General features: G+C 34.6%; 1 protein-coding gene across 1 annotated transcript; it reads right to left on the bottom strand.

Annotated features, from left to right (window-relative positions):
- Nucleotides 1-34,202: 34,202 nt before the first annotated feature.
- Nucleotides 34,203-64,178, bottom strand: TOC64-V (translocon at the outer membrane of chloroplasts 64-V). Its single transcript, XM_006853105.4, has 13 exons — nt 63,772-64,178; nt 62,939-63,091; nt 61,229-61,353; nt 51,573-51,698; nt 41,140-41,322; nt 40,824-40,965; nt 40,124-40,292; nt 38,639-38,773; nt 38,330-38,530; nt 37,827-37,954; nt 37,361-37,412; nt 35,968-36,037; nt 34,203-34,517 (listed from the first exon to the last, which is right to left on the bottom strand). Exons 2-13 carry the CDS (start codon nt 62,956-62,958, stop codon nt 34,432-34,434), a joined length of 1,437 nt encoding a protein of 478 aa, XP_006853167.3. The 5' UTR covers nt 62,959-63,091; nt 63,772-64,178; the 3' UTR covers nt 34,203-34,431.
- Between the last annotated feature and the right edge of the window lie 7,911 nt (nt 64,179-72,089).

Below are 72,089 nucleotides of genomic sequence, written 5' to 3'. Positions count from 1 at the left end.
AGAATCCCAGATTGTTCCCCAAAAGTTTTGCTGTCTCAAGCAAAATTTGTAGAATACAATAATAAAGACCAAAATATTGACTACCATTTATACTTTATGGCCATGTATCAAATTCCATGGATCATGAAATGGAATTTCGGAATCTCAAAAAATCTCATCAATAATTTTGAATATATTCCCAAACTGGGAAAGAAAATTTACGTTAAATGGTGGGATGTTTTTGAGAATCAAGCCCTTGAGCCAGACAATATTAAATTAAGAAAAATACCAGGGCATATTTCATATGAAAACCCAAATAATTTATCAGAATATATCCAAAAAATGAGGAAGCAAAATCCCTTGGCAACTAAAGAAGAACTCCAGAAGCAGTTACTCCAAATTTTCGAAGAAGAAGCAGAAAACCATCTTCCAATAATGAAGAAGAAACATACAATAAAGATGATGACGAGTTTTCTCAAAGGCCAGAGTGATTCAAGGTCAAAGCCCAGACAATGACCCGATATAATCAATACAATAGAAAGATTACCGACCATTATTTCTTTGTCTTCCACTCAAAGATTCCTTGTTTCCCACTAAAAAAAAAATGACAAAAAATAAAAGCCAACCGTACCTTGCCACCTGTCTCTACAGTGCCTTGCCGACACTACAGCACCCTTCCACCTGTCTCTACAGTGCCTTGCCGACACTACAGTACCTTGCCACCTGACCCTACAGTATCCTGCCGACACATACCGACAAGATAGTACCCATCATATACATCATTGCTTTTCTTTAACGCATGAGGAAGCACCATCTGTCCGGACCCGAAGCCGAAACAATAAACCATTTATAATCTTTTCATGTCCAGCGGCCATGGAATTTCTCATACTGTATCCTATTATGGAAGAACTATAGTTAATTGGAATATAGATGGCATGTCAGACCATCAAATATTGGATACAATGAGGCACATGACCATGTATGCTACAACATGTAAAGTCTCTAGTAGCCATGATCAAGATGTAGCAAAAGCCATCATATGTGGCTTTATTGGCTGGCTAAGAGGCTGGTGGGACTTTCATATGAATGAAATCACAAAAAATCAGCTATTAAATGTAACTCGCCAATGGGTTGTAAAAAATGAGCATAATCAAGATATCCCACATAGTAAAAGTGATGCGGTTAATACCCTTATATATACAATAACTCTTCATTTCGTGGGAAGCACTGCTCTTCTAGAAGCTAGATCTGAAGATCTACTGTCTAATTTAAGGTGCCTAACTCTTTCCCACTACAAATGGTACAAAGATGTATTTTTCTCAAGACTCCTTTTAAGAGAAGATTCCAATGCTGATCATTGGAAGGAAAAATTCATAGCCGCTCTTCCTTATTTATTTCGCGAAAAGGTGAAAAATAGACTAAAAAATAAAAATAATGGAATAATTCCCTACCATTAACAAGCAAGACCGATTTATCCAATTTGATTTATCCTATGTCCAATATTACTAAAAGAACTTTCTGCTGAAATATGTGTCGAAGGATTAGCCTTATGCATTGACCTAAAATTAAAAAGACAGCTCGAAAAACAAAGAATGACAGGAAAGAAAGAATTAGAAGATTTATGTGAGCAATTTGGGTATAATATTAGTCAAACATCTCATAAGACTCATAAGAAAAAGAGTATGCATAAAAAATATAAACCTTCACATAAAATAGAAAAAAGAAATAAATTTGCAAAGAAATTTGTTCCCAAAAATAAAACGGAAAAAGGGAAGCTTCCTGTCTGCTACAAATGTGGCAAAGTTGGCCATTATAAAAATACCTGTAGAGTCAAAAAGAAAATTGATGCTTTAAATCTAGACGAAGATATAAAAAATCAATTATACAATAATATTCAAATAGAAGATCAAATAAATGATGCTTCTTCAACATCTGATGATAATATTTTAATAGGAAGAATAGAAGATTAACATTTTCAGACTCTAAATCAGAATCAGATATTGATGAGCAAATGCCATATTGCTTTTGTCATACTCCTACAAAAAAAGAGAATCTAATTCTTGATTTAATAGATAAAATAATTGATCCCAAAGAAAAAAAGGAAGCTCTAACTCAATATTTACATTTGGCTAAAGGAAAAACTAAGCCACCTCAATTAGTAAAACCTCAAGAATATAGTCCATCTGAAATCCTTAAAATAATAAATAAAAGAGAAATTATATAAAGAGAACCAACTATAGCAGAATTAAAACAAGAGATAAATGAGGTTAAAATCAAAGTTCTACAATTAAAAAATAGATTTAGATCACTAGATATGGCCACAGATTTTACAGAACCTTCTAATCCTTAAATAAACGATGAATTAGAATTTGAAGATCTGTTAACTAAAATAACCAAAGATGAACCTGAATCCTCAAGAATTATTAAAGAAGATTTACAAGAAAATCATTTGAATATCATAGACAAAGTTATAACTCAAAAATGGTATACCTTGATACGAATAGTAATTCGAAATGAATATAGTTTTCAATCACTCGCATTAATAGATTCTGGAGCTGATTTAAACTGTATAAATGAAGGTTTGGACCCTACTAAATATTTTGATAAAACCACCAAAATACTAAATACTGCTGATGGTAGTAAGCTTATTATAAATTATAAATTATCTGATGCAGCGGTTTGCAATAATGGAAATTGTTTTGATATGCCTTTTATCATGGTTAAAGGATTAAGTCAAGCAGTAATACTAGGAACTCCATTTTCAAATTTGCTTTATCCTTTAAAAATTGATCATACAGGAATATAAGCAAATCTTGATGGACATGAAGTTAAATTCGAATTTATAGAAAAACCAAAACTAAAAGAAATTCATAATATTAAATAAACTATAAAAAATAAAGAAAATTTCTTATGTTTTTTAAAAACAAAAGTAAATATAAACAAATAGTAAAGAATTTGTTATTACCTGAAATAAAAGAAAAAATTGAAAACATTAAAAAACAAATAGAGCAAGAAGTTTGACATGAATTACCCAATGCCTTTTGGAACAGAAAATGACATATGGTAAACTTACCATATGAAGAAGGATTCACAGAAAACAAAATACTTACAAAAGCAAGGTCAATACAAATGAATTCAAGACTCCTAGAAATTTGCAAAAAAGAAATAGAAGAATCATTAAAGAAAGGTTTAATTAGAAAAAGTACTTCACCATGGATTTGTGCCGCCTTTTATGTTGAAATAATGCCAGAAAAGAAAGAGGAGTACCGAGATTAGTTATAAATTATTAACCATTAAATAAAGTATTAAAATGGATTGGATACCAAATACCTAATAAGAAAGATCTATTAGATAGATTGCTGAATGCATGTATATTTTCCAAATTTGATATGAAATCAGGATATTGGCAATCCAAATAAATGAAAAAGATAGATACAAAATAGCCTTCAATGTTTCATTTGGCCAGTATGAATGGAATGTAATACCATTTAGACTAAAAAATGCCCTTTTTGAATTTTAAAAAATAATGAATATTATTTTTAATCCTTATACAAAATTCATGATTGTATATATAGATGATGTCTTGATCTTTTCAGAAGATGTCCAGCAACATTTCAAACATATCAATGCCTTCTTGAATGCAGTAAAGAACGCAGGTTTGGTTGTTTCTGCTAAGAAAATCAGTTTATTCCAAACTAAAATAAGATTTTTAGGACATAACCTATTTCTAGGCACTATCATTCCAATAGATAGAGAAATTGAATTTGCAATTAAATTTCCTGATAATATTCTTAATAAAACAGAATTACAAAGGTTTTTAGGATGTCTGAATTATCTTGCTAATTTCATACAAGATTTAGCTATTATAGCTAAACCTTTATATGGTAGATGAAAAAAGAATCCTCCAAAATGGACGGATAGGCATACCCTTGCAATAAAAACCCTTAAAAAGAAACCAAAAGAATTACCATGCCTAGTACTAGTTGATCTCAATTCTTATAAAATTATTGAATGTGATGCCTCCGAACTTGGGTTAGGAGGAATACTTAAACAACGACTTGATAATAGAGAACAACTGGTTTGCTTTGCATCTAAAGCTTGGAATAATACACAGCATAATTATTCTACCATCAAAAAAGAAATATTAGCAATTGTACATTGTCTCACTAAATTCCAGAGTGATATCCTCCATCAAACATTTTTAATCTGAATTGATTGTAAAGTAGCCCGAGATATTTTAATTAAAGATGTTCAGAATCTTGTCTCTTAGCAAATTTTTGCTCGATGGCAAGCAATTCTTTCATCTTTTGATTTTACTATTGAACACCTTCCTGGTTCTTCTAATCATCTTCCTGATTTTCTAACCCCGTGAATTTTTGCAGGGGGAGCAAGAGGAGGCTAGCCAGCATCATCAGCAAAATTCATTAATATATAATATGAATACTGGTAAAGGAAAAGCTATTGTTCCATCATCTCCTATAGGTTCCCCAATAAAACGTTATCCACCATCTTCACCTAATCGAACTATATCAAATTATCCAGAACACTCCAGCCAAGTAGGCCTTTACGAAACCCCAGTATTCTTAAAATCTCCAATCCCAAATAAAATATCTCCCTCTGGTAAATCCCACCACCTTCTTAATAGATTCTATTATTGAAGACGAGCATATGATGCTAGAACCAAAAAAAATTGCTAGTCTTTATTTACTAAATAATTTAAACCCCTCCAATGGGAATAAAACCCGAGAGTGGTATGAGGCCATTCTCCTTGAAACAGGCTCTATTACTCTGGTCCACTTTTACCAAAAAAATACCAATATAGTTGCATATTTAAAAATGCAAATAAGAAAAATACTGACATACAAAGATTGGGGCTAAGATCCCTTAAGAGGAAAGAAATTTCAGGCTCCTGAATTCCATGTTAAATACTATAAATATTCCGAATACATTGATGCATGGCACAAAATATTTGCCCTCCAAAATAACAACAATTCTCATAGTTGGTTTATCCAGATAAAAGCATTAATTACTAAGCCATTCCCAAATTGGTTCAGAAATTGGTTTATGATATGGGGATCAAGATCCCAGATTCTTCCCCAAAAGTTTCAGCTGTCTCAAGCAAAATTTGTAGAATACAACAATAAAGACCCAAATATTGACTACCATTTATACTTTATGACCATGTATCAAATTTCATGGATTATGAAATGGAATTTCGGAATCTCAAAAAATATCATTAATAATTTTGAATATATTCCCAGACTGGGAAAGAAAATTTACGTTAAATGGTGGGATGTTTTTGAGAATCAAGCCCTTGAGCCAGACAATATTAAATTAAGAAAAATACCAGGGCATATTTCATAAGAAAACCCAAATAATTTATAAGAATATATCCAAAGAATGCGGAAGCAAAATCCCTTGGCAACTAAAGAAGAACTCCAGATGCAGTTACTCTAGATTTTCGAAGAATAAGCAGAAAAAATGACTAAATCTTCCAATAATGAAGAAGAAACTTACAATGACGATGATGACGAGTTTTCTCAAAGGCCCGAGTGATTCATGGTCAAAGCCCAAACAACGACCCGATATAATCAATACAATAGAAAGATTCCCGACCATTATTTCTTTGTCTTCCACTCAAAGATTCCTTGTCTCCCATTAAAACAAAAACGACAAAAAATAAAAGCAAAAAGTACCTTGCCACCTGTCTCTACAGTGCCTTGCCGACACTATAGTACCCTGCCACCTGTCCCTACAGTATCCTGCCGACACATACCGACAAGATAGTACCCATCATATACATCATTGCTTTTCATTAATGCATGAGGAAGCGCCATCTATCCGGACCTGAAGCCAAAACAATAAACCATCTATAATCTTGTCATGTCCAGTGGCTATAAAAGGGGTTCAACTCTTCTGAAGAATCAGAGTTTGAGAGGAAGAGCTCAGAACGCAGAATATTATCTCTCTACTTTCTACTCTCTTAGCAACTAAAGAAGATCTCCAGAAGCAGTTACTGTAGATTTTCGAGGAAGAAGCAAAAAAAATGACTAAATCTTCCAATAATGAAGAAGAAACTTACAATAAAGATGATGACGAGTTTTCTCAAAGGCCCGAGTGATTCAAGGTCAAAGCCCTGACAACGACCCGATATAATCAATACAATAGAAAGATTCTCGACCATTATTTCTTTGTCTTCCACTCAAAGATTCCTTGTCTCCCATTAAAACAAAAACGACAAAAAATAAAAGCAAAAAGTAACTTGCCACCTGTCTCTATAGTGCCTTGCCGACACTACAGTACCCTGCCACCTGTCTCTACAGTGCCTTGTCGACGCTACAGTACCCTGCCACCTGTCTCTACAGTGCCTTGCCGACGCTACAGTACCCTGCCACCTGTCCCTACAGTATCCTGCCGACACATACCGACAAGATAGTACCCATCATATACATCATTGCTTTTCATTAACGCATGAGGAAGCACCATCTATCCGGACCTGAAGCCGAAACAATAAACCATCTATAATCTTTTCATGTCCAGCGGCTATAAAAGGGGTTCAACTCTTCGGAAGAATAAGAGTTTAAAAGTCAGAACGCAGAATATTATCTCTCTACTCTCTACTCTCTTATCTCTCTCATCTCTCCTCTGATCTCTCAGTTTCTTCACTCAGCTCAGCAGCTAGCCTGTATAGTTTTACCAGTCTTCTAGGATATTCGCGTAAACTCTGCCTTTATGTAACTCTTTCACTATTGTATAATTATGTGTGATTGTAACATCAACGATCTTTCAAGTTATTATCCTGCTGAATGGAAGCTGTTTGCTAGCTTCTATATATGTATGCAGCAGTAAGTCTTGCATCTTTTAGTTTTGTATGTTCAGCTTGCACTATTTCTATGCCTTGTACTTTGTCTGTTTATAAGTAAACTCTGTTTCAGCTCTATGCAGTTAAAATTCATATTTAGTAGTAAAATCTATGGTACTGTTTATACAAGTTGGATATTGTTAGACATTTCCCCATTCGCAATTTTTATTATATTATCAGGTTTGATATACGTATGATTTTTAAGAATGTTTTAATGATCTTTTAATAATATTGGAAATAGGATAAATCAAATTGGATAAATCGGCCTTGGTTGTTAATGGTATCAGAGCCATAGTTTTAGAAGATTGTTATTGTACCCTAGAAGGGCTATATCTTAAAAGTTAGGAACCTGAGAAAATCCACCATTTAGAAGTTAGTCCGATAGATAAGCTACTTGACGCCCAGGCAAGAGACCGTTAAGATCAGAGACAGCCGCCGAGGTCGTAAGAGCCATAAGAGGTTGTCTATAGCATTATCCGTAACTTTAAATGGAATATTTTATCAGGAACCTAGCCAATAAGACATTACCCTCAACTAGCAGTACATTGAGAATAAAAAATAAAGAAGAATTAGTGATTAACAATATAGAAAAGCAGATACAGAATTGGAATATACCAAAAATACCTATAACAGATATTTATAAAAAGGGAACGTTTGAATTTAAAGCAGGCTATATTATAAAAACAGTAGAGTAATGTCTCTCTGTTACAGATGAACAAGAGAGTTTCCAATTACTTTCAAATAGAATGATAAAAATCTCACAAAGAAAAAGATTATAAATATCATCATGTAAGACTAATACAAGTTGCCATAAAACCGCTTACAAGATTAGGGTTAAATAATTCAATACTATTATGTTTACGTGATAGTAGACATAATAAATTTTCATATTCAATGTTAGGAATAGTAGAATCGAGTTTATGCAGTGGTCCAGTTTACTTTAATTATTTTCCCAACTTTGCAGTCTCACTAAGCGACCCAAATTTATTAAAAGTATTAACCTTAAACATAAAAACTCAGGGATTTGATATGAATCCAGGATCTCATAATATAGCTTTAGTATATCTAATATGTTATAAAGTTATGAATACCCTTAGTCCAAACGTATTGCATATTGATACAAAAGGGCAAACGATATTCTTCCAAACCAACATAGAAAAATCTAATACTGTAATTCCTAACTCAGTTGATTGGTCCCAAGTAAATCTACCTAAAACTGGGTCCATCTACAATGAAAATCAAAATTATAAAACTCGTCTAAATAAAACCCCAAAACAAATAATTGAACATCCAATTGGAGAAATCGAGTTACATTTCAATAATAGTCGAAAAACAAAATTAAATATTATGGATGACAATAATATAAGATCATCAAAAGAGGGGTCTGTCCCTACAAGACATTCTACCTCAAGTATAAAAACAGAACCTGTTATATTGGGATTACATAGAACAAGTAATAACATTCATAAACCGGTGTATCAGTCAATAAAAACTAAACCTAGCTCTTCAAAATCAGAACTTACTTATTCTGATTTAGATTTTCAAATATTAACTCTACAAGAAAAATAGAAAGTAGAATTAGAATACCTTAAGAAAGATTACTTGTCCGAACAAAATAAAAATATGAGGAATTGGTATCTAAAAGAATTCTCGAAAGAATTAATAGATGCTTGCATAAAAGATATAATAAGCTTTTAAAAAAATATAAGAAAACTATTGGATTCTTTGAATGGTTAAAAGCAACTCTTAATGAAAAAGGATATCAAATACCTAATTTTGAAAATAAGCTTGAAATCAATGCATTAGAAAACCAATGTCAAACCTTTTCTACTACCGAAGGAGAAGAAATTCAAAGCATACACCCTCCAGAAAGATCTCTTCAAATAAAAAGGACCACAAAAAAGATAAAATAGAAACTACAGCTTCACCCTATAAAATGATTCCAACAGAACATACACATAAGGTAGAAATAATCCCACATATAGTAGAACAAAATAATTATACCAATATGTACCTTCAATATTTAGGAAAACAAGCTACTAGAATAGAAAATATTATTAGCCAACCTCTACAAAAGATAGAAGAGAAAAAGAAGGCAATAATGTTTAAGCCTCCACCAATAATAAATAAATAAAGATTTAGTCTGAAGGAAGATAATAAGGATTTGATGGATGAATTAAGAAAAAGACTATCCCAATTGAACCTTAAAGAATCAAAGGGGAAAGGAAAAGTGATAGAATCCGAGGCAATGGTTCTTCAAGAAGAACCAATAAAAAATGAAATATAAAAATTAGAACAAGCCTTTAATGAAGAACATCAAGAAATCATTATGATAGATTATGGGAAAAAATGGAGGCCTACTTCTCAAGAAAGAATGTATCATACGAGGCCTACACTTGTCGATATACAATTTGAGGAAGATTTGATTTCTCATACTGTATCCTATTCTGGAATAACTATAGTTAATTGGAATATAAATGGTATGTCAGACCATCAAATATTGAATACAATGAGGCACATGACCATGTATGCTACAGCATGTAAAGTCTCTAGTAGCCATGATCAAGATGTAGCGAAAGCCATCATATGTGGCTTTACTGGCTGGCTAAGAGGCTAGTGGTACTTTCATACGAATGAAATCACAAAAAATCACATATTAAACACAACTCGCCAATGGGTTGTAAAAAATGAGCATAATCAAGATATCTCACATAATGAAAGTGATGCGGTTAATACCCTTATATATATAATAACTCTCATTTCGTGGGAAGCACTACTCTTCTAGAAGCTAGATCTGAAGATCTACTGTATAATTTAAGATGCCCAACTCTTTCCCACTACAAATGGTACAAAGATATATTTTTTTCAAGACTCTTTTTAAGAGAAGATTCCAGTGCTAATCATTGGAAGGAAAAATTCATAGCATGTCTTCCTTATTTATTTGCAGAAAAGGTGAAAAATAGATTAAAAAATAAAAATAATGGAATAATTCCCTATTCCCAATATACATTTGGAGAACTTTCTACTGAAATGTGTCGAAGGATTAGCCTTATGTATCGATTTAAAATTAAAAAGACAACTCAATAAACAAAGAATGATAAGAAAGAAAGAATTAGGAGATTTTTGTGAGCAATTTGGGTATAATATTACTCAAACATCTCATAAGACCCATAAGAAGAAAAGTATGCATAAAAAATATAAATCTTCACACAAAATAGAAAAAAGAAAAAAATTTGCAAAGAAATTTGTTCCAAAAAATAAAACGGAAAAAAAGAAGCTTCCTGTCTGCTACAAATGTGGCAAAGTTGGCTATTATAAAAATACCTGTAGAGTCAAAAAGAAAATTGATGCTTTAACTCTACACGAAGATTTAAAAAATCAATTCTACAATATTATTCAAATGGAAGATCAAATAAATGATGATTCTACAACATCTGATGCTAATATTTTAATAGGAAGAATAGAAGATGAACATTTATTTTGGAGTAGTTCTAACTCCAGTTCAGACTCTAAATCAGAATCAGATATAAATGAGCAAATGCAAAATTCCTTTTGTCATACTCTTACAAAAGAAAAGAATCTAATTCTTGATTTAATAGATAAAATAATTGATCCCGAAGAAAAAAGGGAAGCTTTAACTCAATATTTACATTTGGCTAAATGGAAAACTAAGCCACCTCAATTAGTAAAACCTCAAGAATATAGTCTATCTGAAATCCTTAAAAGGATAAATAAAAGAGAAATTATACAAAGAGAACCTACTATAGCAGAATTAAAACAAGAAATAAATGAGGTTAAAACCAAAGTTTTACAATTAAATAATAGAATTAGAATACTAGAAATGGCCGCTGATTTTACAGAACCTTCTAATCCTGAAATAAACGATGAATTAGAATTTGAAGATCTGTTAACTTAAATAACCAAAGATGAACCTGAATCCTTAGGAATTATTAGAGAAGAATTACAAGAAAATCATCCGAATATCATAGACAAAGTTATAACTCAAAAATGATATACCTTGATACGAATAGTATTTCGAAATGAATATAGTTTTCAATTACTCGCATTAATAGATTCTGGAGTTGATTTAAACTGTAAAAATGAAGGTTTGGTCCCTACTAAATACTACTAATGGTAGTAAGTTTATTATAAATTATAAATTATCTGATGCAGTTGTTTGTAATAATGGAAATTGTTTTGATAAGCCTTTTATCATAGTTAAAGGATTGAGTCAAGCAGTAATACTAGGAACTCCAGTTTTAAACTTACTTTATCCTTTAAAAATTGATCATACAGGAATAGAAGCAAATCTTAATGGACATACAGTTCAAACTAAAAGAAAATCATAATATTCAACATACTATAAAAAATAAAGAAAATTTCTTATGCTTTTTAAAAACAGAAGTAAAATATAAACAAATGGAAAATAATTTGTTATTACCTGAAATAAAAGAAAAAATTGTAAACATTAAAAAACAAATAGAGCAAGAAGTTTGTCATAAATTACCCAATGCCTTTTGGAACAGAAAAAAACATATAGTAAACTTACCATGTGAAGAAGGATTCACAGAAAACAAAATACCTACAAAAGCAAGGCCAATACAAATGAATTCAAGACTCCTAGAAATTTGCAAAAAAAAAAAAGAAGAACTATTAAAGAAAGGTTTAATTAGAAAAAGTTCTTCACCATAGAGTTGTGCCGCCTTTTATGTTGAAAATAATGTCAAAAAGGAAAGAGGAGTACCGAGAATAGTTGTAAGGATTTTATGGATGAATTAGTAAAAAGACTATCCCAATTGAACCTTAAAGAATCAAAAGGGAAAGGAAAAGTGATAGAATCCGAGGCAATGGTTCTTCAAGAAGAACCAATAAAAAATGAAATATCAAAAATAGAACAAGCCTTCAAAGAAGAAAATCAAGAAATCAATAGGATAGATTATGGGAAAAAATGGAAGCCTACTTCTCAAGCAAGAATGTATCATACAAGGCCTACATCTGTCGATATACAATTTGAGGAAGATTTGATTTCTCATACTGTATCCTATTCAGGAAGAACTATAGTTAATATACTAAAGCTATATTCTGAGATCCTGGATTCATATCAAATCCCTGAGTTTTTATGTTTAAGATTAATACTTTTAATAAATTTGGGTCGCTTAGTGAGACTGAAAAGTTGGGAAAACAATTAAAGTAAACTGGACCACTGCATAAACTCGATTCTACTATTCCTAACATTGAATCTGAAAATATATTATGTCTACTATCAAGTAAATATAATGGTATTGAAGTATTTAATCCTAATCTTGCAAACGGTTTTATGGCAACTTGTATTAGTCCTATATGAAGATATTTATAATCTTTTTCTCTATGAGATTTTATCGTTCTCATTGAAAGTAATTGGAAACTCCCTTGTTCATCTGAAACAGAGAGACTTTGCTCTATTGTTTTTATAGCATAGCCTGCTTTAAATTCAAATGTTCCCTTTTTATAAATATCTGTTATAGGTATTTTTGGTATATTCCAATTCTGTATCTACTTTTCTATATTTTCAATCACTATTTCTTCTTTATTTTTTATTCTCAATGTACTGCTAGTTGAGGGTAATGTCTTATTGGCTAGGCTCCAGATAAAATATCCCATTTGAAGTTACGAATAATGCTATAGACAACCTCTTATGGCTCTTACGACCTCAGCAGCTCTCTCTGACCTTAACGGTCTCTTGCCTGGGCGTCAAGTAGCTTAACTCTCGGACTAACTTCTAAATGGTGGATTTTCTCAGGTTCCTAACTTTTAAGATATAGCCCTTCTAGGGTACAATAACAATATTCTAAAACTATGGCTCTGATACCATTAACAACCAAGACCAATGTATCCAATTTGATTTATCCTATTTCCAATATTATTAAAAGATCATTAAAACATTCTCAAAAATCTTACGTATATCAAAGCTGATAATATAATAAAAACAGAGAATGGGGAAATGTCTAACAACATCCAACTTGTATAAACAGTACCATAGATTTTAATACTAAATATGAATTTTAATTGCATAAAGCTGAAACAGAGTTTATTTATAAGAAGACAAAGTACAAGGCATAGAAATAGTGCAAGCTGAACATACAAAACTAAAAGATGCAAGACTTACTGTTGCGTACATATACAGAAGCTAGCAAATAGCTTCCATTCAGCATGATAATAACTTGGAAGATCGTCGATGTTACAATCACACATAATTATATAATAGTGAAAGAGTTACATAAAGGCAGAGTTTACCCGAATATCCTAGAAGACTGGTAAAACTATACAGGCTAGCTGCTAAGTTGAGCGAAGAAACAGAGAGATCAGAAGAGAGATGAGAGAGATAAGAGAGTAGAGAGTAGAAAGATAATATTCTGCGTTCTGAGCTCTTTCTTTCAAACTCTGATTCTTCAAAAGACTTGAACCCCTTTTATAGCCACTAGACATGAAAAGATTATAGATGGTTTATTGTTTCGGCTTCAGGTCCGGACAGATGGCGCTTCCTCATGCGTTAATGAAAAGCAATGATGTATATGATGGGTACTATCTTGTCGGTATGTGTCGACAGGATACTGTAGGGACAGGTGGTAGGGTACTATAGTGTCGACAAGGCACCGTAGAGACAGGTGGTAGGGTACTGTAGTGTCGGCAAGGCATTGTAGAGACAGGTGACAATGTACGGTTGGCTTTATTTTTTGTCGTTTTTGTTTTAGTAGGAGACAAGGATTCTTTGAGTGGAAGACAAAGAAATAATGGTCGGGAATCTTTCTATTGTATTGATTATATCGGGTCGTTGTCTGGGCTTTGACCTTGAATCACTCGGGCCTTTGAGAAAACTCGTCATTATCTTCATTGTAAGTTTCTTCTTCATTGTTGGAGGATGTAGACATTTTTTTTGCTTCTTCTTCGAAAATCTGGAGTAACTGCTTCTGGAGTTCTTCTTTAGTTGCCAAGGAATTTTGCTTCTACATTCTTTGGATATATTCTGATAAATTATTTGGGTTTTCATATGAAATATGCCCTGGTATTTTTTTTTAATTTAATATTGTCTAGCTCAAGGGCTTGATTCTCAAAAACATCCCACCATTTAACGTAAATTTTCTTTCCCAGTCTGGGAATATATTCAAAATCATTAATAAGATTTTCTGAGATTCCGAAATTCCATTTCATATTCCATAGAATTTGATACATGGCCATAAAGTATAAATGGTAGTCAATATTTGGGTCTTTATTATTGTATTCTACAAATTTTGCTTGAGACAGCTGAAACTTTTGGGGAAGAATCTGGGATCTTGATTCCCGTATCATAAACCAGTTTTTGAACCAATTTGGAACTGGTTCAGTAATGCATGCTTTTATCTGGATAAACCAAGTATGAGAATTGTTGTTATTTTGGAGGGCAAATATTTTGTGCCATGCATCAATATATTTGGAATATTTATAGTATTTAAAATGAAATTCATGAGCCTGTATTTTCTTTCCTCTTAAGGAATTTGAGCCCTCTTTGTATGTCAGTATTTTTCTTATTTGTATTTTTGAATATGCAACTATATTGGTATTTTTCTGGTAATAGGGGACTAGAGTAATAGAGCCTGTTTCAAGGAGAATGGCCTCATACCACTCTCGGGTTTTATTCCCATTGGAGGGGTTTAAATTATTTAGTAAATAAAAACTAGCAATTTTTTCTGGTTCTAACATCATATGCTCGTCTTCAATAATAGAATCTATTAAAAAGGTGGTCTCTTCAAATTGGGATTTACCAGAGGGAGATAATTTATTTGGGATTGGAGATTTTAAGAATACTGGGGTTTGGTAAAGGCCTACTTGGCTGGAATGTTCTGAATAGTTTGATATAGTTCGAATAGGTGATGATGGTGGATAACTTATTATTGGAGAACCTACAGGAGATGATAGAACAATAGCTTTTCCTTTATCAGTATTCATATTATATATTATTGAATTTTGCTAATGATGCTGGCTAGCCGCCTCTTGCCCCCCCGCAAAAATTCACGGGTGAGAAAATCAGGAAGATGATTAGAAGAACCACGAAGGTATCAATAGTAAAATCAAAAGATGAAAGAATAGCTTGCTATCGAGCAAAGATTTAAGAGACAAAATTCTGAACATCTTTAATTAAAATATCTCGGGGTGCTTTACAATCAGGTCGGATTAAAAATGTTTGATTGAGGATATCATTATGAAATTTAGTGACACAATGTACAATTGCTAATATTTCTTTTTTGATGGTAGAATAATTATGATGTGTATTATTCCAAGCTTTAGATGTAAAGCGAACCAGTTGTTCTCTATTATCTATTCGTTGTTTAAGTATTCATCTTAACCCAAGTTCGGAGGCATCACATTTAATAATTTTATAAGCATTGAGATCAACTACTACTAGGCATGGTAGTTCTTTTGCTTTCTTTTTAAGGGTTTTTACTGCAAGGGTATGCCTATCCGTCCATTTTGGAGGATTCTTTTTTAATCTATCATATAAAGGTTTAACTATAATAGCTAAATCTTGTATGAAATCAGCAATATAATTCAGACATCCTAAAAACCTTTGTAATTCTTTTTTATTAAGAATAATATCAAGAAATTTAGTTGCAAAGTAAATTGCTCTATTTATTGGAATGATAGTGCCTTGAAATATGTTATGTCCTAAAAATCTTATTTTAGTTTGAAATAAACTCATTTTCTTAACAGAAACAACCAAACCTGCGTTTTTTACTGCGTTCAAGAAGGCATTGACATGTTTGAAATGCTGTTGGACATCTTCTGAAAAGATCAAGACATCATCCATATATACAATCATGAATTTTGTATAAGGATTAAAAATATCATTCATTATTTTTTGAAATTCAGAAGGGGCATTTTTTAGTCCAAATGACATTACATTCCATTCGTACTAGCCAAATCGAGCATTGAAGGCTGTTTTGTATCTATCTTTTTCATTTATTTGGATTTGCCAATATCTTGATTTCATATCAAATTTGGAAAATATACATGCATTCAGCAATCTATCTAATAGACCTTTCTTATTAGGTATTGGGTATCTAATCCATTTTAATATTTTATTTAATGATGTATAACTTATAACTAATCTCGGTACTCTTCTTTCCTTTTCGGCATTATTTTCAACATAAAAGGTGGCTCAACTCCATGGTGAAGAACTTTTTTCTAATTAAACCTTTCTTCTATTTCTTTTTTGCAATGGACATACCGTTAAATTCAACTTTATAGAAAAACCAAAACTAAAAGAAATTCATAGTATTAAACAAACTATAAAAAACTAAAGAAAATTTTTTAAGCTTTTTAAAAACAGAAGTAAAATATAAACAAATAGAAAATAATTTGTTATTACCTGAAATAAAAGAAAAAAATTGAAAACTATAAAAAACAAATAGACCAAGAAGTTTGTCATGAATTACCCAATGCCTTTTGGAAAAGAAAAAAACATATGATAAACTTACCATATGAAGATATCGAATATGTTATAAAGTTATGAATACCCTTAGTCCAAATGTATTACATATTGATACAAAAGGGCAAACGATATTCTTCCAAACCAACATTGAAAAATCTAATATAGTAATTCCTAAATCAGTTGATTGGTCCCAAGTAAATCTACCTAAAACTTGGTCCATTTACAATGAAAATCACAATTATAAAACTCGTCTAAATAAAACCCCAAAACAAATAATTGAACATCCAGATGGAGAAATCGAGTTACATTTCAATAATAGCCGAAAAACAAAATTAAATATTATGGATGACAATAATATAAGATCATCAAAAGAGGGGTCTGTCCCTGCAAGACATTCTACCTCAAGTATAAAAACTAAACCTGTTATACTGGGATTACATAGACTAAGTACTAATATTTATAAACCTGTGTATCAGCCAATAAATACTGAACCCAGCTCTTCAAAATCAGAACTTACTTATTCTGATTTAGATTTTCAAATATTAACTCTACAAGAAAAACAGAACGCATCTTCTTGCCCGCCCTGGGTGAGAACATCATGAACATGATTAGAACAACCAGGAAGGTGTTCAATAGTAAAATCAAAAGATGAAAGAATAGCTTGCCATCGAGCAAAAATTTTCTTAGAGACAAGATTCTGAACATATTTAATTAAAATATCTCAGGCTGCTTTACAATCAATTCGGATTAAAAATGTTTGATTGAGGATATCACTTTGGAATTTAGTGACACATTGTACAATTACTAATATTTCTTTTTTGATGGTAGAATAATTATGTTGTGTATTATTCCAAGCTTTAGATGTAAAGCGAACCAGTTGTTCTCTATTATCAATTCGTTGTTTAAGTATTCCTCCTAACCCAAGTTCGGAGGCATCACATTCAATAATTTTATGAGCATTGGGATCAGCTAGTACTAGGCATGGTAATTCTATTATCTTTCTTTTTAAGGGTTTTTACAGCAAGGGTATGCCTATCCGTCCATTTTGGAGGATTTTTTTTTTATCTATCATATAAAGGTTTAGCTATAATAGCTAAATCTTGTATGAACTCAGCAATATAATTCAGATATTCTAAAAACTTTTGTAATTTTGTTTTATTAAGAATAATATCAGGAAATTTAGGTACAAATTCAATTGCTCTATCTATTGGAATGATGGTGCCTTGAAATAATTTATGTCCTAAAAATCTTATTTTAGTTTGAAATAAACTCATTTTCTTAGCAGAAACAACCAAACTTGCATTCAAGAAGGCATTGATATGTTTGAAATGCGGCTGGACATCTTCCGAAAAGATCAAGACATCATCTATATATACAATCATGAATTTTGTTTAAGGATTAAAAATATCATTCATTATTTTTTGAAATTCAGAAGGGGCATTTTTGAGTCCAAATGGCATTATATTCCATTCGTACTGGCCAAATGGAACATTGAAGGCTGTTTTGTATCTATCTTTTTCAATTATTTGGATTTGCCAATATCCTGATTTCATATCAAATTTGAAAAATATACATGCATTCAGCAATCTATCTAATAGATCTTTCTTATTAGGTATTGGGTATCTAATCCATTTTAATATTTTATTTAATGGCTTATAATTTATAACTAATCTCGGTACTCCTCTTTCCTTTTCGGCATTATTTTCAACATAAAAGGCGGCACAACTCCATGGTGAAAAATTTTTTCTAATTAAACCTTTCTTTAATAGTTCTTCTATTTCTTTTTTGCAAATTTCTAAGAGTCTTGAATTCATTTGTATTGAGCTTGCTTTTGTAGGTATTTTGTTTTCTGTGAATCCTTCTTCATATGGTAAGTTTACCATGTCTTTTTCTGTTCCAAAAGGCATTGGGTATTTCATGACAAACTTCTTGATCTATTTCTTTTTTAATGTTTTCAATTTTTTCTTTTATTTCAGGTAATAACAAATTATTTTCTATTTGTTTATATTTTACTTCTTTTTTTAAAAAGCATAAGAAATTTTCTTTATTTTTTATAGTTTGTATAATATTATGAATTTCTTTTAGTTTTGGTTTTTCTATAAAGTCGAATTTAACTGCATGTCCATCAAGATTTGTTTATATTCCTGTATGATCAATTTTTAAAGGATAAAGCAAGTTTAAAAATGGAGTTCCTAGTAATACTGCTTGACTTAATCATTTAACCATGATAAAAGGCATATCAAAACAATTTCCATTATTGCAAATCACTGTATCATATAATTTATAATTTATAATAAGCTTACTACCATCAGCAGTATTTAGTATTTTGGTAGTTTTATCAAAATATTTAGTAGGGACCAAACATTCATTTATACAGTTTAAATCAGCTCCAGAATCTATTAATGCGAGTGATTGAAAACTATATTCATTTCGAATTACTATTCGTATCAAGGTATACCATTTTTGAGTTATAACTTTGTCTACGATATTCAGATGATTTTCTTGTAATTCTTCTTTAATAATTCCTGAGGATTCAGGTTCATCTTTGGTTATTTTAGTTAGCAGATCTTCAAATTCTAATTCATCGTTTATTTTAGGATTAGAAGGTTCTGTAAAACTGTGGCCATTTCTAGTATTCTAATTTATTTCTTGTTTTAATTATGCTATAGTAGGTTCTCTTTATATAATTTCTCTATTATTTATTCTTTTAAGGATTTCAAATAGACTATATTCTTGAGGTTTTACTAATTGAGGTGGCTTAGTTTTTCCTTTAGCCAAATGTAAATCTTGAGTTAAAGCATCCCTTTTTTTTTCGGGATCAATTATTTTATCTATTAAATCAAGAATTACATTCTCTTCTTTTGTAAGAATATGACAAAAGCAATTTTGCATTTGTTCTTCAATATCTGATTCTGATTTAGAGTCTGAACTGGAGTCAAAACTACTCCAAAATAAATGTTTATCTTCTATTCTTCCTATTAAAATATTATCATCAGATGTTGAAGAATCATCATTTATTTGATCTTCTATTTGAATAATTTTGTATATTCGATTTTTTATATCTTCGTCTAGATTTAAAGCATCAATTTTCCTTTTGACTCTACAGGTATTTTTATAATGGCCAACTTTGCCACATTTGTAGCAGACAGGAAGCTTCATTTTTTCTGTATTATTTTTTAGAACAAATTTCTTTGCAAATTTATTTTTTTTTTCTATTTTATGTGAAGGTTTATATTTTCTATGCATACTCTTTTTCTTATGGGTCTTATGAGATGTTTGAGCAATATTATACCCAAATTGCTCACAGAAATCTCCTAATTCTTTCTTTCATGTCATTCTTTGTTTATCGAGCCGTCTTTTAATTTTAGATCAGTGCATAAGGCTAATCCTTCAGCACATATTTCAGCAGAAAGTTCTCCTAATGTATATTGGAAATAGGGAATTATTCCATTGTTTTTTTTTTTAATCTATTTTTCACCTTTTCTGCAAATAGATAAGGAAGACCGGCTATGAATTTTTCCTTCCAATGATCAGCACTGGAATCTTTTCTTAAAAGGAGTCTTGAGAAAAATACATCTTTGTACCATTTGTAGTGGGAAAGAGTTGGGCATCTTAAATTAGACAGTAGATCTTCAGATCTAGCTTCTAGAAGAGCCGTGCTTCCCACGAAATGAAGAGTTATTATATATATAAGGGTATTAACTGCATCATTTTCACTATGTGGGATATCTTGATTATGCTCAATTTTTACAACCCATTGGCGAGTTGTGTTTAGTATCTGATTTTTTGTGATTTCATTCATGTGAAAGTTCCACCAGCCTCTTAGCCAGCTAGTAAAGCCATCGCTTTTGCTACATCTTGATCATGGCTACCAGAGACTTTACATGCTGTAGCATACATGGTCATATGCCTCATTGTATCCAATATTTGATGGTCTGAGATGCCATCTATATTCCAATTAACTATAGTTCTTCCAGAATAGGATACAGTATGAGAAATCAAATCTTCCTCAATTTGTATATCGACAGGTGTCGGCCTCGTATGATACATTCTAGCTTGAGAAGTAGGCCTCCATTTTTTCCCATAATCTATCCTATTGATTTCTTGATTTTCTTCTTTAAAGGCTTGTTCTATTTTTTATATTTCATTTTTTATTGGTTCTTCTTGAAGAACCATTGCCTCGGATTCTATCACTTTTCCTTTCCCCTTTCAAAATAAATGTTCATCTTCTACTCTTCCTATTAAAATATTATCATCGGATGTTGAAGAATCATCATTTATTTGATCTTCTATTTGAATAATATTGTATAATTGATTTTTTATATCTTCGTCTAGATTTAAAGCATCAATTTTCTTTTTGACTCGACAAGTATTTTTGTAATGGCCAACTTTGCCACATTTGCAGCAGACAGGAAGTTTCCTTTTTTCCGTTTTATCTGTCCGGACCTGAAGCCGAAACAATAAACCATCTTTAATCTTTTCATGTCCAGCGGCTATAAACGGGGTTCAACTCTTCTGAAGAATAAGAGTTTGGAAGGAAGAGCTCATAACGCAGAATTTTATCTCTCTATTCTCTACTCTCTTATCTCTCGCATCTTTCCTTTGATCTCTCTGTTTCTTCGCTTAGCAGCTAGCCTGTATAGTTTTACCAGTCTTCAAGGATATTCGAGTAAACTCTGCCTTTATGTAACTCTTTCACTATTGTATAATTATGTGTAATTGTAACATCGACGATCTTCCAAGTAATTATCCTGCTGAATGGAAGCTGTTTGCTAGCTTCTGTATATCTACGCAACAGTAAGTCTTGCATCTTTTAGTTTTGTATGTTCAGCTTGCACTATTTCTATGCCTTGTACTTTGTCTGTTTATAAATAAACTCTGTCTCATCTTTATGCAGTTAAAATTCATATTTAGTATTAAAATCTATGGTACTGTTATACAAGTTAGCTATTGTTAGACATTTCCCCATTCTCTGTTTTTATTATATTATCAGCTTTGATATACGTATGATTTTTAAGAATGTTTTAATGATCTTTTAATAATATTGGAAATAGGATAAAAAAAAATGGATAAATCGGTCTTGGTTGTTAATGGTATCAGAGCCATAGTTTTAGAAGATTGTTATTGTACACTAGAAGGGCTAAATCTTAAAAGTTAGGAACTTGAGAAAATTTATCATTTGGAAGTTAGTCCGAGAGTTAAACTACTTGACGCCCAGGCAAGAGACCGGTAAGGCCAGAGAGAGCCGCTGAAGTCATAAGATCCATAAGAGGTTGTCTATAGCATTATCCATAACTTCAAATGGAAAATTTTATCAGGAACCTAGCCAAGAAGACATTACCCTCAACTAGCAGTACATTGAGAATAAAAAATAAAGAAGAAATAGTGATTGAAAATATAGAAATGCAAATACAGAATTGGAATATACCAAAAATACCTATAACAGATATTTATAAAAAGTGAACGTTTGAATTTAAAGCAGTCTATGCTATAAAAACAGTAGAGCAAAGTCTGTCTGATACAGATGAACAAGAGAGTTTCCAATTACTTTCAAATAGAATGGTAAAATCTCATAAAGAAAAAGATTATAAATATTTTCATATAGGATTAATACAAGTTGCCACAAAACCGCTTACAAGATTAGGGTTAAATAATTCAATACTATTATGTTTACGTGATAGTAGACATAATAAATTTTCAGATTCAATGTTAAGAATAGTAGAATCAAGTTTATGCAGTTGTCCAATTTACTTTAATTGTTTTCCCAACATTTCAATCACACTAAGCGACCCAAATTTATTAAAAGTATTTACGTTAACTATAAAAACTCAGGGATTTGATATGAATCCAGGATCTCAAAATATAGCCTTAGTATATCGAATATGTTATAAAGTTATGAATACCCTTAATCCAAATGTATTACATATTGATACAAAAGGGCAAACGATATTCTTCCAAACCAACATAGAAAAATCTAATACTGTAATTCCTAAATCAGTTGATTGGTCCCAAGTAAATCTACTTAAAACTTGGTCCATCTACAATGAACATCAAAATTATAAAACTCCTCTAAATAAAACCCCAAAACAAATAATTGAACAACCAGAGGGAGAAATCGAGTTACATTTCAATAATAGACGAAAAACAAAATTAAATATTATGGATGACAATAATATAAGATCATCAAAAGAGCGGTCTGTCCCTGCAAGACATACTACCTCAAGTATAAAAACTGAACCTATTATACTAGGATTACATAGAACAAGTAATAATATTCATAAACTTGTGTATCAGCCAATAAATACTGAACCCAGCTCTTCAAAATCAGAACTTACTTATTCTGATTTAGATTTTCAAATATTAACTCTACAGGAAAAACAGAAAGTAGATTTAGAATACCTTAAGAAAGATTACTTGTCTGAACAAAACAAAAATATGTGGAATTGGTATCTAAAAGAATTCTTGAAAGAATTAATAAATGCTTGTCTTAAAAAATATAATAAGTTTTTAAAAAAATATATGAAAACTATTGGATTCTTTGAATGGTTAAACGCAACTATTCAAGAAAATGGATATCAAATACCTAATTTTGAAAATAAGCTTGAAATCAATGCATTAGAAAACCAATATCAAACTTTTTCTACTACTGAAGGAGAAGAAATTCAAAGCATACACCCTCCAGAAAGATCGCTTCAAATAAGAAGACCACAAAAAGATAAAATAGAAACTACAGCCTCACCCTATAAAATGATTATAACAGAACATACACATAAGGTAGAAATAATCCCACATATAGTAGAACAAAATAATTATACCAATATGTAGCTCCAATCTTTAAGAAAACAAGCTACTAGAATAGAAAATATTATTACCCAACCTCTACAAAAGATAAAAGAGAAAAAGAAGGCAATAATGTTTAAGCCTCCACCAATAATAAATAAAGAAAGATTTAGTCTGAAGGAAGATAATAAGGATTTGATGGATGAATTAGTAAAAAGACTATCCCAATTGAACCTTAAAGAATAGAGTACTTCTGACTCTAGTTCAGACTCTAAATCAGAATCAGATATTGAAGAGCAAATGCAAAACTGCTTTTGTCATACTCTTATAACAGAAGATAATCTAATTCTTGATTTAATAGATAAAATAATTGAACCCGAAGAAAAAAGGGAAGCTTTAACTCAATATTTACATTCGGCTAAAGGAAAAACTAAGCACCTCAATTAGTAAAACCTCAAGAATATAGTGTATCTGAAATCCTTAAAAAAATAAATAATAAAGAAATTATATAAAGAGAACCTACTATAGCAGAATTAAGACCAGAAATAAATTAGAATACTAGAAATGGCCACAGATTTTATCGAACCTTCTAATCCTGAAATAAACGGTGAATTAGAATTTGAAGATCTGTTAACTAAAATAACCAAAGATGAACCTGAATCTTCAGGAATTATTAAAGAAGAACTATAAGAAAATCATCTGAATATCATAGACAAAGTTATAACTCAAAAATGGTATACCTTGATACGAATAGTAATTCGAAATGAATATAGTTTTCGATCACTCGCATTAATAGATTCTGGAGCTGATTTAAACTGTATAAATGAAGGTTTGGTCACTACTGAATATTTTGATAAAACAACCCAAATACTAAATACTGCTTACGGTTGTAAGCTTATTATAAATTATAAATTATCTGATGCAGCGGTTTGCAATAATGGAAATTTTTTTGATATACCTTTTATCATGGTTAAAGGATTAAGTCAAGCAGTAATATTAGGAACTCCATTTTTAAATTTGCTTTATCCTTTAAAAATTGATCATACAGGAATAAAAGCAAATCTTGATGGACATACAGTTAAATTCGACTTTATAGAAAAACCAAAACTAAAAGAAATTCCTAGTATTAAACAAAGTATAAAAGATAAAGAAAATTTCTTATGCATTTTAAAAACAGAAGTAAAATATAAACAAATGGAAAATAATTTGATATTACTTGAAATAAAAGAAAAAATTGAAAACATTAAAAAACAAATAGGGCAAGAAGTTTGTCATGAATTACCCAATGCCTTTTGGAACAGAAAAAGACATATGGTAAACTTACCATATGAAGAAGGATTCACATAAAACAAAATACCTACAAAAGCAAGCTCAATACAAATGAATTCAAGACTCCTAGAAATTTGCAAAAAAGAAATAGAATAACTATTAAAGAAAGGTTTAATTAGAAAAAGTTCTTCACCATAGAGTTGTGCCGCCTTTTATGTTGAAAATAATGTCGAAAAGGAAAGAGGAGCACCGAGATTAGTTATAAATTATAAACCATTAAATAAAATATTAAAATGGATTACATACCCAATACCTAATAAAAAAGATATATTAGATAGATTGCTGAATGCATGTATATTTTCCAAATTTGATATGAAATCAGGATATTAGCAAATCCAAATAAATGAAAAAGATAGATACAAAACAACTTTCAATGTTCCATTTGGCCAGTATGAATGGAATGTAATGCCATTTGGACTAAAAAAGCCCCTTCTGAATTTCAAAAAATAATGAATGATATTTTTAATCCTTATACAAAATTCATGATCGTATATATAGATGATATCTTGATCTTTTCAGAAGATGTCCAGCAGCATTTCAAACATGTCAATGCCTTCTTGAACACAGTAAAGAACGCAGGTTTGATTGTTTCTGCTAAGAAAATGAGTTTATTCCAAACTAAAATAAGATTTTTATGACATAATATATTTCAAGGCACTATCATTCCAATAGATAGAGCAATTGAATTTGCAACAAGTTTCTTAATATTATTTTTAATAAACAGAATTACAAAATTTTTTAGGATGTCTGAATTATATTGCTGATTTCATACAAGATTTAGCTATTATAGCTAAACCTTTATATGATAGATTAAAAAAGAATCCTCGAAAATGGATGGATAAGCATACCCATGCAGTAAAAACCCTTAAAAAGAAAGCAAAAGAATTTCCATGCCTAGTACAAGCTGATCCCAATGCTTATAAAATTATTGAATGTGATGCCTCCGAACTTGGGTTAGGAGGAATACTTAAACAATGAATTGATAATAGAGATGTGTGTGTAATTTTGTTGTTGTTTTAATATTATCATTATACTTATTATTAGGGAAAATTACGTATATATCTGTTGTACTTTCCATTATTACCAAAATACCTAATACTTTCCGTAAGTGAGGCTTTTTCTTGATATTTTAGGGTTTTTAAAAATTTGTGTACCCCAATACAGTATCCTACGAATGTTTTTGTTTCTCAATACAATACAGTAGTCCACAAAGTTGAAGAGTTTGGCTTTCTATCTGGTCTTGATTGGTACCTTTCTTACTCCTGCCTAATACTGTTGATGAATTTTGTCACAATTATTACAATGTTATATTTTTATATTATTGTGTATTATTGATTAATAAATATGTTTTGGTAAATATTGTTGAAGTTGTTTATTTGCATAATTATTTGTTGTTCGTATTAATATTTATTGTTTTGGGTAGTTTATTGAATAATCGATTTATTGAGTGGTACTTTATGTCGATAGATATAGTAGTACACTATATTGTATTTGATGTTTTGGGTAAATATTGTTCAACTTGTTTGCCTGTATTAATATTTGTTGTTTATTTTTTGTTTGTATTAATATTTGTCGTTTATTTTTTATTTGTATTAATAATTGTTGTTTTTTGTTGTTTATTGAGTAATTGACTTTTTTTAGTAGTACACTATTTTGATCTGTTATATAAAACTCTCATAAATTATGTAAAACTCACATTTTATGAACCCTAAATTTGTTAGATATACGTAAACTCTTTTTATTCCTTGTTGTATTGATTTTTAGTAACATGAATGTTGGTATTCATTTAATACAGTAGCATTGACAATCGTTACAAAGGGAGTGCAACTGGTATTTCGATATGGGGGGTTATTTGAGACGAATCCAGATGATGGACGTGTTGTTTATAATGGGGGGGAATTGAAGGTTACAAGTATAATGGAAATAGTTATTTGGAGGAACTAAAAAGTTATTTTGGAAATTTAACATCATGTGATCCAAACAAATTGATTATGATGTACCACAACACAAGCCTATCAAGTGGCCTTGAATTGATTGACGTAAGTGATGACATAGATATATCTTTTATGTTGGGAGGGGAATCTTCGAGTATGATTGTATACATTGCCTCTGTAATAGAGCCAGAATGGAGATCTATGGAATTTCGAACGGCAAAACCTGTTGGTGATGGCCCATCTCCAAGGAATATGTATATCTACAATTTACTTTTTCATCTCTAATTTGTTTTATTTAAATCTTTTATGTGTATAAATTGTTGCTTCAACTTACATTTTACCTTTTGTCAATAGTCGGCGTAACACTCCTTTACCTGATCAACATGAGAACATTCAAGTGGTGCCCTAGCCTAAGCTTGTACCAGAGTGTGATATGGAGGATATTGAACCATTTGAGATCCCATGTGGAGGAGTTGGTAACGAGATTCAATTGATAAATGGGCAATTTTTTGAAAATACCAATAAATGCCTGCATCTTCTAGATGATTTTGCTGTCAAGAATAATTTTGTTCTAAAGTTTGACAAAAGCAAAAAGGGACGGGTGTGGGCAATTTGTAAGTCAGAAGGATGCACATGGCAAGTGTGATGCTTACGTGTTAGCAATACGGCATACTTCAAAGTGAAGTCCATGGTTAAGGAGCATACATGTACTGGTCTAATGGAGAGGGTCCATCAACCACTAGCTCGCAGTGATTGGGTGGAAAAAAAATAAAGATCGCATTATTGACTAACCAAAAATTAAAGCCAAAGATATTATAGAGGATATCCAACGAGATCACGGTGTCTGGTTTTCCTACATGCAAGCTTGGCGGGAAAAAAAAGTTGCTAGAAAGATGATAGATGGATCACATGAACAACAATACCATGACCTCCCTTTATATATGGAGAAGCTCCGAAGAACCTTCGCATCCACACAGATGAAGGCAGGTTCAAACGACTGTTTATTGTTTTTCGTCCATGCATCATTGGTTTTGTTAATGGATGCAGGCCACTAATGGGTATTGATGAGACATTTTTAAAAGAAAAATATCAAGGCATATTATTGTGCATCATTGTCGTAGATGCAAATAAATGGCTCTTCCCAATAGCATTTGCAGTGGTCGAGAAGGAGAACTACCAGAGTTACTATGCGGTATGGCCCTCATATGCTTAATATGCTCATAAGACCAACACTGCATTATATCAAGATATCATAAGTAATATTTTTTTTTGGACTATAGTTTAAACTATTATGCTTATGTCAAATACAAAACTATAATTTACTTGTATAAGAGTGTCTGAACCACTGGAAGTACAAGTTTTTCCAAGGGAACGATAAAGATATGTGAGGGCTGCAGCACCCCAAGCAAATCTTCCGGCTTCCTCAATACCCTCAAAGAATTGTAAGTACCTCATTGGCACTGTTGCAAGGGACGCTAATGAGGAAGAGAAGATAGGCTCGGGTGTATCTAACAACTTGCACAAGGGTTGTATCAGGTGGCAATGTGTAAAAGTTGGCCTTCAATCACGAGTGCTAGATGATTATCAAGTTACCTCCAGGGGACAATTCCCAAATTGTTTTCTATGAACTCTCTGAGGTCACTGATAGGACGACATGTAACAGGGTCGACATCCACAGCCAATCCCAACTCGTAAACATCAAATAACGTGGGTATCATCTCACTAATTTGAATATTGTAATGAAATGAATTGGTCTTAGAATGTCATCTCTCTGCATTGACTGCGACTAAAGGATGATCAATGCGACCTGATCGGATAATAGATAGAGCATCCAAGCCAAACACGTTCACTAATTAAACTTGCTCATCAGTTAGATGCCAATTGTTTAATTGAAAAGTCTTTTCATCAATTCTAATTTTTTGTTTTTCTTGGAATATAACAAATAGACAACGTATGAGTCACAATATATATACATGTACTTCCTGTATCGTGCTTAAACAGACTACAATTTATTGAAATTAATTAACTAATGGAAATAGCAGATGAATATATACATATACTAGTCCTTCCCATATGAAATATGATGAATGTTTTAGATGTAACTATAACAAACTTGGGTTCTGAGGACCTCCTGGGTGTCCCTCATCTGGATAGACACGATTCATATTCACTGACACCCAATATCGTCATCATGTTAATCATAAGATTATATATGCAAAACTTAACTGAATAACTCATAAACAATAATGACATGCTATTATTAAACAACCGAAAAGATGGTCAATTTTAGACCATAACCTAGTGTTATGGAGCTCTTCAACTCACTATAGGTTGTAATACAAGTCCCATACTTGGCTTATTATCGTTTCCTCTCTTTACTATTAACAATTACAATAACAAGCACTACTCTATGAAAAGAACATGATAATACAAAGGAATGAATATCAAGATACCAATAACTCATCATGCATTTACATATAGAATAAGAAACAATGCTAAGCCACAGATTAAACCTCCAAATAGGTGATCACAAATTTACATATTGAATGAGCTCTCAAATAAATCTAGTCACGAATTATTATATCAAAAATATTGAAGCATAAAGCATAAAGTTATTTATTTCCTATGTACTCCTAAAACCAACCTTTTCCTAAGATATCACTATATCTATCACAAATCTGTGCTTAAAACTATCGAAAAGTATTACTGTTAACACACAATACAATATAGTGAAAAATTTGCCCAGCATTCGGAACAAAGCAACACATCAACAATATATGCAAATGTGTTACCTCTCAAAGATGATCAATCACAATTCTGAAATTTTCCTTGCACACACAAAATTTCCTCACAGGCACTAAAAATAATAATAACTCAATGCAACCTCATGTATAAAGTTTTAGTTATAGAAAATACCCCAAATTTCTAGTTCTAAAAAACCCCAAATTACTAAAATCTTATACAAACATTATCAACACAAAAATTAATTGAAATTAACGAGAAATAACTAGTGTGATTGATTATAAACCCTAAATCAAAATCTTTTACAACTTACATTTATAAAATCAACCCACAAATCATTGTATACATACCTTTACTATAAATAAGAAATCTGGCACCTACAAAATATGAGAAATGGCGTCAAAGCCTTGTGATGATACATGAGCTTCTAATCTAATCGAAAGTTAGGGTTAGGTTTTTGGTCAGAGACTGTGGGTTTTGAGACGCACAGAGGAGTAGCTTTGAGACTCACTTGCACAAAGCACAAAGCATGAAACACATAGAAGATAATGTTAGCGTTTAAACTATCGGGGCCATTTTTGGTTATTCAACAACCGAAAATAAATTTTAACTTTTCGGCTGTTGAACAGCCGAAATTCCAGCCATTTCGATTGTTGAACAACTAAAAAAGGGTAAAAACATATTTTTTAAAAAAAAACTCATTATAAAATGAAAAAAAATGGACATTCCAATAATAACGAAAAATATTAGGTATTTTGGTAATAACAGAAAGTATAACAGATATATACGTAATTTTCTCTTATTATTAATTTGAAATATTTATTATAGAAATGGTGATCATTTAAAAAATTTCTTAAATAAATATTTATTATGAATTAATGACAAATAACAATATCATGAGTAGAATATATTTTATTGGTCATATGTTACTTATAAATTAACATTCTTATTTAATAATTTTATATTTTACAAAAAATGAGTTATCCATTACAATATATTTATTTTAACTTTCATATATTTTTAATATTATGTAATCCATATAGGATATACTTTTCTCCAAAAATCTCTCATGATACATAGATTTTCTTGATCATGTCCTAAAATATTTATCAAAAAAATATATTATTTACTTTTCAAAAAAATAGAAAAATACCCCACATAATGTCCTAAACTTCTCTATTTGAATGTCACATGCCTTACCTCCTCTTCAGATATGAGGTCCTCTTTTTAAACGGGCGACATGTATACATCCTTTAACTATCGCTTAATAAAGTAGTATAGATATAGATAGGATATTTTCTTCACACAAGTTTTGTTTGGAGAGCACCCCCGGCTGGATGGGTCAAACTTAATTTTGACGGCATTGTGAAGGGTCAGATTGCTGGATATGGAAGCCTTCTTCGAGATCATTTGGGCTCAATAATTTGGACTTATTATAGGAGGCTTCATTCATGTGAAGGTGATGAAGGCAAATTGTGGACCTTGAAAATGAGGGTATCTAAATTGGACCCTTCCTTTCCCAGGTTGATCATTGAAGGTGACTCGGCAAATGAGATTTTTTGATGCTCCTTTCTAGACTCCACCACTTGGCGTCTTTGTGGTTTCATAGATGAAATTCTTCTTATGCTTAAGGGTATTGAGGTTATCTTCCATCACGTTGTTCGTGGTTTCAACTCTAAGGCAGATTGTTTGGCCAATGATGCTACGTCTTGACTGACTATATTGTCTATCCTCTCCTTGCATTTTGTCTCTTTTTCTGTTTGTTTTTTCTTTCTCCTTGTAATTCTTTTATTATCTTAATGAATCTCGTACTTTCTCAAAAAAAAAAAAACAGATATAAATAAGATATGTTATCTATGAAAAGAAAATCATAGAAAAAAAGAGTTTGGGTTGCAAGTTATTAAATAGGTTGGCCAATAGCCCCAAGTTGGCTAGCCGTTTTTCAAGATGGGTGCGAGTTCAGGCCAAGTTCAACACACGGGATTTGTGGACTAGACTTAGAAGGCCCAAAATATTCTCGAGTCAGGCCTGGCCCAGGCCTAGCTTGCAAAATCTTTCGATGCATATCTTATATAATAAATGTATTTTATGGATTAACTTATACTAATTGTATAGTGATAATTGGATAGCTCTATTCCAGCCTTAAACTAAATTTTCGGGCCTAGGCCCGACCCAAGTCCTATCCCATATGTTTCGAGCCTTGCTCAAGCAGGGCTGGGCCGTAGGTCTAAATAAAATTTTAGCAACATAATCAACGGACTAAACTTACGAAAACTATTATGTTAAGCAGAACAAAATGATCAATCTTTCCAAACGTTTGTTAAAGCAAAGTTCCATGCATGGCACATCGGAGCAAGTAGAGGAGAAAAACATGCTGATCCTATTTGTGTACATAATTAGCAAAGGGATTACCTACAAATAAATCATTTATCATTTGTACATAGAAGTCACAATCATTTCCACTCATTAGATGTCAAATTGGATGGCTTCGGACGGATCACAAAATCTGATAATTTATTTTTTGGATCTTTGTGTCTATTCAATGACTCTTACAACCACTCATTTTGAAAGGATAAGAGTGATTATGACTTCTATGTACAAAAAAATGACCTCTTTGTAGACAATCCCATTAGCAAATCCCCTTACGACAATAAATATACTGGCAATGAAAGCTGTATTAATTCAATTACCCCAAAAAAAAAAACAAATTGAAAGAAAATGAGTGTTTTGAATTGACCTTATTACATCCAACTTCAAATTTTGGTATACATTGTGTATATTTCTGACGGAATTTATGATCAAAGGAACAATAAACAATGAAGGGTATTGTGTATATTTCTGACGGAATTTATGATCAAAGGAACAATAAACAATGAAGGGTATGGTTTGCATAAGGTTGCAATCTTAAACAATCCAATTAAAAGCGCACCTCTAAATTTTATCGTAAATGTAATTTGGATATAAAAAATTCTTAGGATGGCTAGCGAATTTATTTTCATCTCAAATTATAAGACATACACTCTAAAAATGGTTCACATCAAGTAGATCTATAAACACATGAAAATCTTGAAAATAGACGGTCCAAATAATGTGTTATAAGATACATAATTTAGCTGACTCGAAATCTTTTTTTCTTATCATATTCATACATCTCAGTGTCAATTTGATCAATTAGTTTTCAATATCCAAACAACATTTATGATGGATTTATGAGATGAATCTTTAATTCTACATTTTAAAGTTGCAACCTTATATAAATTCCAGCAATAAATTCCTATCGTTAACCAATAAAACTCATTTTTCATACAGAAAATGATTGAAGATAAATTCCTATCGTTAACCAATAAAACTCATTTTTCATACAGAAAATGATTGAAGATAAAATACTAAATTATGGAGACCGGGTTATATGAAGGCCTTTGGAGAATCGAACGTTGAAATGGAGAGAGAGGGAGAGAGAGAGAGAGAGAGAGAGAGAGAGAGAAATGGTCAATAAACCAAGAAATAGATAATATAATTTTCCGATCTTTTGGAAAGTTCTTTTTGGGATAATGATAATATTACTGTATAGAAAGGTATACAAAAGGGATCATTTACTTTTTGTTAGAGATCATTATCCCTATTGTTCGTTAGATTTTAAATTGGATGGTTTAAGAAAATCACTAACTACATTTAAAGTCCAAAAAAAAAAAATTGAACTTTGTGATGCATCCCAAACCATCCAATTTAACATCTAATAACTAGGAATAATTGTGATCTTTATGTAATGAAAATAAATAGTCTCATGTACTATAGGATTATTTATTTTTAATACAAAGTCACACTCAATCTTAGCCATTAGATGTGAAACTCGTCTATTGGTGGAATCATAAAATTCAAAAAAATTTGTTATAAACTTTATACGTATCCAATATCATACACTCAACCATCCAATTTCACATCTAACAATTAACGAGAATTGTAACCTCCTTATATTAAAAGTAAATAGTCTCATTTTATATTTTTCTATATTTTATTTTCGTATGGAGTGCAAATTTAATATTATACCTTTTGAAACCCATCTTAAAGTGAATGTACTTTTGAAAAGGAAAATTGTTTCATAGGGAAGCACATTTCTAAATTTGCAATCCCCGAGATATAAAGCATCCATCTTAAAGATGGATGCAAGTAGGTGGTCCATATAAAAACAATTGAAACTAACAATCTAAAATGTTTTTTAAATATAATTATTATTTTTAATTTTTAAAATTATTATTTTTTCATATTCATGATCCATGTAAGAGATTACATGTCCTTAAAAATTAGTTCCAAAAATCCATCTTAAAAATAAATTTTTAAGAGGTTTTGACCAAATGTACTAACAAAGCTGAGCTAACTTTTTCTCAACATATAGTTTATATTTTATTTTTTATTTTTTTTTTTTTTTTTTTTTGTAAGTACAATCTAACTATAGTTCAACCGGCAGTTGGATTAACTGAATCAAACCCTAAGAGGGCTAGTCCAACCCTGATAACACAAACTATGTTTCCATTCACTTTCCGAAGCAAAGAATTACCGGTTGTAAAAGATTGCATGTTGATAGCTTTCATCCACTGTAACCTTCAGGTAATTCTATGAAAATCACCTACAATTCATTTCATTGGCAGTATGCATATGCAAACAACAATCCAAGTGTTTCCGATGCACAAAATAATATAGCTGGATTCTCAGGCATCAGCGTTTCATAGCAGAGAGAGAGAGAGAGGAACCATTCCAGTTCTTATCCTTTTTAAGAACCAAAGATTAGGATCCGGATTCACAAGCATTCAGAAAAGGAAAATTGTTTCAAAGGACACATTTATACATTTGTATCCCCTGAGGTATAAAGAATCCATTTTAAAGATGGATGCAAATGGGCAGTCCAATCTAAAAACAGTTGAAATTAACGGCTCAAATGTTTTATTTATAAAATTATTATTTTTAATAAATTTATTTATTTTTACATATTATCTGAAAAATATATTTTAAGAGGGGAATCATAGAAACCATGTCCTTCAGGAAACCTGAACTCTCTCCCCAAAAACTAACTTTTACACATTCTTCCCAAGATACTGAGATGGAGACCCAAATGCCATTATTTTCTGTAAGCTCATTAAGAAACCCTTCCTAATGACCTTCATAGATTATGGAGGTCTCTTTATCATTGATCTTCCTTCTATGATAATCAGGTTATTTTGTATTTTACAGAGGAAGTGACAAAATTGCTAAGAAGCCACAGCACTCACCAGAACATATCTTTACGGTCCGGCCACTGTTATGGCAGAAGAATGAGATTCATATATCAAAAATGTCATTATTTTTTCCCAACCCACTTTGAATGATTAGCCTGTTACCTTCTTCTTTAGCCGTTTTTCTGCCTGAAGGGCTGCCTTGTTTTGGGGTTCTAATACTAGAGCATGCCTGAAATCTGCAAGAACAAGAGATATTACCATGCTTACTGATGAATTTAGATCTATATATGCGCAACCAAACAAGAACAGAATAGTGAATGAAAATACCAAGAAAGCCCTTTCATAAAAGCTGCAACTCAGTTCATGAGTATTCAGGTCACAGAAACAAAAAATACGGAAATACTGAAAAAGTCAGTGAAGTTTGTAGCAAAATCAGCAAGAATGGCTGTTGGCCTCTTGCTCAGTTGCTCCATACACCATGCAAGCCCACAGGAAAAGGGAAGGACCTTCCAATAATGAGGCATCCTGATAACAAGATATTATAAACTAGGTGATGTGAACAAGGTAACTTGTGGGAAATGAGGTGGCAAGCCATTGAAGATCTTTAGAAACCCTTTTCTCAAAAGACGGTAATGATTATACTAGTGTGTACACGAACATGCGAGCTGTGTGTGTATGTGTGTGTGTGAAGAGAGAGGGATCAGTCCTATAAGATCTGAAAATGGTAGGCCATCAGTCCTAGTGCTTCCACATCTAGATAGATAAACTTTCTTATAAGATTTGGAACAGTATGCTATTGAATCCCACTGCTTCCGCATCTAGAGTATCAATATTTGTGAACAATGAACCAATGGTACCAAACCATGTGCTAGAAAAATGAAAAACAGACACCCATATATTTTCTTGGGAAATTCATGGAGAAGTGTCATTTTATTTTCAGAATTTAGAAATAGTCCCACGTTTCATATTTTATATTTAAATCTCATTTTTTTTACACCTGAGAGCATAATGAATTTTAATTTTATTGTATTCTTCCATAAATCAAATTAATCTCAAATTTGGGACATGCATACTTCTTATAATCATGCACCTATAAAACATTTATAAAAAAAAAAATACTTTGAATAAATAAAATTGCCAAAAGTACCCCTGAATGTAGGGTATTTTGGTTATTTTATTATTGATTTATTTTTTAAACTTTTTTAGGTGTGTGATGGTGAGAAGTATGGATGTCTCAAATTTAAGCTCAATCCAATATACAGAAAATAAATTAAATTAAAATACACCATACGCTCAAAAAAGTGGAACTTAGTGTGAATTATGAAATACAAGGTACTATTTCTAAATTCAAAAAAATGGATTTATTTGTAAATTTCCCTATTTTTTATTGTGTTAATGTTAGACAAGAATCACAAGGAAATTTCTTCCCACTCTAGCAGACATATACAATACAAACATCATAATCCTATGCGAGTACAACAGGAAGACACCAACTTTAAAATATCTCTATCATTATAATTTTCAGGATATCATTAGTTGTGAGGACATCAGGGTGGAACACGTCATTCAAAAATTAAGAGTATCATTCTCACCAGTTGAATCCTCTATTAACAAAAACAATTTCAATTATCACATAATACTAGATAACCCTCCAAGCTATAACCACATAATCATTCACAATTTTACCTTGAGCTGCTTCCTTATAGGACAAAAGATTTTCCCTTGCAGTTCCTCGCCTTAAATAAGCTTTCACATTCTACACATGGAAATAATATATTATTAATAGGACACAATTAGTCATGCTTATTATGCATAAAAAATGCATCAAAAAATGTTTCTTATTAATTATCTCCGCATGTTAATCTCTGTACTATACATACAGTTCTTTAAACCTTTGGATAATTAAAGAGGGTGTACATTTTGATGCACAAAGTGCAAAACATGTTGGTTTAAGAAAGTATGGATTTGAAAAACAGGATGTCAGTCATAAGGATAAACCAACTAGTCCTTAAAAAACTTGCGTACAATTAAAATAGGATACTTAAACACCGTAACTTCCATTAGACCAATAGAAAAATTGTTCAATGAGGCCATAAGTTTAAAGTGAATCAAGTTTGTAAGCTCTTGCTCAAAAAGGGACATGTATGTGGGAAGCACAATACATGTATCTTCCTTATCTTTTGTATCAAATGTTTCAAAGGGTACTGTCTTGTTTCCCAATGCTCATTATATATATACACATTTATGTAAGTGTGTATCTGTATGTGGGTGTCGCCAGCAGAGGCAACTGTTAAACCAAAAACCACCTCTTTGAAAGAACTCATCATTGATTCATATACAAGCTTAGGCACCTAGCGATGGAAGACAATCCAAAACCTAAAATCCAACCATTTAAAATATACATGAAACCTTGAAACCCAAGTACAAGTAGATTCATGTTCAAGGTTCAATGATCCCGTGATCCCTCGATTCCATTGCCAAGATCGGTTCAAATGAATTTCCTCCTTGAATGGCCGAAAGGGTATCAATGAAAATGAACATATATGAGAAAGATGGATGATAAGTTTGGAAGGATAAGAAGGAATGATGCCCGAGATAAATCCAAACTATCATATGATGTAAAGCCTTCATTATTCCTTTCTTTCCCACGAAGAAGGGTTTCAATGAGTCTGATGCATAAATCGGGCTTGTAACAGCTCATCCATATAGAAGTTGAATCAATAAGGTTCTATATACAAAAATTCGGTGTCACCATCTTTTTGATACATGTCCGCTTTCCCTGGTTAGTCAACTTCTTTATTACTTAAATCAAGAAACAAGGGATATAATCAATTGCACAGAAAAAAAAAAGAGAAAAAAAAAAAGCAAAGGCAAAAGTCAACAAGAAAGCATGTGAAATACTTTTAATATGCAAGAACATCAATGAGTTGAAATTTTCATAAGAAGTTTCTAAGAACATCAATAACTTGGGTTGGACAAGGTCTAGATCACCACAAGAGCAAACAACAGCGAATAATAAAGCAAAGTCATTCATCAGAAAAACGAAAATATAAATTTGAATATGCTCTTAAAATGTCACCTTTTTATCAAGTAGAATTGCCTGATTACAATCAGCTTCGGCTTGTTGAAAACTGCAGGATCAAACACAGTCAGCAAAGCTACCAGACATGCATGCAAAAGAAAAAACCTACTTATGAACAATGTCACTCTGACACTCAATTCCTGCTGCCATGTCACTTGTTGACATGTATAAACATTTGGATACAGTCTCAACACTTTCAGAAATGGGGCACATTAAAAAAATAGTAGAGCACAAGCTGGGGTTTCAACCTAAGACATCTTGTGTCATGTTATGCTGGTTACCAAATGCCAATTCTATATAAAACATAATATATTTACCTTAAAATCTATTATTTTATTGTAAAATAATAATCACAGGGATATGTCTTTCTGTGTCTCAACATGCATCCAAATCATATACATATGTGCATGTCTAGGTAACATTAACTTATGAATGAACTTTGGGAGAAACATGAATGCCATACCACCCCAATTCTAAGTAAGCTGCGGCACGGTTGGAGTAAAAAGTTGCACTTTCACCATTTATTTTGATAGCTTCAGTATAAAAATTGACAGCTTTATTCCACTGCTTTCTCTTAAATGCAGCATTACCCTACACAGAGGAGAAACCAATTAAAGGAGAATATAAATTCCAGGACAGAATTGTTATTTGCTTAAAAGACCCTGCAATTCCGATGAATGTGACAATCATAGAAACAGCTCGTAGTTTCTCTTCAAGATCAAACTAAGTCTGGAAGGGTAGCATCTCCAGTCCATTACCAGGTAATTCTAATTCACAATTAATACTGGGCCTACAAATCTAAGTGCAAAAGAACAATAAAAGAATATAATTTAGGAACAAGCACATGCTTCGAATCAAGATAGGAGCTATCTTAAGATCAAAGCAATACAGAAGCATCTTACAAATCTAATATCTGCAGGAACATGTGTATGTATACATATACACACAAACTTGTGTCAAACAAACCTTTTCTTTGAAGAGCTCTGCAGTTTCCATGTCTCCTTCACTATCTGATAAGGGTTGCATATCGGAAATAATACTGGCATGTTTTTGAAGAGAAGAGTACAAATCTAGAAGAGTACCAAGAAGAAATCTGTCCCCTCCATATGAAGCTATAAATGAAAGTGATATTGGACAGCCATCATGTTTTCCTAAAGGGATGGTAGCCTGGGAACAAGAAATGTAAGCATAAGCAGATAGGGCAAAAACTGCATACATTGATTTGAAATACATAATACTGGTCAAAAGAAGTATGAAAACACCAAACATAGATACCTGACAGCAACCAGACATCCCTGCAATACTTAATAATATAAAAGCTCTGTTCTCCAACTCATCACACGAGGTTCTCTTTGACTTGAGCATTAAAGGAGGATCTGGGGTAGTTGGGATCACTAATATTCCATCTTCCTGAGAAAATAGTATGATTTACAAAAGATCATGCAAAAGATAGATGACATACATGTTCAATCTGAGTTATATGAACATCAAACCAAATATAGAAACATACAAATGCATGAGGGCACATAAAAAAACTACCCACAATTGCTTAAAGTCACATCAATGCTGCATAACCATATCTTTGGGTTTAATCTCCAAATACTTGAAGAACCAAATATTAGAAGCTCAAGTGCTTTTAATTGGACAAGAACACAATTGTGGGATTATAACCACAGTAACGATCAACTTGGATGCAATGAGCGAATAAAATAAAAAATAAAAAAAAGGAAGAAGAAAGATTGAGTACTTCATTCTCTAAAGCTAGTATATATTGTACCTAACAATTATATGATTCATTTCGCATTATATAGATATAACAATAGACAATTAAACCAAGTAAAACTAGAGGAAACTTTGAGAAAATCATGGACTTATCCAAATTTTATACCATTCCATTTTTTCTTGTTCTGCAGTAACCTGAATGTAAAATGGAATTCAATACCTCTCAAGGATCTAATGCTGCTACAAATCATCTAGCCTCTTATGGATGAACCTATTCTCTAGATTTTTTTTTCCTGTTTAATGAAATTAATTATCAATCAAGAAAAACAAAGCACAAGAGTACAACTCAAAATCTTAATACACAACAAGGAAAATGGCTTAGAACACCTCTACAATTACAAAAAGAATTTCGTGTGCATTCTTCGAGAATGAAAAAATCAAAAGACCAAAAGAAAGAATAACAAATGAAAATGTCCGCCAATATCTGATCAATAAGCATCTGCAAACACAGGGGATGAATGATTTATGCAGGGAGAAAAGGTGGGAAATTGATTCCACCATTTTTCTGAGCCTTAAACAAGTAAGATAAACAATAGTAGAGAAAGAACATGGCTGTAAATCTCGCCAAGATAAGAACTTTCTTCTTTCATAAAATAATATTTATTCTAATAACATATCCCCTCAAACTATGACATCCAACCTTTTATAAGCCTATGAAACCCTAATTTAACTTGAGATCCAAGTGAACATTAATACACTAAAATACCCCTAAAACAATACCAAAATTCCAAAAATACCCATGTAAACAGTAACAAGTGAATACTAACATCTGAACAGTACCATGAATAGTACTTGTGAATAGTAAATAAATAAATAAAAAAAACTTCAAATCCTAAAAACCCTAGAAATAAACCCTAAAATTAAAACTACAATATACATCAGCGAAATTGAATAAACATACACCTAAAGAAGAATTTTGCCCTCCATCAAGGACTTCAAAATAAATCTAAACCAATTATTATAAGCACAAAGGAATACCTTTAAGAGATTACTCATAGCAGCCCGCATTTGTGTTCTAACTGTATAACAAGTCTTTACATTTTCATTTGTGGTGTTTAATGCTGCAAGCACTCGAGCAGAAATATTAGAACTTAAGCTTGGCTTGACACTTTTGAACCAGTCTTCATGATTTGTTTTGAACTCGTATCTGTAAATATAGATAAAACAAAATATTATCAGTGACAAAAAAAGAGCAAAGTAGCCAATCTAAAGGAACAAGTCATATACATGTCATGAGCCATCCAAAATCAAATAAATTTCAAGTGACCATAAAGAAAGGCAAAAATAAGAAATCAAATGCCAAAAGCATGTGACCCAATTTTCAGTTCGAGTCATAATGTTCCATTCTATAACATCAACTATACATACGATGCTCTCTATTGGTATTGAGACAGTGAAAGAATAGTAGATAATGAAAAGTACACCAAGAAGAGCACATTATAAGAAATAAAATTAGACATGAGCAAAAAAAAAAACAAAAGAAGAAGGTAAAATATCCGGAACCAACCACTGCGGCCAAAATTCTAAAGCCTTTATTATTTCAGAAAAGAAATAGCAGCTTCCATATAATATCTTTCTAAAATTAATGTTATAAAACAGCATATATATATAAAATAGAATTTCAATGTATGAAATAATTGCAACAAGGTTCCCTGGCATTAGAAGTCACAGCAGATACCTGTGCAGCAACCTCATAGCACTGGAAAGAGCTTTCAGACTAGAAATTCCTTTTTGCACATCATCTGGTTCTCGAAATTCTTTCAAGCTCGGTACATTTGAGTCAATGTACTTCCCAAGATTTATGTGCTCTGTAACTTGGTCTTATTTTTTATGGAAGAAAAGGGACAACAAGTAATTAAGTCAGAATAATTTTGACACGAAAATATTTATCACAAATGATGTATAGAATATTAACTTATCAGTAAAAAAATAAAGTTGTTGTTAATATCTTAATGACACCACATCAAATTACATCTCTGCAAACTTCTACTTACATCCAGATAACTTTTCAGTTGCCTGACGGACTACGTAAACAGTCTTCTGTTTGGGAACCTTTGAAAGTTGGAAGCAGTCATCAGCAAAGATAAAGCGCCTTGACCTTCTTAAATCTGAGGATGGCGCTTGTAGCAATACATGACCAACATGATGCAAAATAGATGGATCTCGAGCAAACCAACCTGCATATTTGATCAATCTATGTCATGAAAATGTTCAGCAGATACTGCAGATGAGTATGGATAGATTTAGAAAAACTGTGTAGACCCATTAATCATATTAAGGGATTAATCCCATTAATAAACATCTGACTGGGAAATCAAAGTACATAAACTCCCCGGTACAGATAGTACACAAATACCCTGGAATAACAGAAACTACACAAACCCAAAGTTACATGACTACAAACATCTGAACAAACAAATAGCAATAATCAATACAAATACATGACGCCTGCAACAAAAACCTAAAATTAATTTCATATAACGATATTTCCATGCATGAAAAATTGTTTATGCATATATATATGTAAAAATCATAAATAGATACAAGTGTGTATAGTGTCCTTAAAGTAATTGTTTGAGCTGAGCTATTGTCAGCAAAAAAAAAAATTCTAAGAATATAAATTCATAAAAGTAAGGCAAAATATCAATAAATCGGTTGAACAACCTCAAAAATTCAATGAAGTGGTAAAATCAACTAATTTACCACAGAACCTCAGCTATTTTGTTACAAAATCTCCAATAAACGCCTGTTCAGAGTTTGGGACCTTGAACCAGTAAGGGAAATTTTGGTAACATGGCCTCTTAAGTTATTTGAGCGAAATGACTAGATACTCTTCTTGTTTTAGGTTCCCAACCAAGCACATGCTTTTCCTACTAAAAAATCTTCTCCTGGGTTGGGGACTAGGACAAGAAGGGGTATCCACATCCTAAATTACAAAAATGCTCCTCCTTGTTCAATGTTGAGAACAACAATGTTTTAATGAAAACATTTTATCAATGTGAAATCCAGAACAAGTAGGAGTATTTAAGTTATTTGACTCAAGTTACCAAAATGCCTTCATTTGTTTAGGGTCACAAACCCAGAACAAAAGCAATTTGGGTAATTTATAATAAAATTCTTGAGAAGGCATCAAAATGGAAAGGTTTTTAAATATTAACAACTTTGTTGATAATTGTTGATTTAAGAAACTGATTGATTTTTGTAACAGTTTGACCATTTTATTGATATCTTCCCTAGAAATAAAAGCATTTTTCAAAATAGCTTTTCCCTTAACTATTTTCAAAAGAAAACACCAAAAGGATCAAAATACTAGCTCACTTGGTTTATTTTCTTTTATTTTGTGTTTTTTTGTAAGGTGAAAAAAAGAATTTACAGTTATTTTGAAAATAGTTTTTTATTCCTTGTTTGAATTTTTTTGATATCAGCTTTATCTTCACTACGAGGGCACACTCCTTGCACCTGTTAAGATATTATGAAATAGAACAAAAAGATACTAACTAGTATTGTATAAAATAAAATTGTTTTTTTTTTTTTTTGGAGGAATTTATAAAATAAAATTTTTAATATAGTTCTTTTTTTTTGATAAAAGTTAACTTTAGTATTGCTATAAAGAGTTGGAATACAATTTGGGTTAATCCGAGAGTACCCACTAGACGGGTCTCTCGGTAAAAAATAGGTCAGCCTCCTGTACAAAAATGGGCTTATAAATTTGCCCGATTAGAATAGCTTTACAATGAGGTTACAAAAATGGGCTTATAAGTTTGCCCGTTTACAAAGAGATGTTCTAATGTGTGTAACCTCTATGGTCCAGAGCAAAAAAGGAGATGGACCGGGTTTGGTCTTCTACTTGGGCCCTAGTCCCGTCCTTCGACAGGAGATCGGCTAACTCGTTTGACGTCCTCGAGGTATGCATTCAAAAGACGACCATATCTCTGCAAATGTGTGCAATCTCGTCAAAAATCGAAGCGAGAAACCATGGAGGTGTGGATCTCCCGATCACCCATGATATGATATTACGCACATCTCCCTCCACTATAAGGTTTCGCCCCCAAGACTGATTGAAGCTTTTGAGGCCCAACAGTAAGGCCATCACTTTGGCATGCTGACAATCTTGAAACCCTAGATACTCGAACTAGGTAAATAGGATATTGTGATGTTGGTCTCTTAAGACACCACTAACAACTGCATGGCCGGGGTTCCCCAGAGGACAACCATCAAAGTGGAGCTTTGTGACTCCTTCTGGGGGTGGCTGCCAATTGCGTGATCGTTGCGTCTTCCATGGTCAGTGGTACAGTATGTTTTCCCATTGGCTTAGGAAAGTATTCAGTGGGAACCCCGCAAAGATCCATTGGTTGGTTGCCCAAAACGTTACTAAGGAGGTAACCCTGTGGAAGAATGTTGGACCTTGGGTAGTAAGGCCTTAAAATAACCTGGAATTTTTGTTTCTATCCAGATCATCCAAACGATGGCTGCCACAGCAGCCCTCCGAAGGATCTGTCCAGCCTTCGGCTAGTGTAAAGCATCGTCCGCAAAAATAAGGTCCTTGACCGTCGGGGGCGTAACCCATTGGACACCGAATAGCTGCAACATTTGACCCCAGAGATCGTGGGCCGTGTTACAATGAATGAAGAGGTGAGGATTCGACTCTTCCTTGCACAGACACATGACACATCTATTGGGAATAGGAATCTCTTTCTTTTGAAGCTGATCCGCTGTAAGAACCCTCTGGGACCCCGCTGTCCAGTTGAAGGAATGCACTCTAGGGGGTGCTATGGTGGATCATACCTTGGATAGTACTGATGGGGTATTAAGAGGGAAAGTGGGAGGTTGGATAAGTCTTTTGTAAAAGGAAGCCACCGAGAAGATACTAGAGGGGGCAAGAAACCATACCAACGAGTCCCTCCCTTGTGTTGACATGAACAAACGATGCAAGGCTGCAGAAAGAGCGAGGAAGTGGATTGTTTCCTCGTGGGAGAGGTTTCTTCTGAATGAGGGGTTCCACACTCTTCGGCCTCCCGCCAACACCATTTCCTTCGCAATGGTTGAATTTTTGTTAGAGGCGATGGAGTAGAGGGAAGGGAAGAGGACCCTTAAGGGAGTGTGTCCGAGCCAAAGAGCTGACCAAAAGCGCGCTCTTGTTCCTTCTCTTGGATGAAACATGATGAATTTGTTTAACAGTGAGAGGGAAGAGGTGAAGGACCTCCACGCTCCTGAGGCCTTGTTCAAAGGTCTCCTCTCTGGCACCCAAATGCCTTCAGAAATCTTATATTTACAGCGTAAGACCTGGGCTCAAAGGGAATCAGGCTGAGTTGCAAGACGCCGCCACCATTTGCCTAAAAGGGCCAAGTTATGTTTCCTAAGGATCCTGATACCCAAACCCCATGTTGTTTGGGTAAGCAGACTTTATCCCAAGAGATTAAATGGTATTTTGTTCTCTCTGCCTGACTCGACCAGAGAAAATTCCTCATAAGTTGATCCAGCTGGTTTGTCACTGAAGTTGGCATTTGGAAGAGAGACATGGGGCAAACCGGGGCATTGACCAATGTTGCTTTGATCAATGCGGTTCGGCCAGCCTGAGAATTGTATCTCTCTTTCCATCCAACCAAACGCCTATCAACCTTGTCTATCACATGTGACCAGTGTCTCTTTTTAGGTTTTCCCAATCCCAAAGGCAGGCCAAGGTAAGTTGTTGGAGATCCTCAACTTTGCATTCCCAATGTGGGATAAGCTCTCTGATTTCAGAGTTGGCTGTCGCTACCCCATCATTGTTTATTTTTCCATGTTGACCTTGAAACCTGTGGCCACCAGGAAACATTTGAGGTGAAGCCTCAAGTTTTCAATTTCTTGTGAAGAAGCATCTAGGAATACCAATGTGTCATCTGCATATTGCAGATGAGACACTGTAGGGCCTTGATGAGAGGTTTGAAACCCGAGAGGAAACCTGCCTGATAAAGACGAGAGATAGATCGGCTGAAAACTTCTGTTGTAATGGCGAAGAGAAAGGGGGAGAGAGAGTCCCCTTGGAATAACCCCCTCGAGGAGGAGAATAAACCTTTTGGGGTTCCGTTTATGAGGATCGAGAAATGAGGGTGAGAATAGCAACCTCTCATCCATTTTCTCCAGCGATCTTGGAATCCCATTCTTACCATTGACTCATCCATTATGGACCAATCAACATGGTCGTACACTTTCTCCCATTCTATCTTAAAGATGAGAACAGGCTTTTTTGAGAAGTGCCTAGAGTGAATGCACTCACGTGCTATTAAAGCTCCGTCTAGGATTTGTCTATCTTTGATGAAGGCAGACTGCGACAGTGAGATGACAGAGGGAAGGATTTGTTGTAATCTTGAGGTCAGAACCTTGGCCAGAATTTTGTAGGTGGAATTGAGCAAACTGATTAGGCGAAAGTCCTTAAGCTCCTCAGCCCCTTCAACCTTGGGGACCAAGGCAATAAAGGTGGCGTTGATGACTTTGTGGAGAATTCCCCGGAGGAAAAATTCCTCAAAGAAACTCATAAAGTCTAGGTGAAAGGTTTCCCAGAAGATTTTGAAAGGTGCTACGGGGAACCCATCCAGACCGAGGGCTTTGACTTTGGCTAAGTCCTCTAAGGCTTTCAGGATTTCGTCTTCCAAAAAAGGTCACTCAAGCCAAAGAGCCTGGTCCTCCGAAAGAGTTAGAAAATCCAGGTCGGCCATTTTAGGTCTGAGACCCAAAGGGGCAGTGTAGAGGGCCTAGAAGTAGTTTAAAATTGCCGATTCGATTTCTCCAGGTTGTACCAGATAACAGTTATTTGACTTGATAGTCAAAATGGTATTGTCTCTCCTGCGACAATTTGCTATCCGGTGAAAGAAGCGTGTGTTATGGTCCCCTGCTTTTAGCCAATGTACTCTCGATCTCTGGAAGCAGTACATTCTTCTTTTTTAAGGGTGGAAAAGCATTCAAGCTTAGTTTGGGTCCTCATGTTTGATTCAGAGTATGTTAAAGGTCTAGACTCTTCAATGCGGTCAAGATCTTGTATGGAGTTTAGGAGGGAGGACTTAATTTGAGAGTTATTCCCAGGGATGGATTTACTCCCAGGTCTTAAGGGAGGCTTTGAGGAGTTGAATTTTAGTTTGGAGCCTATAGCCTGCTCTTCCAAACCCTGGCCAGAGAAGGAATTCCACCAGATAGGAATCAGGGTGGGTAGAGACTTTTCTTCAAGCCAAGCCAGTTCAAATATATATAAAAGGTTTTGGTCCTCTTCTGATGGCTAGCGTATCTAAAAGAATAGGATAGTGATCAGAGCTGGGTTTAGGTAAGGCCATGGCATGAGAGCCCGAAAAGAGTTCCTCCGAGTTCAACGATAGGCGAAACCTATAGAGTTTAGATAGGGAGGGATGGGGGGAGTGGTTGGACCAACTATAGCGGTTACCTTGTAATGGGATATCTAAGAGTTAATTTCGGAAAATGAAATCCGAAATGTCTGACATTCCTTGAGAGATGGTGGAATTTGAGTTTCTCTCGTGAGACCATCGTGTAATGTTGAAGTCTCCACCCAAACACGATAAAGGGTGGGGTAAGGCAGCCACAAAGTCCAATTCTGACCAGAGATATGGTTGAATAGAAGCTGAGCAAGGGCAATAAATAACCGAGAATTTCCAAAGTAGGCCATCGGAAACACGTGAAAGAAGTATGGTAACGGAGAATTCCCCTAAATGGGATGAGAGGAGGAGATGATCTGCCGGGTTCCAGATCACCCAAATTCCCCCTGAAGCCCCGTCCGTAGGTAGAGAGATCCATTGGCAAGGCCTTCTACCCCAAACCTGACGAATATGAAGGAGAGTGGGCTCAAGTAGTTTGGTTTCAATAAGGGCAAGTATAGTGGGAAGGTGTTTCAAGGTCAAGTCCTTGACTGCGTGCCTTTTGGACGAGTGTCCCAAACCTCTTATATTCCAAGGAAGGATCTTCATGGTTTGGGAATAGCAGCTGAGGTAGAGGCTAATCTGGCAGACCTCCTCGGAGAGGAGGTGGTGGATGGGAGACCTTCTAAAGGGGAAGCTTCGTATGAGAAAGATGAGAACAGATTGAGAAGCTCCCTTTGTCCTTTAAAACTCACCTTCAATCGGCTTTGAGCATCTGCAAGAAAGAAACGGTGCTCCGGTCCTTCAAGGCCTTCATTCTGGAAGCCCATAATATCATAAATTTCCTTCATTCTCGCCAAATCTCTATCGTCCCCATCCCCGTCGACCCCCTCGGTGTTGTCCCTCGTCGAAGGGGGAGAGATGGGGGTACTTGGATCCTAGGGCGACTCCACGGCTTGCTCGGACAGTAGAAGGGGATGGTTGGAAGGGTAAAGGTAAGGAGGTAGGGTAGGAAGGGCCTCTAGGAAAGAGGTTAGGGGAGAGATGGAGGGATTATCCGAGCTGAGGGAAGCAGAGGGGGGGGGTCAGGGGAAGAAGAGGGGGGGGGGGGGGGGGGGGGAGGATGGCAGAGGGAGGGGAGGGGGTAGGCGAAAAAAGGGAGAGGGAAGGCAAGGCGTGACAATTTGGAGTGGCTCAGCGAAGGAGGAGGAGGTGAATCCAACATGCCCTGGGCCAAGAAGGATGGGGAAGGGAAGAAGCATGGTTTAGAAAAGTTGGGTAATGAAGAGCAACGGGTTAAGAGGGTACTAGGATTCAGGGTGGACAGAAGAAGGGAAATAAGAAAGGAAGTGGTGAGACTGAGGTGGGACGAAAGACGTGTAAGGCCAAGGATAATGGAGGGCGTAGTTGAAGTGGAGCGTACGGATTTTGCAGATATGGACCAAGTGGGGAGTGTAGGACAGATGAGGGGCAAGTAGCGAGGAGATGAAGTCTAGATCTGGGGGGGAGGGGTCAGTGGAGTGTACAACTACGAAACCAAAGGGGAGCAGAGGTCAGTCCATAAGCGGAGGAAGAGAGAGAGGAGAGGGAGGTTGGGGTTCAAGTACAGCCTCCGCTGCAGTATGGAGGGGTAGGAAAGTGAGAGAGAGGATGGGAGGCGGGGCAGAAGATAGGGAGTTGGGGTACAGCAGGGTGTATTCCGGTATAGGGTCAGATGGGAGGGGTGTGTTCACAACGGGGAGGTGGGGGTTCAAAGCAGGCTGGGAGGGTGCCGTGGGGAAGGGGGAAGGAGGAGCACCCACTATGAGCGAAAGAACAAAAACGAAAGAACAAATCGAGAAGGAGAAGGAGAAGGAGAGGTAGAGTGGTGGGATTGGGGAGGATCTTGAAGTGTGGTATGTGTTTGCGTGTCATCGCTGGGGGAAATAGATAAGGGTAGAGGCACCTCAGGAAATGACGGTTGGGGGGAGAGGGGGGGACAGGTGAGGGCGACGGCTGGAGAGGGATGGGAGCGGGAGAAGAAGACGGCAACGACAGATGTAATAAAGACGAGGGCGACAGGTGGCCAGGAATGGGCGGCACGCTGTGAGACGTGGCAGTCGTGTGGGTCTGAAGATCAGAGTAGTTAATGCTAAGGGCGGGGGAATCGAGTGCTCAGACAGGGAGCTCGAGGTAGGGGCCCGATGCATAGGGTCCAGTGAAAGGACAGGTCTAGAGTTCGCAAGGATTCTCGAAGTGGATCGGGTCTGTCAAGTTGACCCGACGACAAGGTCAACAAAGTGCGCTCACTGTCCACAAGTAGTTCTTTGTCGGGTCGACGCAGGGGGGTTGGAGCTCGATCAGAAGAAAGCGAAGGCAGGGTGTCTGACCCGCCCACTTCAGGTCTAAATCTCGTCAGGTGAGGGACACCTACGACCTGCGACATCGACTTAAAGACATCATTCCCATTTCTTGGCCGAACCGAAACATCACGACGTGGCTGTCAAATGGCAGACCGTGGTGGTTTGGATGCCTTGTACTGGCATCGCACCCTGAGGTTCAGTGGAGCAGCGGGGGGTTGCCGGCGGCGCCTCCTAGGGTGGCGGTGTTTGCGCGACACTGTGGTCCAGAGCTGGGAGTTAGACTCTTTCCACCTGATTGAAGAAGTATGGAGGAGGAGGCGAAACCACCGACCATGATTGGGTTACCTGAAAGAAAAGGCTGTCGACTTCCTGCGAAACAGTAGAGGGGATGCGGCTGGTGTCTAGCACATCCAGAAGGAGATGAACGGAGCCTAGAGGGAGAGTCTCTAGAGATTTCCAATGGATAGAGACTAGGTTACCGCAAACTTCTGCCACTCTCCTGAAAGTGGAGGGGGACCACACATGGAAGGGGATGTGGTCGAGAGTGAGCCAAATTCTCTACTTCCTAAAAGAGCTCTACGCAGAGGACCAAGCATGAGGGGTGCAGGAGGCCACTTTGAAGCCGGAGGAAAGAGGCTCCTATAATACACGCTACGTGTATTCAAGGGACGGGAAAGAGAAAAGGAAATCACCACTAGAAATTTGTCTGCAAGTGAGATTGGGTTCCCCCCAAATGCGTTTGGCCCATCTCTCAATTCCTCTAACATCGTCACGCCTGGGTTGAAATCTTGCCACCAGGCAAGCAGAGAGTTTTTGTTTAAGCTGTTTAGACTCCTCTGATGGGGTTGAGATTATGCAGGGGAGAACGAGGGAAGGAGCAGAGATAGTGCCACTCCTCCCGGGGGGATTTGGAGAGGCGGGGGGAGTGGAGGTTGCTTTTGTTGAGGCCACTACCTAGGAGAAGGTGGCCTTAAGTGGTTGCTTAGTAGTCGCAAGAGGCTGCTCAGCTCCCTCAGAAAGAGAATGGTGGACTACTGGAGAAGAGGGCTGAAGTCTAGAAGGCGGGGGTGGATTTTGGGGTAGAGAGCGTAGATCTGATCGCATCAGAGGGGAATAGGAAGGGGAGGACGACGGCCCATTCCAAGCTTTAGGAATTTTAAAAAATTTAATATGAATTTTGGAGATTTAATTTTGAAACAAACATTAACAAAAGGAAAAGCAAAATTTTAAAATTGTTAATATAGTTAACTTTTTCTCACAATGATTCTAGTTGACTATCTAGATTAGATAGATTAACTGTATAAGATGATTAAACTACTACTTAGGCTTTAGCATACTCTTTCTAATAAGTAGAAAACAAGCAATTCAATAATAGAACCACTTTTTTTACTTCCTTTTGTTTTCCTCTCTCCCTCAACTTTGTATACACACTGCTCCCTTGTAAACTGGGTGTCCTATAAGCCCAATTTTTGCCAAGCCAACTTTGGGTTGTCATAGGGGATTTTTTGATTGTGCATAGGCCTTTTCCTGGCCCTGGGTGGCACCCATTTTTGTGAGGGTCGCCACACCAACCTCATGAACTTTTCTTTTTTAATGACAGTTAAAGTTATCAAAAAAAAAAAAGCGATTCAATTATAGAAATAATAGCATAACATTGAATAATTGAATTAAAAAATAGAGCCAAGTTCTGTGTGACATTAGCAGCAAGAAAAAAAAAAGATTCATTAGGATGTAACTCTAGATAGTAGTTCTTATTTTGAGCTGATTTCTTGATGGTCATGTAGTTGTTTCTTCATCTTTCTGGGGTGTTGGTTAATGTAATTGCTCTGCTTGCAACTCTCTCTCTCTCTCTCTTTCTCTCTCTCTCTCTCTCTCACACACACACACACACACCCATTTGTATGAAGTGGTTTCTATGCACTATCTTCCCTGTAATATTATGTCTAAATGATTATCATAACCCCAACTGATGAGGTTATCAACTGTCCTAAATGGCAATAGAGGGGGAGTAGGGATATGTAAATTCAATAAGTTGAATAAAATTTTAATATCTAAATGTATTTTTAATAAGATTCTACTTTTTAACAAATTACAAAAAAAATGAAGCATTTTAAGTAAATGGCATGGCACTTTTATCTTTTCATCTAAAGATATCAGTCATTTACAGAAACGACAAAATATTTTTTTTCTTTAGCTTTTATTGTTTAGCACGTATATTCTACTCCCATGAGAGAGAGAGTTGTACACTTACTCCCTCAGGCAAAAAGGGTACTTGGGAGGTAGGTTATTTTTACAATGAAATTTGGGGATCTCGCATAAAAATCACCAGATGTTTATTTTAAAAAAAAATAGATTTTGAGTTTTCAAGCACATCTAACCATCCAATAATTGGTTGAAGCCGATACATCCCAAAAATTTGGAGTCCTAAAAATAAACCTATCTTGGTTTTTGACCAAGGGAACAAATAGACTGTTTCCTCTTGCAGGTGCATGAAATCATTTTGAGTATATTGTTATTGCTGACAAAGGGTCATTTCTAACACGGGTCAGAATAACTGTAATAAAAAAACTATAGCCGAATCTACTGGCAAACCTCCAAAGACATACTGACTTGGCATGTGGCAGCAAACAGAACTCACCTTTTACAATAAACTATTGACAATCGAAGAACAAAAGCAAATTCTCACAAATTCATATATAAGTAATAAATACTAAATTATAGATGGAAATGTTTATAAAACCATACCAACAGTATCTAAACTTTGAGAGATGGGCACAACACCAATAGTGGAGACAGCCCCATGAGAGGAGCGGAAACCGAGTAGACCACAAAAAGCTGCTGGCAGTCTCACACATCCAATTGTGTCAGTACCTGTCACAGGAAAAAAAAAAAAAGAAACCTAATCAGCATCAAAAGGTAATCACGAGTACATGTAGGCTTGAAAATAAAGTAAAAGCTAATCCCCTCCGAATTATAGAAAAATATCACTGATGGAAACCATTTACAAATCCAACAGAGCAACTACGGTCAATCAATTTTTTTCACTCAATGCTACAAACCATCAATAAAATTGTAGCCAAAAGTAGAAAACAAATGGTTGAGAGTTATTTTTATGTCAAGCTCGAGATCTTTTCCTTCACTATCATCGTCAAAGCCTTTTCCCAACTATTTGGGGTTGGCTACAAGAAACCTGGTTCGCCATTTTGCTTAATTAAGGATCCCCTCAGTGAGGTCATAAGTGCCCATATCTTTTCTCATTACTTCTAACCATACCCTTTTAGGCCTACCCTTGCCCTTCTTGAGCCTTCCACTTGAACTAACTTGCACCTCCTAATAAGTGTTGTACTGGGTTTGCGTCACACATGACCAGCCCACCTAAGTCTACTCTCTTCTCATTGCCTATTGGTGACACACCTAAATTTTTCCAAATGTATTCATTTCGAATTTTATCCCTTCTTGCCTTACCATTTATTCAACTCAACATCCTCATCTCTACTACACTCACTCTATAGGTATATTATTTTTTGATTGCCCAACATTCCATCCCATAGAGCAAAGCTAGTCTCACAACTGTCCGATACAACTTGCCTTTCAGCTTCATTGGTATGCGGTTACATAAACTTCTGATTGCACATCTCTACTTCGCCCATCCAGCTCTAATTTTTTGTGTGACATCTTCCCCAATATCTCCACTTTCTTGGATTATCGACCTAAGATATCGAAAGTGCACTCTTTTTGGTATTTTCTGGTCATCAATCTTTAACTACTTCCTCATCTCTACTCCTATTATTACGAAACATGCATTCCATATACTTTATCTTAGTGCGGCTAATTTTAAAACCTCTAGACTCAAGCGCATCCCTCCAAAATGAAAGTTGGACAAGGTGAACTAGCACGGCCATTTTTAATTTTTCTCTTTTATATCAACTAGAACACTTACAAAGGTCCAATTACAAATAAATAACCTTAAAATAAACTAAAACAAAATGACAAAAGAGGTTCTCATTAGCTGCCACTAATAAAACTTCTTTTATTCAATAAACAAAAATCATATAATACTCATAGGAACAAGAAAAAGATAAGACTTCAAACCATAGAGAGATGCCCAAAGATTACCTCAACTGGACTTTACACACCCCATTTCGAGTCTCCTCCTCCAATGGCGCACAGGATCGAGCACAGGATCAATGGTCTATCTCAAATCTTTGAAGTATGGGAAACTTTAGGCTACAACCCTTCAAATTAGAGAGCTATGGTGCAACAAGCTGCATGATTAGGCTAGGCCTCAATGCCTACCTATGTAGGGCATGCCCCTCTCTTATATCTAGGTGGGGCGTGCCCCCCTTTTCCTTTCTAATATTTTATAATGGAGAGAGATAAGAGAGCTTAGAGAGAGATCAGAGAGCATGGCATGCCACCTAGAGAGGGAGAGAGATATAGAGAGAGGTGTAGAGAATGACCCCCTATTTATAGATGTTCTCTAGGGTTAGGGTTTCTTAAGATTAGCCATCTTTATGGAGATTATAGATCCAGACCATTGATCATAGGTGACATGTGGGGTGAGAGATCTTAGCCATACAATTCTTAGATCGGCCATCATGATTAAAAGAAAGGTGCAAGAATATTATCCTTCAGCTTAATTAACCTAATCCCATCCAATAAAATAAATATAAAAAATATATCATACTTTCCTATCTCTTGTATAAATCTCTTATACATGCTTTCTTTGAAATTTCAAACTTCTTAAATTACAAAACTTTCCATAATGTTTCATTTACATTAAGTGCCTTAGATGGCCTTTCCACAAAAAGGAAAGAAACCCCGCTAAGTGGGGTGTGCCACATACGAAGTCTCTCGTGAGCCCCACGCACCATCAAATTCAATTATGGTGGGCCCCCATATATTATATGAAATTCTAAAAATAGTAAAATGATTTTTAGAAAAGATTTATTATTGTATTTTTCTCTCTGAATATTTAAAATACTGAAAATTCAATTTCTCTATATTTATAAATCCATTATGAGAAAATAAAATATCCAGAGACCTCTAAAAATTAAAACTATCAATCTAAGACTCATTTAGCATCAAAATAATTAATTCTAAATAATTTTGATGGGATCCGGATCCAACTAGCTCAAGGAATTATAAATTTGCTGAAGCACTTGATCTTCTACTGCAAACTATAATTAACACACTTTCTCAAACTGACTCAGTAGTTCCCACGACCCACAGTCCATCGCAGGGGTTCATGATTGGCCTACCAAATTCAACCAATTGGTGAGGGAACACAATCCTAGTCTATAGATTACAGGTTCTCCCCTAGAGACAAGTTCAAGGTCACACAGACCTGATGCAACCACAACTCTATGGTGCATAGGGGCCATCTCTCGCACAGGTACCCATATCACCGTCAATGGTTACTCTCTTTCTCAATACGATTATCATATGCACATGTCATGTAATGGTTCAGTGATGAGGCTTTAGCCCTCGTCTCTACAGGCCTACCATCACACACAAGGGTCACAGAGTCCCTTGGCTCACTACCCTGGGCAACTGCGACCTTATCAAGAGATAACCCTGCTAACCCTCCTCGATTGTGCATTATACCCAAGTAATTAAGGGCTTTCCAACTCGAGTGGCCTAGCACTTGAACCTAGTCTAAGTATCGGCAAATAACATTTGCCTATCTTGGTCCAATTGGATCATACTTCTACTGAGTTTTTGTTCCATTGTCAAAATATTCATTACATGCTCTCATAAGGCCTTTAATAGCCACAAATGCCTAACATCTCCCACTTGACCTTTGAAGGAATTACAATATCTCTTCCTCACTCTCTCTCAGCCCCATCTCTTTTACATGTTTTATAAAAACACCTGCAACTAACCCCTTTGTAAGCGAGTCTCCAACCATTACCTCTGTAGGTATGTATGTGACAGTTTTTTAAAATGCAGCCGCATCAAGCGCTATGCACCACTCAGCGCATCGCACTTTCCCACATATGCGATTTGGAGAGATGCGACCGCATCAGAGCTGCATCCCACATCGACCGCATAATCTGTCCGCTATTTTTTTCAAAACTATACCCCTTGGGTAAGGGCAATAAGGTCATTTTGACCTTTGAAAATGGGGGGAAGGGTTTGGGGGGGTATTAAACCACCTAAACAGCATTTTTCAACCACATCCATGGCTTTTATTAGATCGATTGAATCAAAAAAAAAAAATGGGAGGAAATTTAATTTGTTGAAGTTCTTCAATTTGTAATACAAGATACTACAAACTAAAAGTCCATGAAGATTAATAAGTTACAAATCGAAGAACTTTTCCCAGTACTTTTCAAATAAAATTTGTAACTTTAAGGAGTTTCATAGACTAATACAGTAAAGTTACAAATTAATGAGTTTATAAAACTTATTGATCTTCATAAATGCTCTGATATCGTAAAGTTATAACATTTTTATAAATATATAGAATTTATAAAAGTTTACAAATCGAGTCGAAGAACTACATAGACTTCATGGACTCTTTTCAAGATTAAAGAGTTTATAAAATTTGTAACTTTAAAGTTTTTGGTTGCAGATTTGTGCTTTACGGTTGTGATTGTTGAATGTTTTATGAGGCTAGTTTCTAGTTTCTATCAGGGTATAGTGGATACAAAATCTTCAACAGCTAATACTTTTTGAGTTAATGAATAATCTAAATATCTACTATCACATATATCACCTCCATATATTTTTTATGCATTAACCAATTTTTTTAATTTTTTATAATTTTTTTATATTTATGAACCACATTGCCACGATGCACCGGCATCCGGACCGCATCTAGCCGTATCGCCGCATCGGCCCGCCCAACGCTTTTGGCCGCATCCCGCATTTTAAAACATTGGTATGTGATCTCGATCTCTCCACACTACACCTCATTGTACTGATGAGAAAAGCAGGGATCTATATGCCTGGAATTTGTATGGAATCGTGGCTCTTTGGACACACATATCGCAGCCATGTTGTCGCAGAAGATTCTTACGCACTCACAGTCTACGTGCGCAAACTCAAGCCAATTAAGAAACTTCTTAATACATACAGCCTCCTTGACTGCCATACAACATGCCACATACTCTGACTCCATGGTGGATAACGCTACCACATCCTATTTCTTCCACTTCCAAGAAACAGCCCCTCCTCCAAGTATAAACACATATCTATATGTGGACTTCGCATCATCTGGATCTCCCTAATAACTCGCATCGGAATATCCTTGGATAGCGATTTTTTATCCTTCTCGATATGTAAGCGCATAATTCTTAAATCCTTTTTAAGTATCTCAGAACGCTCTTAACCGCCCTTCAATGGTCAATCCTAGGATTGCATTGGAATCAGCTAATCATGCTCATGGCAAAGGACAAGGCTGGCCTTGTTCCTGACATGGCATACATAAGGGACCCTATCGCACTTCTATAGGGTATTCTTTCCATGGCTTTCCTTTTTTCGTCGTCGTCCTCATGGCACATTTGATTGCTTAGCTTTGTCTTCTTATTGATAGGCATAGAAATGGGCTTACACTAATCCATTTCAAACTTTTCCAATACCCTTTTGCAGTAGGCTGCCAAAGAAAGTTGAATGGTTCTTGAATGGTTCGCTCTTTTCTATTCCTTATAATTTTGATGTCCAACACATATGAAGCTTCACTTAAATCATTTATATCAAAGTGTTGTGCAAGGAATTTCTTTGTTTTCGACACGAGGACTATTGAGCTACTAACAATTAGCATACCATTAACCGTCCCATTTTTAAGGTAAGGGGTAGCTGATGAATATAGACTTCATAGTCTTGGGATCTAGTTTTGTCCTATTTTGGTAAGGGATTAAGACATGGGCAGAACAACCGCACACTCTTAGGCAATCAAGGAACGGTGTATGATTAGTGAATATCTCGTAAGGAGTAAGAGAAGCAGCCGTGGTGGGAATCCGGCTCAGGATATAGTAGTATGCCGCCAATATTGCTTCTCCCAAAAAATCTAGGGAGAGCTTTGCATGTCTCATCGTGCTCCTCACCATTTCTACCAAGGTCCTATTCCAACTCCATTTTGCTCGAGTGTGTAAGGCATGGTGTATTGGTGAATAATACCATGCTCCACACACAAGTCACTAAAGAGTTGTGAGGAGTACTCACCACCGCTATCGGTTCTTAAGACCTTGATTTTCAGATTTGTTTGGTTCTCAACCTCAGCTTTTTATTCTTTGAATTTTTCTAAGGCTTCGAATTTTGTGTGCATCAAGTATATATGGTCATATCGCAAGTGGTAATCAAAAAGGTGATGAAGTTTCTTTTGCGGCTTTTGGTAGCCACATTCATTGGACCGCAAATATCGCTATGAATGATTTCTAATACGCTAGAAGCTCTTTAAGCCTTGGTGGAATTTTTCCTTGTTAATTTCTTTGCACACATGACTCACACCCCTTTGATAGATTGCCTTTATAATTTTTCAGAATTCCATCTTTTCTTAGTCTTTTCATTCTCTTAAAACCTATGTGCCTTAGTTGCATATGCCATAACAAAGCATCCACATCATTCGAAGACGAGACATAAGCAACTACCTCTTTTATTTCAATCGAATAAAGACTGCCTACAAGAAGACCGATCCTAACAATCTCATCATGGTTTTTGACAATCGCCAGAGAAGGTGGTGATAAACCCGGCTTTAGCATTATTGAGACCAAAACCAAGCACTTCCTCATGTCAAGAGCATAGAGTGCTCGCTTTAAGACCAAGACCTTTCCATTCTTCATCTCAAGAGCATGATCACAAACACCAAGAACATCGATTTTTTACTGCCGCCCCATGTAGATGTGCTGCTCGCCCGGCCCCACGGATGTAAAAGTGCAGAAGCCACCCTTGATGTTTGACATGTGAATCGTAGCTCCTGAGTTAAGACACCCAGACATGCCCTTGAGGTCGGCAAGTAGTGTCTTGAATATTACACACGCAAAGTCCTCTATTAGCCTCAAGGTTCTTATTGAACCTACAGTCCTTGGAAATGTGGCCCACCCTCCTTGCATATGTAGCAAGATTTGGTTTCTCTCTTTCCCTAGAACTTATTTTCTCTCTCTTTCTTTTCCTCTCCCCTTCTTTTATTTTTCATTTTACCCTTTCCTTTGCTAGATTTAAAGTAGGGTTCAGAGTTTACCATGTCCACCATATCCCTTGGTGCCAGTGTGTTTCAAGCGTTCTACCTCTCCTCTTCGCCCTTGAGCAATGTGATGAGCTCATCTAGCCTAGAAGCCATCTCTCGGGTAGCAAGGGATGAGATGAATACCTCCCAAGAAGCAGGGAGAGTATTTAACATGTGAACCACTTGCATGGGTTTCAAGGGCCACATCTCAATCGCCTCCATCTCTCAAACAAGTGCCCTTAAAGTATGCACGTGTTCTGATATCTTTCTACCTTCAACTATTTTCAGATCGTTATACTTCTTAATAGCCATTGATTTTCCCATTAGAGGAGGATCTGCAATCTGCATATTCCTTCTCAAGCCGCTCGTGCATGCCTAAGCAGTTCTTAATGGCTCATACACCGACACGTATGAGTCATTCATAGAACAAAACAAGATATGCCTTGCACACATATTTTTATGCTTTCATTCAGCATACGCATCTCTTGTAGCTTAAGATGCATTGCTTCAAGGATGAGAAGGGCGATGCTCAATAAGTCTCTCATGCAAGCCCCCCCTCGTGAAGCACAGCCATAGGAGGAGACCCGGAGTGAGGTGTGCAAAGTCCAGTTGAGGTAATCTTCTGGCATCTTGTTTTATGATTTGCAATCTTCTTCATTTTTGTTCCCATGAGTATTATTTGATTTTTGTTTATTGAATAAAAGAAGTTTTATTAGTGGCATCAAGTGACAACCTTTTCTCTAATTGTTTTTTGTTTATTTTGAGTTTATTTAATTGTAATTGGACCTTTGTAAGTATTCCGGTCAGTAAAAACGAGAAAAATTAAACACCACATATAACGTACTAGTTCGCCTCATCTCTACTCCTATTATTATTAAACTTGCATTTCTTATACTCTGTCTTTGTCCGGCTAATTTTAAAACCTTTAGATTCTAGAGCATCCCTCCAAAGTTTTAACTTTGTATTGACGTTGTTTCGGGTCTCATCGATCAAAACTGTCATCTACAAACAACATGCACCACGGTACCTCATCTTGTAGGTGTCTAGTTAAGCCGTCCATAACTAAGACAAAGAGTTATGGGCCCAATGCTTGCCCCTGATGTAAATCTATTGTCAGTAAAAACTCACTCGTCTCTCTACTCCTTGTTAGTATTAGTACACTAGTTAGTGCCCCATCGTGCATATCTCTCACCAAGTCGATGTAGTGTTTGGAGACTCTTTTCTTTTCCAACACCCACCAAATCAAATCTCAAGGTAGTCTATCATAAGCTTTCTGTAAATCAATAAAGATCATGTGGAGATCTTTTCCCTTCACCCTAAACTTCTCAATCAATTGCCTAAGTAGAAAAATAGCCTCGGTTGTTGACCTTCCTGGAATAAAACCAAATTGGTTTTCTGATACACTTGTTGCATGCCTTGGTCGTTGCTCAATCACTCTCTCCTAAAGCTTCATAGTGTGGCTCATAAGTTTAATCCCTCGACAGTTCACACAATTCTCTGTGTATCATTTTTTCTTTTAAATAGGTACCAAAGTACTTTTGCTCCATTTGCCTGTCATTTTCTTTGTTCTCAACACGTTATTGAACCGCTTGCTCAACCAGTCAATGCCAATCTCCCCCATGCACTTCCAAACCTCTATCGGGATACCATCTGGTCCTAAAGCCTTTCTTATCTTAATCCTTTTCAAAGCTTCTTTTACTTCCGATATCCTAATCCTACAAATGTATTATCTATGACCTCTGCCCTCATTTATGCTAACTCCTTCTACCGCAATGTTCTCATTGTGTTCATCATTTAATAATTTTTAAAAATAAACTCTTCACCTTTCTTTGACCTCTTCTTCCTTCACCATGAGCCGTTGATCCTCACTCTTAATGCATTTAGTACAGTTTAGATTCATATATTTTCTCTCTCTCATTTTTGCTTATTTGAGGATATCCTTTTCACCTTTTCTTATTCCCAGTTTACTGTATAAATTATCATATGTCTTAAGTTTAGCCTTACTTATTATTTGTTTAGTATCTTTCTCAGCACTTTTATATTCTTCTAAGTTTTGGTCATTTCTATTTATTTTATTTTTTTTGAAATTGTTAACTGTATTTTGATCATTTTTATTACACTGCCAAATTTCATAACATGATCGTTTTTTGTTAATGGCATTTTGAACCTCATCACCCCACCACCAAATTTCTTTATCGGAATTTCTTTTCTCTCTCGATTTTCCTAAAACTTCTTTTGCCACTTTCTTAATACAACCACCATCTCATTCCACACAACAATGGGATCATGTTCAGAGTCTCATTTTCCTTCTTTAACACATTTATCCTTAAAGAAGTCTATTTTCTCTTTTTTTTTAAATCCACAACCTAATTCTTGGATACCTATTAATTTCACCCCTTCTCTTCCATGTCTTTATACATGATGTCCATAACTACGAGCGTATGTTGGGCAATCAAACTCTCTCCTAGGAAAACCTTGCAATGTTTACATGATGGTTGATCTACCTTCTTAACAAAGAAGAAATCTATCATGCTTTTATGTGATCCATTTTTATAAGTTATTAAATGTTAATCTCACTTTTTAAAGTAAGTGTTTGCTATTGCTATGTCGTAGGCCATAGCAAAATCTAAGATAGTCTCATCCATCTCATCTCCTTCCCCAAACCCATATCCCCCATGTACCCCTTCATATCCTCTACTATCCTTCCCTACATGACCATTAGGTCCCCTACTAAAAAGGTCATCTCTCCATTTGGTATCTCTTGGACTATTTCATCCATGTCCTCCCAAAATTATCTCTTAATTCTATCCTCTAATCCTACTTGTGGTGCAAAACACATTTTTTTTTTATAAAATAAAATAAAAAATAAAAAATAAAAAAAAAAGTGTTATGCACCACAAGTAGGATTAGAGGATAGAATTAAGAGATAATTGCGTTAACTATCTCCTCCCGTAATACAAGTTTAATTAATAGGAGACTATCACCTATTCTCTTGACATTAGCTACTTTATCTTTTAAGTCTTTGTCTACTATTATGCCTACATCATTTCCATTATTATCCTTTCTTGTATACCCAAGTCTATACCCATCTGTTCATCTATTACATGACCCCAGTCTAAGAGTTCGGTTGATGCAAGAATGTTTAAAAAATGGAGCTAAATAATATTGAACACGACAAATTAGGGAAATCAAATGGCATAATCTCCCCACTAAAGTGAAGCTCAAAATATACCAAGAGAAAAGTCAACAAGTTCAGCAGCAACAGCCGCAGCAGAACCACTTGAAGATCCCCCAGGCATTCGTGATGGCTCATCAGGGTTGGTGGGTGTTCCATAATGTCGGTTTTCACCTGTGATGCTGCAATCTCATTAAATAGAATGCGTAAAAATCAGTGCAACTAGCTTGCTATGTATGCATATACTCTCTTTGAGCATATGCATGCACACACAGTGTCAAAGTCATATAGGTACCCAGATGAAGTAATAGTAGGAATCATCAAACCAAGACGGGAAGCAAATCCCAACACAAAATAAAGAAAAGGAATATATGAAATAAGCTCAAATAACCAACTAAAAAAGCTTTTCCACATTCCTGATAGCCCAAACATAGGACCTACCCTATCATAACCCAAGTGCTTTTTACAACAAGGAGTTCCATGTCCAACCCCTTTTTTGAACTTTAAATCAGAGCTTCCAAAATTTCTCTCCATGGTGAAAACATCATTATTCCATAAAGCATATTTACCCTGGTGATCTGGATATAATTTATTTAACACCCATTCAATCACAGTGCATGAATAAATAATGGGAAATTTATCAAATTACAAATAATAGATCAACAATTTAACATTTTACCCATATCTTTTAATTTAATTTCAAAATACCCATAAAGAAACACATGGTCTTGAGTTGCAATAGTTCTAAATGGGTAAATTGATGAATAGTTCATCTCATTTTACCCATATCTTTTTATGTAATTTCAAAATACCCATAAAGAAACACATGGTCTTGAGTTCCAGTAGTTCCAAAAGGGTAATTGTTGAATAGTTCATATCTTATAGGTATCTTGATAAATTTCCCTTTAGAAATTTATATACCAGGATTTACATTATGTTGACACACTAGACCTCCAATGGAAAAGCCACTCGCAATACTCAACTCAATGCAAAGATCAAACAAATCACAAGGAAGAATATAGATAATTCAAGTGCCATTCAACAATACTGGAAATTCACATCATTCTCTTATTACAGTTTTTTCTTTAATGGCTGACATCTTCTTTTGAGCAACATAGGCTAAAGTGGGTCAATCTGAGCCTTTTGATCTCAATAAGAGTTCACAAGTTCAAGGACCATAGGATTTTCTCATCCTATAATATGCTTCAAATCAAGAACAATGAGAGAATCAAAGAGTGACTCTCTAAGTAGCAAAGCCTGATTAGATTCTCTATGATTCTACAAACTGAGACCAGTTTTGTATTGAATGGTGCTCACTTGGTAGCGAAGGGTTCATCATTAACCATGCAAGGGAAGCATTCATTATTCATTTCAGATATCGTCACCTTTGAGAACTCTATCTTTTATAGCTAGATCACTAAAGTAGTATCAGGTGTGTGACAAGATGAATACAGCCTCAGCCTTCAATGCCCAAGCACCTAATAAGATTTAATTATCTCATTACTCCTAGTGCGCCTTGAAAACCTTTTGGGACAAGTTGGTAGAGAAGTCTCATAAAATCCTGATCACTACTTTGATCAGGATGCAGAGGAAATCCCAAAAAAACCACCCATCTAAACTATGCTGATTATTACTTTAATTTAGATGAAAAGAACACCCCAAAAAACTGTCCATCAATATAATCCCAATCACTCCATTGATCATAAATAAATCAACATGGATTAAACAGACTAACAAAATGTAAAATTACAGGAAAAGATGACTAACCTGAGACACAACTCATCCATGATAGTCTTCCCAACACAAGTAGCCCCCTTCTTCAAAAGGCATGAGACAGCCACAGCTGTTCGAACAGCTGCTTCATGACTACCTTTCCAGTCAGGATTTCCAAACCCTGTAATATACCCTTCGACATCAAAACTGCAAAATTTGAACCAACAATCCACATGAAAAAAATATAAGCAAGAATCCAATAGAACCACAAAATTTTATGTTATGTGCTCTTCAATATAGAAACTGCCATGAGCGCCACCATCCATACACAAAAATTACTAAAAATTATGTTAAAATATTAAAATGTGAGCTCAGTAGCGGTCAATATATATGCAACAATAACCCATGATCAAAATTATCAAAAAGGACGTAATCAAATAACTAAAATTTTGTTTTATGCACGATTACATATTGAAAATGTGAATTTATACCCATAACCCACAAGCAAAAATTACCAAATAATAAGTTAAAATATTAATTTTTTTATTATTCCACATTTGATATTGATAGTACAATGTCCTACCTATAACACACAAACAAACCTTCCAAGATCAAAAATAAACATATGAATATTGCATTACGCACTATTCAATATCGAAACTGCAATTCCTCTCCATTACCACATACAAAATATACCACAGAATGAATTAAATGTTTTTTATGCACACTAGTATTCAAGCACAATTTTCAAGGCACAACCCACATCCAATAATATATCTAAAAAACACATTACCTTTTTTTGCTAAATAAAAATAAAATAAATTTTTGATACGAATGAATTCACAAATCAAATTAGAGAGAGAAAAGCCCATCATATTCAATCTTACATGTCTTTAACTGCAAAACTAAGATCAGAAAGTAGGTGGCGAGCAGCAGGAGGTGGCGGCTGAAGAGAAGGAAGAAGCTCAAAACGTTCGATAAAAGCCCCAAAATCTTCTTTCACTACATTCTTTCTCCTTCTCTTGCTCAATATGACAATACCTGCAACTCCTATTCCTATAACAATCCAAACCTTTGGATTGCTGAAACTGAGTTTCCCCAGCTTTAATGATTTGGGTATCTCCAGTTTGATCAAATACTGGAAAAGCCGAATAAATCGTAGAAGGTAGGATTTGGGTTTTTGCTTTAATTAGGGCTTTAAAGAGAGAAACAAAGTGCAGTAGTGTCAAAACCCTGGTAAAACCCTCATGGGGACATGAGAGTGATGAGAGAGAGACTTGCGGAAGAGACGCTCAAATTTGTTTGTCAGATGTGCTGGGGTTTTGATTTTAGAAAACTGACAGAAATGCCCCGAAGCTTTGTGGAAATATCCAGAGAATGTGCTTCCCATTAAGGATGGCAAAGGGCCGGCCGTCACGAATGTCGCCCCCAGCCTGGGGCGAGCAATTACATTATAATAGTCCAAAAAGTAAGAACCTATAATTTTTTTGTGAAGTATTTAAAATTTCTTTATGCGAAAATTTGGTAATTCATCGTATTTTCAAATAAATAAATTTCTATTAATAATTCCTATAATAAAACAATTATTAGACGGACATAATTAAGAAGCATTTGAAGTTCAAAATTCAAAACTATAGAAGATCTGGAATCTCAAACATATTTGTAGCAAAGTTAGCATGTAAGTTAAAATTTTGAATAATTTAAGTAAATGATATTGTCTTTTCTACAAATATAGCAATCAATAAACAACATCACGAATAAAATGGCATACATAGAGTGAGCAACATAGATGTTTTGTAGTTTTAAAGCCTTAAAAAGGGAGAAATAGGCCATTATTACAATTCAAAGCCATAAACATTCACAATCCAATAATAAAATAAGACATTAGTAAATTAGAATTTAAAAAACTTAGGAATTTTTTAAATTGGTGCTCTAATTTTGGTAATATAAACTAATTTTCTGAAACATAAAATTTTACATTTAACACACACTCTCTCACACCCTTATTGACTTCACATCCTCCCTCTCTGCCCCCCCCCCCCACCCCTCTCTCTCTCTCTCTCTCTCTCTCTAACATGCACACTAATGTGCCATCTCTTTATATCACACAAACTCTCTCTAAAGCACACTCGCTCTCACACCCTTATTGACTCTTTCTCTCTCTTATTCCCCCGCTCTCTTGCCTCCCCCTCTTTCACATCCTCTCTCTCTCTTTATCTCTTCCTTGAAGAATTTTAGATAAAGAAATGAACTTTTGAAAAGATAATTGTGCCTCACACTAATTTGTAGTGGTTCTATTCATTGTCTATACAATGGTATAATCCACATTTGTCTATCTTGTTATAAGCAATATACATTGTCCTATATTGTTTCATTATCCTCTCAAAAGGAAAAGGCAATACACTTTCCTATCTTATAGCAATACACTGTCCTATCTTATTTAAATTTTATTTCTATCACTCCCCCTCAAACTCAGCTTAGGAGGCATTTGAAGCTCGAGTTTGAAGCAAAGATCTCAAAAAATATATTGTGACAAAGGCTTGGTGAACCAATATAGGTGCATAAATCAGTGGTTGAACGGCGAGTGTTTGGACACCCAGCCCAATTTGCCTTAGAGAACGCATGTAATTCAAGGGAATTGGCAGATAATATTATTATACCACAAGACTGTGTACCATTGAGAAAACGAAGAATGCGCTTAATTGCTTGAAAGTATGTAATTGTAGGGGCATGCATAAAGGCCGTGTTATGGTATTGTATTGGAGGACACCAACAATGCTCAGATAAAGAGATGGATCACGAAATAGATCAGAATTCTCACGAATATTATTCTTTATTGCCATTGGTATTGAAATAGGTTTGGCACCAAGCATCTGAGCACAATAAAAAAGATCCCGGGCATATTTGCTTTGTGAGAGAAAAATTCTACCTGAAAAATAAGATACCTTGATACCGAGAAAGTAGTGAAGAAGTCCAAGATCTTTCATTGCAAATCGTCTTCTAAGTTGGACAATCAACATAAAGGGGAAGGATAATAGTGCCTTGAGTAGTGCGAGAAACAAATACAGATAAATCAATTATATTGCGATAAAACCCCAATAATAATAAATAAGCACCAAATCGATCAAACGAGGCTCATGGCGCTTGCTTGAAACCATATAAAGCTCGTCTTAATTTACAAATATGATTTGGATATTTTGAGCTCTCAAATCCATGAGGTTTTGGATGCTCTGAAATGTCAATTGCTGTATAGAAAAGGGGTATTCGATGTTTTAAAAAGACAAAATAATTAAAACACGTGTTGAGACTCCAATTAAATGCTTTACCAGATGACAACACATTCAAGGCCAAATTCACCCATGCATTCCATATCATAGAAAATACAGGTTTTTTATATTATATACTAGGAACGGAATAGTTCCAGGAGTTTAATTCCCTGTTACAATTTACATTGACCAAATAAAACGATAAAAGCTAAATAAGGCCAACTACTCTTGATTATAGCCTTAAGACCTATACATTGGTTTTTATAAAATAAGATGTACAAACATATAAAAGGAGATAACATCGGATGGGATATCAGCCCATATACCTGATCTATAGTAGGGATGTTAATCCTACATCGTTTTCCCTATCAGAAAATGGGCCTCAAGCGGCAATCTCAGATCATGTAATCGATTTCTTTCTCTTTTCTCTTTTCTCTTTTCTCTTTTCTCTTTCTTCTCTCTTTCCTCACTTTATCTCAGTACTTGATCAACCTATGAGATATATTCTCTCAAAGAGAACCTATCTTTAGGAAAAATATGTGAGCCTTGTTCTCATCTATTCACCTAGCTTTTATAACCTTTTTTAGGTGCTAATATTCAATCTTTATTTGAAAACCACAAAATATCATCTCCATCGTTGATTTCTTGTTGATGTTTATCCTCTTCCTCACCTTCACGTTGGATCCTTGCTTTGTCCTTATCTTCTATGTGAATGAGAATTTGTGAGCTAATCTTCTAGTTCAAATGAACGAATTTCATGGATTTGAATTTTGAACTCAAGGCTTCATGCGAGTTTTAAAACCGCTGGTAAATCTCTCAACCCCAATCTCATTCACAAGCAAACTTTGAATTTGTGCTTATCCTATATGGTCAACCCTTAACCATTCGCGAATTTAAATTCACGCCCATCTGATGTGGCCAACAATCTTTCTTTTTAATTTTTAAATATGCAATCTTGCAGATTAGTTGAGTTGTCTAAAGAGAAAAACTAGGATATATCCTCCTTTTTTATTACTCGTCGATTTACCTTTCTATTTGCCCCGCTGAATATTTTTTATTCTTCTTCGTAGAATATTTCCACACCTTTTAAGGGTGATTGGATCGAGTATCCAACGGTCTTGATTTCTTGGAAAATTCCTCACAGTAAATGAGAAATTACAATATCATAAGTCGAATATTGTCATGCTTGGAACGCACGAGACATGTGGCTTTGAAGCTCCACCCCTCGAGCTATCCAACCTTCGACCAATACGAAACTTAAAGAAAAAAAGTTATAGCATTCCGACATGGTTTCTTGAAAGTCTCAATTTGGTCCCGAAGGCATTGAGCTTTGGGGTGTCAATTAAGGCATATCCGAACTGATGGTGGATACGGATATAGGTTAAGCCACGTCTAAACATCGCCCAAGTCATATCACCCTTGGACCTTAAGGCACATGAGGCCTTAATATATTTAGGAATTCACCTCAACATATTATGACGAAGTTTCCTTTATGCTCCATCAGTCAAAGCCCCATTATTTCAACAGACAATGGATCTTTTTAAAGAGTCACATCACATCTCTCCCATAACTCCTCCAGTATCCAATGGAAAGCCATTTATGTACCAGGGAATATGTACATTCTGGAACTCTGTCTCAAATAGAAACATCTTCATGATCTCTCATTATTGATCGCAACTTATAGCTTATGTGCATAACCAATGATGGATGCCAACATTAAACCGTATCTATTCCTCCACATATCACATGGATAGGCATACATAAAGCTTTAGGAGTATATGTATCCTAGAACCTGTCTCAAAAAGAGATGGCTTCACCATTTGTGTCAACCTTGAATATGTCTAGATGACGGGCTTTTGGCACTATCAATCGTGGGTTAGGACTTTTAAAGACTAATCGATGAGTCAAAATTCCCTTAGGCATATCAAGCCTTTCAAATGATAGATTTTGATCATATCATATATTTGCATCACATGAGGTATTTCATTAAGCCTCGTATGAAGCTTGGTTGTCATATCATTATCAAAATCCATCTGGCCCTCGTATGTGACTGCAAACACACCCAACATTTTATACTATAAATACATGTTCCTTAAGAAAACCATGCAGGAAAGCATTTTTCACATCAAGTTGTTTGATGGGTTAGTGACGCACACTAGCTATGGTGAGTATAATATGAATTCTAACATGCTTAATAACATGACTGAATATTTCGGAAAAATCAATTCCAACAACTTGATTTGTATCCCTTAGCAACTAATTTGGCCATTGAAAGTCTCTCGAGACTACCATCAGACTTTAATTTAGTCTTATAGACCCAACGACAACCAACAATATTCATATATGGAACGCATGGAACTAGCTTCCAAGTTGAGTTAACATGCAGGGCTTCCATTTCTTCTTCCATTGTACGATGCCAACCCGGATAACCCAAGACAGACTTAATGGTTTTAGGTTTAGAAGGGATAACTTCAAAACCAGAAGCAGTTGAGATTGCTGCCATGGATGGGAGAATACGACATCTTCAAGTACCATCTTGAGATCTTGTGACCATATGATGACGAGAATGCTCATAGGCTGGTAAAAGATTAGGTTGAATTGTTTATTGAGTAATAATATTTTTAGCACCATGACTGTGTGTTACATCATCCAGAACATCTTGGATTGGTGTTGCAGTGGTGACATCTTCCTCTATAAAAGAAGTCGGAGAGTTATCAATGGTAACGGGCAAAGCTAGACTTGAGGGACTAGATACATCAAGGGCATCCCATATAGGTAGTTTATGTGGAGGTAATGAATCAGAAGATGAGGGAGTCTGTATGTTAGGCTCATAACACTTTGAACATTTTGCATAGGTAGACAACTCCCCTTGAACCTGAGCATTATCAAACAAAAAATTGTGGTTAATATAAGGATATATATTTTCATCAAATACAACGTGTCTAGATATAAACTCTCCTTGTGGGTCGATGCAAACATTTGTAACATTTATGATGCATATTGTAACTTAAAAATACACATGGAAGAGAATGATGGCATAATTTATTTATAGCAGTGTTTGAAAACTCGCCGAGTCGAGCCGGACTCCCCCGGTTCTACTCGGGAATCGTATGTTATCGAGCCGGTTCCACGAAAAAACCGGGAATCGCCCGTGTCCAGAGAGAACCGGGCAATTCCCAATAGTGAATCGCAAGTTTCACCGAAAAAATATGTAATTTTTGGGTTAACACGTGTCCGCCTCACGAGAGCAACACGTGGCTGCCTCACGGGAGCAACACGTGGTAACTCACCTCACATGTCTTCCCCCTTGCTTTTCTACACACACATTGGAGTATCAATTACAAAGAACTTTATAGAGAACCAAGCGACACTCATCATTCGATATGGGACAATTCCCACAAAAAATCATTAAAGCAAGATGTTTGAATATATATTATTATAGAATCAAATAAAATCACATGAACCGATGAGGCCGTGTTGGTTGACAACACGGATTTTGCGGTGGACTTCTAGGGTTTGAACCCCTTAACGCACAACCAAAAATTGGATGTCTAGGGTTTGAACCCCTTAGCGCACAACCAAAATTTTTTTGAGTTCAAACCCCTTAGCGCACAACAAATTTTTTTTTGAGTTCGAACCCCTTAGCCTTAGCGCACAACAAAATTTTTTTTTAGTTCGAACCCCTTAGCGCACAACAAAAAAATTTTTGTTGTCAAAAAAATAAACAAAGGCAAAAAATACTGTTGTAAAAAAATAGAAAAAATATAAAATAAAAGGCCTTTCAAGATAAAGATAAAAAAAAAATACAACATTTTTTTATTTTTCTTGTAAAAAAAATACAATTTGTTGTCGAAAATATAAACAAAGGCAGAAAATACTGTTGTAAAAAAATAGAAAAAATAGAAAATAAAAGGCTTTTCAAGATAAAGATAAAAAAGATAATACAACATTTTTTTATTTTTTCTTGTAAAAAAAATACAAGGTAATATAACAAGTATTTCTTGCAAAAAAATAAAACAAAAGGCATAAAAAAATAAAATGTACTTTGGCAGCATCATTTTTTTATTTTTCTTGTAAAAAAAAAAAAAAAGTAATACAACAAGCAAAAAAAATGTAGTACAACATTTTCTTCTTTTTTCAAAAAAAGAAGAAGAAGATAATCAACAAGTATCATATTTTTCTTGTAAAAAGAAATAAAAGATAACACAATAAGTATTTCTTGTCAAAAAAAATAAAAGGTATTTCTTAATGCAACCTAGGAATAAATGGTCTAATTATATTTTTTATTTTTATAACATGATGGTCTTTAACATAAATTTAGTAATATTAATTTAAAGATATGATTCATACAATGAGGCCATTTGAAATCTCTCTCTGTCTACTAACAATCTCTTCCACTAATTTATTCTAGAAACCTAAAAAATTAAAGAAAATTGGTACGCATTCTAATAATTTCTATATTGATAACCAAATCTTTTATTTTATTTGTTAATTTTTGTATTATAAATCATGTAGTGTACTATTTTTCTTACAATTGTCAATAATACATTTTAAATTAGATGATATTATAAAATATTTTGGATTTATTATTATTTATATAATAAAATAATATTAAAATGTTGTTGGTATATAATATTACAGTTAGTTAGGTTGTAATAATTTGGTTTTTTTTAGCGGATTAGGGTTTTAGTGGCCAATTTTTCATCGATTTAGGTAACTCTTTATTGTAGTCTATATATGGTTATATACTTAATCCATGATAATTTTACAATTTCTTTTGTGTTCCGTAAATTTAATGGTCAACATAAGTTCATATAGGGAAAGAACATTTCAATATTCATAAATGAAAACAATGAAAGTTAATAATGTAGTACCCCCATTTCTTATTGGATTCCTAAACAACAACATTTATAATGAATTTTAATAATTTTTTTGAATTTTTTTAACGCTTAATTTGAGCTATTCGGCCCGATTCCTAATCCGGATCACCGATTCGACGATCCAGATCAATTTTTGGGATGCCCGATCCAGGTCACCGATCCGTTTTTTAAACCACTGATTTGTAGCATAGCCTCGAGGTATGAAAAACACCGACAACCAAAAATCCGGAGTGAAGAATAGTCTGATACGCAGCCAAATAACAAAGAATATGGTGAATCCATTCGTAAATTGATTGAGGGAATCTTGTTTATTAGAATGCCTGCAGTATGAAAAGCTTCAACCCAAAACCATTTAGGAATTCCAACATAAAACAACATTGTAAGACCCAATTCTATAATATTTATATATTTCCTTTCAGCTATTCTATGTTGTTTAGGGGTTCCCAGACATGATATTTGTTGCATAATTCCATTCTCAATAAGATGAGCAATGAATTCTTTCTTAGCATACTCACCACCCCCATTACATTGAAAAATTCAAATTCTTTTCTCAAATCTCCTTTCAACCACACGACGAAATTTCACAAATGCAGAGAAAATTTTAGATTTTCTTTTCAAATGATAAATCCAAAAAAATCGAGTGTAATCATCCACAAACCACATAAAAGCGATAACTCTGATTAGATAAATTGGAGTAGGACCCCATAAATCTAAATGAATCTTAAAAATAGGTTTTGTAAAGGTCTTATCAGTACTACTAAACAAGAGTTTAAAATTTTTCCCATCTAACAACTAGCACAAACATAATGAGATTTATTTCATGCATCAACATTAATCAATTGTAAATATTCTACGTAATGAACTACTTTATTTTGAGAATGTCCGATTCGTTGATGCTACATGTCTTTTGATGTTTTCTTATTTCAGTTAGAACGGTTCCTTCACATCCTCAAGTACATGAAGTTCGCCCTTTCTATTCTTGCTGGCTAGAGTTCTCCCCGTGCTCATTTTCTTAATCCAAAATCTATTTGATGAGAACTAAAATATACAAGGAAAATC

Source organism: Amborella trichopoda, chromosome 4 (assembly GCF_054954075.1).
Source record: "Amborella trichopoda isolate Santa Cruz 75 chromosome 4, AtrichopodaSantaCruz75HAP2 v2.0, whole genome shotgun sequence".
NCBI classification, from domain to species: domain Eukaryota; kingdom Viridiplantae; phylum Streptophyta; class Magnoliopsida; order Amborellales; family Amborellaceae; genus Amborella; species Amborella trichopoda.
This window is presented reverse-complemented; position numbering and strand designations above follow the sequence as displayed.

Excerpts from the sequence above, each read along its gene's own strand:
- TOC64-V (XM_006853105.4), bottom strand. The coding sequence starts at position 62,958 with ATGGATGAGTTGTGTCTCAG. Across the intron at positions 41,323-51,572 it reads TCAAAGTTTAGATACTGTTG|GTTGGTTTGCTCGAGATCCA; the intron begins GTATGGTTTTAT and ends TCAAATATGCAG. Across the intron at positions 40,293-40,823 it reads GCTATGAGGTTGCTGCACAG|ATACGAGTTCAAAACAAATC; the intron begins GTATCTGCTGTG and ends CTATATTTACAG.